The 72089-nt window shown below is 44.7% G+C and overlaps 1 protein-coding gene, 1 non-coding gene and 1 pseudogene across 2 annotated transcripts; 1 reads left to right on the plus strand and 2 right to left on the minus strand.

Moving 5' to 3' along the window:
- Positions 1–18738: 18738 nt before the first annotated feature.
- LOC126470668 (S-antigen protein-like) lies at positions 18739–53539 on the minus strand. Its single transcript, XM_050098662.1, has 2 exons — positions 53528–53539; positions 18739–19455 (listed from the first exon to the last, which is right to left on the minus strand). Exons 1-2 carry the CDS (start codon positions 53537–53539, stop codon positions 18739–18741), a joined length of 729 nt encoding a protein of 242 aa, XP_049954619.1.
- LOC126471923 (5S ribosomal RNA) lies at positions 47076–47193 on the plus strand (annotated as a pseudogene).
- Positions 53540–57499: 3960 nt separating the features above from the next.
- Trnaa-cgc (transfer RNA alanine (anticodon CGC)) lies at positions 57500–57572 on the minus strand. Its single transcript has one exon. It is a non-coding gene; the product is annotated as a tRNA-Ala (tRNA).
- Positions 57573–72089: the final 14517 nt, after the last annotated feature.

Here is a 72089-nt window from a genome sequence, read left to right on the forward strand (position 1 = left end):
GAAGGGACTTCCTGAGAACATAGAAGACAGTGATCAGTTATGGTGTGAAGACGATCAAAAATCAGGGTCGAAACATTCCACTGCTGACTATGCTGGAAAGAGAAACAATGGCGCAAATTTTTAGGAAACACGTGGGTTCGGTAACAACCACAGGTAATGGAAAACGGAGTAACAGACAACCCGAAAAAGCGATACATAATTAAAGAAGGCATGATTTGAGGCAGTCCTTGAGTAAGAGCGCAAAGAAAATGGATATGAACGGAAATAACAGATGGCAAAGAGGATTTACGAATAAGAGGGTAAGTCGGACCGAAAATAGAGATAATGTGAAATAGTGTATGTTACAGGATGAAAAGTAAAAAGTAAGATATGTAAATCGAAAGGAAGTTGTAGGATGAAAAATGATGCGTTACCTTTAAAGCAAAATAGCATGGCATCAGGAAGTGACATGAGACTAGGTCCTAGGGAAGAAAAAATCTTAAGGATACGTGCAGAACCAGGGTCAGATTCCAGTAACGAAGAAGTGGTTACTCACAAGCAGAAACTAAAGTGAGTCATGTATATCGATGTATCCATGGTACAAATACAGCAAGGAAATGTTTTCTCAGTGAGGCCGCGTGCGATCTAAGCACAGTAAAACTATTACGGGAAGCATAGTGAAGGTGACATCATTACGAACAGTATAGGAGGCAACAAATCGTGTGGACGCATATAACAGTCGCATTGCTCTGGTTAGACAAGCAGTCTGAACCGAACATTTTAATTAAGAGGAGTTATATGAATTGGAGGAACTTTGTAGTGTCCATTACAATGCATTTTATCTGAAAGCTGACATACTGTCATACACAGTTCCTCTTTCAGAACAGAATGATACCACAAGCACACCAGGTGGTATGACAGAAGCAGATCGAGAAAAGGGGCAATGAGAATATATTTATTGAAAGGCAAAGTCCATGGAATGCACCCGTGTTGCTAGTACGAAGAAGCTGAGATGCCAGTGGAATAGAGAAATATAGATTTATAACAGACCATAGAAAGTTGAACAAAATTTCAGTAGGGGAATCCTTTTCCATTCTCTACATAAGTGAGATATTTTATCAACTGTGGAAAACCAAGTATTTCTCCACTTTAGGTATGGCCAGTAGATACTATCAGATTTTAATTGAACCAGCAGATCGAGAAAAGACAGCATTCAGTGCAAATTATCATTATGAGTACAAAAAACTGCCAATGGAACTAAAGAATGCACTGTTACCTACCCCTCACTTATCGACCTTAATGACAGTGAAAAATTAAACCGCGTGTACCTAATGAAAATTTGGGAAAAGCAATCGTCACCGTTAATCTGTCGGTGAAGAAGGAGGAACGGTTACATCTACATGAAAGGCAAAATGCAAATGAAATTGGTGGAAATTAATTTTGAAAAAGGGTAAAGTTGATAAAAAAAGTAAAGGTGCGGTCGTTAAGTTAACAATTAACTGGCGTTAATTAGATATTTGAGACTTGGGGAAAATTACGGTCGCCAGTACTCTGGACAACCACTACAATAACTGAAAAAGAAAGGTTAATGCACATATAATTAGTACTAAAAGCGTGGCAACTGAAGGTTGACACGTGTTGTATGAAAACTGAATGTTTGTCAGAAGTAATAAATTTCGCTATGCTCTGACTTAATTTAGCAAAAGATTTAATAAAACCAGAAAATTGAAAGTTAATTTAGTGACTGAAATTAATAGTGAACTTTGTTTCTGGAGCACTAAGAAATTAAATTAAATAAGGTTAGTCTTGGGCTACCTCAACAATCATCTCAAAAGCAACTTGAATCTACGTAATTTTGAACTAAGAGATTTAACTTTGAATATGAATTAAATGATTTTGAACAATTAACAATAGTAAAGATTAGTACGTACCAAGCTGAGCTGCAGTCACAGGTAAGCTAAAACACGGTAACAAAACTCGCACTCTTAATTTGTGCTTGTCTGATCTAAATATTGTAGCCAGGTATGAATACTTTAACTGAACTTTGAAATTAAAGCAGTGAAATGGAATGATATTAATTTAATGTTGGCGTTTGAATATCAACGACACACGGGTTCATTTCGGAAAAGGAAAGGACCCTGCTTGGTAATGCAATTGGGACAATGAGCAACAAAGGTTCATGTTAAATTGCTGTATTTTAGTGATGCAAATGGAACCGTTTGAAAAGCTGAGGTCTGCCATACAGTTCTAAGACTTTACGTGCTTTCAGTCTTCCTTGTTGGTTGATTGAAGGTTTGAAGTCGTCGATCGAGGAGGTGGCGACGATCACTTATTGTCGGCCGTCGCTGTTGCAGAAGTTGGATGTTGGCGCACCTTCTTCTCGACACGGTCAGCAGGCGAAACTGGCTCTTGATGTGTGCCAGCTAATGTTTCCTGTCCGCAACGCCGTACCAGAAACTATCATAGCAAGTCGAGCGCAATTACATGCTGCCAAACCCAGGAAGCGCGGCAACTCGCGGGAGCATCACTCAACACACCTGCTCCACCACCCTACTCCAGCCAGACTCCCCTCTGCCCGCGCTCCACGCGGCAGAGTTAACACTACCCAAGATCCTAAACACTTTGATTCTCCACACGACCTAGGCGAGGCCCAGCGTAAAAATACAAGTAATATTTACAAAAAAACCAATTATACATCGAGATAAATGCATAAATATACAGGGTGTTACAAAAAGGTACGGCCAAACTTTCAGGAAACATTCCTCACACAAAGAAAGAAAATATGTTATGTGGACATGTGTCCGGAAACGCTTACTTTCCATGTTAGAGCTCATTTTATTACTTCTCTTCAAATCACATTAATCATGGAATGGAAACACACAGCAACAGAATGTACCAGCGTGACTTCAAACACTTTGTTACAGGAAATGTTCAAAATGTCCTCCGTTAGCGAGGATACATGCATCCACCCTCCGTCGCATGGAATCCCTGATGCGCTGATGCAGCACTGGAGAATGGCGTATTGTATCACAGCCGTCCATAATACGAGCACGAAGAGTACCTACATTTAGTACCGGGGTTGCGTAGACAAGAGCTTTCAAATGCCCCCATCAATGAAAGTCAAGAGGGTTGAGGTCAGGAGAGCGTGGAGGCCGTGGAATTTGTCCGCCTCTACCAATCTATCGGTCACCGAATCTGTTGTTGAGAAGCGTATGAACACTTCGACTAAAATGTGCAGGAGCTCCATCGTGCATGAACCACATGTTGTGTCGTACTTGTAAAGGCACATGTTCTAGCAGCACAGGTAGAGTATCCAGTATGAAATCATGATAACGTGCTCCATTGAGCGTAGGCGGAAGAACAGGGGGCCCAATCAAGACATCACCAACAATGCCTGCCCAAACGTTCACAGAAAATCTGTTTTGATGACGTGATTTCACAATTGTGTGCGGATTCTCGTCGGCCCACACATGTTGATTGTGAAAACTGTGAATCGAGGAAGTACAGCGCATACTGACGAAACTAAAATGCGCTCTGACATGGAAATTAAGCATTTCCGGACACATGTCCGCATAACATTTTTTCTTTATTAGTGAGTGAGGAATGTTTCCTGAAAGTTTGGCCGTACCTTTTTGTAACACCCTGTATATATATACAAATTGTAAAACAATTACAATATATAAAGACACCGAAATGTCATATCTTCAGGTAACAAAATGAGGAAAAAATTTATAGTACAATAGATGGAAATGAGAGGATAGGCATTTCCGGCGTTACACATGTGGTGTCACCGCCAGACACCACACTAGCTAGGTGGTAGCTTTAAATCGGCCGCGGTCCATTAGTACATGTCGGACGCGCGTGTCGCCACTGTGTGATCGCAGACCGAGCGCCACCACAAGGCAGGTCTCGAGATACGGAATAGCACTCGCCCCAGTTGTACGGACGACGTAGCTAGCGATGCACACTGATGAAGCCTCGCTCATTTGCAGAGCAGGTAGTTAGAATAGCCTTCAGCTAAGTCAATGGCTACGACCTAGCAAGGCGCCATTACTAACATTGCATGTATCTATGGAGTCTCACTTACATCGTCAATAGCTATGTACCAAGGATGGATTAAAGTTAAGTATTCCAGAAGCTACGTACTTTTATTTATAGCATTCATTACGTATCCTGTTACAGACCTATCTTTTGCCTGCGTGAACTAAACGCGTGCCTTTCGGCTACTTCCGTGGCGTGGCTGTCTTGCTACGCCACAACAGTTGGCGACGACGATTAAAACGATTTTCTTCTTTATCCTTACTTGATTTACTTGTGTCATGGCTTCGCCACAGTCTCCAGATGTACTGTCCGAATTTTATCGCTTGCAGAATCAGCAGACGCAGGCGTTATTGGATGCCCTTGGACGGCTCGTCCAGGGTCAACTTGCACTGCAAAACGATGCGGCCGCCGCCGCTTCATCGCTACCGCAGCCACAACATGCAGTTGCACCCCCATTCCGTAATTTTCAAGCAGATGTGGAAACATGGACGGAGTGGTCACGCCAGTTTGGATTTCATCTCGCCGCCTACAGAATTCAAGGTAACGAGCGGCAGCCTCATTTATTGGCGTGTGTAGGGGTGCAAACGTACCGTGTGATAGTGAAATTATTTCCCCGACGCGACGTAGCAAATCTGTCCTACGAAGAAATTTTGTCTGCTTTAGATGCCTATTTCAAGGAAACAGTTAATGTAGTTGCAAAAAGGTATACTTTCTTTCGTACAAAACGTACGGCCGGTCAAACTAATAGGGAGTGGGTTGCAACATTGCAAGGCCTTACTAGGGATTGTGCTTTTGAGTGTGAATGTGGACTCCCTTATTCAGATACTATGGTATGTGATGCAATAGCACAGAACGTTTCTGATGTTCGTATACGGGAACAGATTTTGAAACTAGTTAATCCCTCCCTTCAACAAGTGATTCGGAAACCGATGAAGTGGTCGAATCGTTTCCGATTGATTTTCGTCGTGTAGCTACAGCCACAGCTGCTGACCCGGTCCTTGCTACCGTTTTGCGTTTTGTTGCTACGCAATGGCCTTTGTCAAAGTCTCGGATCGAGGATCCGTCGGTTCGCCGATTTTTTGCTCACAAGGAGAGACTTTTTGTTCGACGTGGTGTTTTGTTGTTGCGTTCTGATAATGATCAGTCCAGAGTCGTGGTCCCACGTTCGTTACAGACCTCTGTTTTACGGCTTCTTCACCACGGACATTGGGGTATCGTGCGAACGAAACAACTTGCTCGTCAGCACTGTACTTGGTTCGGAATCGATGCTGCGATTACGCATATGTGCTCTTCTTGCATGGCGTGTGCCGAACAACAATCCGCACTGCCGCGGAAATACTTTGCATGGCCAAAAGCCACTTCCCCTTGGCAACGCTTGCACATCGATTTTGCTGGTCCATTCTGGAATGCTCGATGGTTGGTTCTGGTAGATTCCTTCAGTAATTTTCCTTTTGTTGTCCGGATGTCTTCCTCGACGTCTTCTGCCACCATCCAAGCTTTATCTGCTATCTTTTGCATTGAAAGCCTTCCATAGACTATTGTTTCCGACAATGGCCCACAATTCATGTCTGCAGAATTTCAGTCATTCTGCAACGCCAATGGTATTCAACATCTGACATCCGCGCCGTTTTCGCCTCAGTCAAACGGTGCCGCTGAACGATTGGTCCGGACTTTCAAGTCACAGATGTTGAAGTTGAAAGAGTCACATTCTCGGGAGGATGCGTTGTTGCTCTTTTTGTCATCGTATCGCTCTCAGCCCCGAGATGGTCGCTCGCTGGCCGAGTTGCTCCACGGTCGTCCTCATCGAACCTTGATGTCTTTGCTGCATCCGCCGCATCAGGTTCCTGTGCAGCGGCAGACCCCTGCTTTTGCTCCAGGCGACGTTGTATTCTATCGCAACTATCGAGGTTCACGGCGTTGGCTCGCAGGGCGCATTCTTCGCTGCCTCGGCCGCGCGATGTACACTCCTGGAAATTGAAATAAGAACACCGTGAATTCATTGTCCCAGGAAGGGGAAACTTTATTGACACATTCCTGGGGTCAGATACATCACATGATCACACTGACAGAACCACAGGCACATAGACACAGGCAACAGAGCATGCACAATGTCGGCACTAGTACAGTGTATATACACCTTTCGCAGCAATGCAGGCTGCTATTCTCCCATGGAGACGATCGTAGAGATGCTGGATGTAGTCCTGTGGAATGGTTTGCCATGCCATTTCCACCTGGCGCCTCAGTTGGACCAGCGTTCGTGCTGTACGTGCAGACCGCGTGAGACGACGCTTCATCCAGTTCCAACATTCTCAATGGGGGACAGATCCGGAGATCTTGCTGGCCAGGGTAGTTGACTTACGCCTTCTAGAGCACGTTGGGTGGCACGGGATACATGCGGACGTACATTGTCCTGTTGGAACAGCAAGTTCCCTTGCCGGTCTAGAAATGGTAGAACGATGGGTTCGATGACGGTTTGGATGTACCGTGCACTATTCAGTGTCCCCTCGACGATCACCAGTGGTGTACGGCCAGTGTAGGAGATCGCTCCCCACACCATGATGCCGGGTGTTGGCCCTGTGTGTCTCGGTCGTATGCAGTCCTGATTGTGGCGCTCACCTGCACGGCGCCAAACACGCATACGACCATCATTGGCACCAAGGCAGAAGCGACTCTCATCGCTGAAGACGACACGTCTCCATTCGTCCCTCCATTCACGCCTGTCGCGACACCACTGGAGGCGGGCTGCACGATGTTGGGGCGTAAGCGGAAGACGGCCTAACGGTGTGCGGGACCGTAGCCCAGCTTCATGGAGACGGTTGCGAATGGTCCTCGCCGATACCCCAGGAGCAACAGTGTCCCTAATTTGCTGGGAAGTGGCGGTGCGGTCCCCTACGGCACTGCGTAGGATCCTACGGTCTTGGCGTGCATCCGTGCGTCGCTGCTGTCCGGTCCCAGGTCGACGGGCACGTGCACCTTCCGCCGACCACTGGCGACAACATCGATGTACTGTGGAGACCTCACGCCCCACGTGTTGAGCAATTCGGCGGTACGTCCACCCGGCCTCCCGCATGCCCACTATACGCCCTCGCTCAAAGTCCGTCAACTGCACATACGGTTCACGTCCACGCTGTCGCGGCATGCTACCAGTGTTAAAGACTGCGATGGAGCTCCGTATGCCACGGCAAACTGGCTGACACTGACGGCGGCGGTGCACAAATGCTGCGCAGCCAGCGCCATTCGACGGCCAACACCGCGGTTCATGGTGTGTCCGCTGTGCCGTGCGTGTGATCATTGCTTGTACAGCCCTCTCGCAGTGTCCGGAGCAAGTATGGTGGGTCTGACACACCGGTGGCAATGTGTTCTTTTTTCCATTTCCAGGAGTGTATTTGGTTTTGGGGGCCTCTGGTGAGGTGCGTCGGCATCTCCATCAGCTGCGCCTCTGTCGTCGCCCGGGTTCTGCCGCTCCCCGTCTGCTTTCAGCGACGGTACCGTCCGGTCAGCGCCCTGTGGACCCATCTACTGGCTCGCCTCATCCCCAGGTGTTATCGACGCTGCCTTCCAATTTGCCCCATGGCGACGCGCGGCCGCCGCCGCCGCCGCTTGTTCTCCCGCCGGCACCGCCCGCAGTGGACGCTTCGCTGCAGCCGCCAAGCGCCTCCCTGGGTCACGCGCCGCCGATCGCTTCCCGTGACCAGCTGTCCTCCGCCATGGAACTCTTGCCCGCTCCGGACCACATGGCGTCTTCGCGCGTCGGGTACCCCGACGCAATGGAAGTCGACCCTTCGGCCCCTCCTGTCTCTTTACGGGCGCATACACCGCATGTTGACGTGCACCCTGGACTAGGTTTTCAGGCGTTTCCTAGATCCCCTCGGACCGAATGGCCGGGTGCGGGTGGCACAGCCTCGCCTGTTGTTAGGCTCCCCACCTCATCGCATACGTCAACATGGGGTCCTCCCCACGGCGGGCGGAAGCCTTATAACACGACCGTTCGCCGATTTGCGGGGGAGGAATGTGGTGTCACCGCCAGACACCACACTTGCTAGGTGGTAGCTTTAAATCGGCCGCGGTCCATTAGTACATGTCGGACGCGCGTGTCGCCACTGTGTGATCGCAGACCGAGCGCCACCACAAGGCAGGTCTCGAGATACGGAATAGCACTCGCCCCAGTTGTACGGACGACGTAGCTAGCGATGCACACTGACGAAGCCTCGCTCATTTGCAGAGCAGATAGTTAGAATAGCCTTCAGCTAAGTCAATGGCTACGACCTAGCAAGGCGCCATTACTAACATTGCATGTATCTACGGAGTCTCACTTATATCGTCAATAGCTATGTACCAAGGATGGATTAAAGTTAAGTATTCCAGAAGCTACGTACTTTTATTTATAGCATTCATTACGTATCCTGTTACAGACCTATCTTTTGCCTGCGTGAACTAAACGCGTGCCTTTCGGCTACTTTCGTGGCGTGGCTGTCTTGCTACTCCACAACAACACATGCCCCACATTGTCTGAGGATGTTCGTGTAACCTAAACAGACTCAGAAAATGAACATCATGAAAATTTAGCATTAGGCTAATTAACCATAAATCAATTTTTAGACCATAATAATTGAGTGGAGACACTTCTAATCTTATTCCACTCAGTCATCGTGCACAAAAAAAAAGGTTGACAACATGTTAAAATTCATAGAAAACATAGAAAATGGTTTAGCTATTCTAAAATCAGCAAAATTCCTAACAGTATCAAGAAATGGAATACTATTTACAAAATTAATAAGAGTACATGGTCATAAAAACAGGTAGAACAAAATACACAAATTAATAATTTATTACATAGATTACACATTTTTTGTATAACCTTTTCATGATTAATTTTCTCGCCATGAGTGTCCACTTAATGCTAAACAAGAAAATAATATACAGCAGATCGAAAAAAACATAAATATTGGCTGCAGAATTCTTTCACTTCAGCTGTCTGGGAAGAAAAACAACTCTGCCTTCCGTACTCGCAAGTACAAAGAATGCCGACAGCGGCACAAGAGCCGACAGCGGCTCCGCATCACCAGTATTGTTGCGCCCGCCTGTGCGGCACGCTTGATCCCACTCGCCTGTGTAACGGCATTTCCAGAACGTCCGTTTCACTGAATTCTTTCGGAAAAACTCACTCCAGAGTAATCTCAAGGAGTCCATAAACACTATCACAGTGGATAACTCAACACTGTCCATCATCTCACACATCTACTAACCTGAAACTTAAAAGAGCGTCTAAGTACATCGGCAATGACTAGTAAAACACATACTCATGAAATCTTACAGCTAGTTGCAAAATCATATTTACATTCTTCAATCTACTGTGACTCAGCTTAAAACTTAAACAAGCAGCTTGGATTTTTCAATTGATTACTAATCAGTTACCCTTAAATCATTTAATCAAAATTAATTATTTATTAGTTACAACTTCTTTAATGACCTCTTGGTCAGGCAAAAGCATGGCAACATGGCAAATCCTTAAATCTTACACTCTATATTTACATACTGTACAGATTACCCATTCTGTGGTATTAATAAATCCTTGGTTGGTACAATTTCAAGTCTACAATGTTCCGTATACCTAATAGTTTTCCAGACCTTGCATACTCTAGGCAATAAGCATATGTGTGAGGTATACCAAAGACTTTATATGGTCCATTATAAACAAACTTAAATTTAGAGATTTCATTGTCTATCTCGATGGATTTCTCATGAGCTTTTACAAGTACTAGCTCTCCGATTGAAAACTTAGCAAAACGCGCTTTAGCGTCATGACGACGTATGCGAGCATCGGCTTTTAGCTTCATTATTTCTCGCTAACGATCTTTTTTCACACCAATACTAATGTCAATCCGTGGAGGGTATGTGATTATCTCTTCCACTAAACTTTTACTTCTGCGGCCAGTTAACAATGTGTGAAGGCTGGTATTGCCCATGCACACCGTCTCCTGCCTCGTCAAAACTAACTACTGTTGTTTTATCTTGTGACGTACATGTCAAAGTTTTACTTTCGCAATTAATCACTGCACGGTACTTTAATAGCCAATCTAACCTTATAATGACTTCCGTAGTTAAGTCTGGCACGACGACAAACTCTTGTTCAAATCGTGCCCCACATATCTCGAAGTTGACAAATATCTGTTTTGTGACCGGTTTACTGGCCTTCCCAGTAGCACTGATAATTTTCACTCCTGTTACTGGCATAACTACGATACTAGGTCTGTCTTTCAGTAACTCAAATATTTTCCCAGATACAGCACTCAATTCTGCACCGGTGTCAATCGACACGTTTAGTTGTAGGTCGTGCATATTAACAGACACTACTATCTGTCTACACTTCTCCTCGACTGTTTCTTTATTTTCCCACGATAAATCCTCGTCTATATCCAAGTCATTTCAGAATAAACCATCCGGCTTTGATCCTAAATTCGGCTCATCTGGCGGCTTTTTCAGCCTCTGTTCACATACAGTTTTAATTTCAATGCGTTTGTCCTCAGGCTTAGTCTGTAGCTTCGCCTCCAGTACCGAAACCTTTTCCTGTAACTCGTCAACTAGTGAGTGTTGCTTTGCTATCACTTCACTAATTGTCATCTTCGTTGATTCCTCTTTGGCCAGCTTGATCTCATCTGCCAACCTACCTGGAGGAATGTGCCCAGTAGTATCTGCAATTACTTCCTCTGGATCTGCACATCCCACACTGCTACCGTCCGACCGTGTAACGTCAGCTCTAACCTCATACACGCTGTAATCTACGTGCTTTTCTACCAATCGTGTCCGGCAATCACCAAAATTCTCGTAATCTTTCTCCTTAATACGTTCGCAATGTTTAAACTGGAGTTTTGCGTCGGATGGGTCGGCTACTTCTACCACTATGACTTTCTTTAAAGTCTGGCGGTTAGGGCCAGAACTTTCCGTTACTACTTCAACGTCCAACTCCTGTGGGACGAAACACCACGAATCTTGCTCGTGCTCCCCATTAACATCAACTATTTCTGGTAAAATCTGCCGGTTAGGCTCTGAGCACTATGGGACTTAACATCTAAGGTCATCCTCAGTCCCCTAGAACTTAGAACTACTTAAACCTAACTAACCTAAGGACATCACACACATCCATGCCCGAGGCAGGATTCGAACCTGCGACCGTAGCAGTCGCGCGGTTCCGGACTGAAGCGCCTAGAACCGCAAGGCCACCGCGGCCGTCTGCCGGTTAGGGCCAGAACTTTCTATCACTTCACAAACACTATCTTCCTGCGGGACGAGACGCGGCAAATCCTGCCCGCGCTCCCCATAAACAATTCTCCCATACCGGCCCCCATAATCGTTCGTCGTATATGCTACCGAACTGCCTTAACCGGACCTCATCCCTCTCTGCATCCCCTCGCTCGATGACGGACGTGTTATCCGACATCTGATCTTCTCTCAACACTTGCGAATCATTCTTAAACTCAATCTCCGGTTCCGCTGCGGGTGTTACAGCTGCCACTTTATAATCGATTTCCGGAACACTACTTATATTGTTCTCACTGACAGTGAATGTATTTTCTACTGCCGTGTCTACAGCTGATCTACTACTTGTGGGCGGACGTGTTATCCGACATCTGATCTTCTCTCAACACTTGCGAATCATTCTTAAACTCAATCTCCGGTTCCGCTGTGGGTGTTACAGCTGCCACTTTATAATCGATTTCCGGAACACTACATATATTGTTCTCACTGACAGTGAATGTATTTTCTACTGCCGTGTCTACAGCTGATCTACTACTTGTGGGCGCACTCCTTTCTCCTAACACTGGCACACTCTCCCGCCGTTGATTATTCCATACGGAATTTTCATAACGACGACACCAGGGTTTTCTCCTGTTATTGGGCCACCACGCCCGGTCGGCCCCTCACCGGCGCGGCTAATGGTTTCCCTGTCTCGTCCCAGCAGATCCGCTCCCCGGATGCTGCTGGGGCGGCTGATCACACCCTATGGCGTTATTACTATTCTGTAAAGCCTGTATCACGCTAGTATGATACTGGTTTCCGTCATTCCTGTTATTATTTGCATTGTACCGGTTGCCGTTAGGGTCTGAACCATCCGAACTATGTGCACAGATTGGCACATTGCCCTGTTTTTCGTCAAGTTTCTTTTCTAATTCCGACACTCTCGAAATTACTTGGCAAGTGGTTGTCGCAAGCGTTTCCACTTCCCTCTTTTTCTTTTCGCAGGTATTAGCCTGCGTCCTCACTTTAGTATCTACTTCGGACACTAAAACCTTTAAGGTTTCCACATTTTGTTGATACTCTTTTTTCACTAATTGAATTTGTTTCGTCACCTTATTCTCGATTATGGGAGCACCTGCTTCTTCTACGCTTTTCTCGATGCTGCTAACTTCGGAGTCAAAACGAGTATTTATACTCGCAATTCTCGCCTGGACTACTATCATTTCCTGTTTATGATTACCGCTATCGGTATTAATCACAACAATATCTTCTTTGATTTTGGCTCTGAGCACTATGGAACTTAACTTCTGAGGTCATCAATCCCCTAGAACTTAGAACTACTTAAACCTAACTAACCTAAGGACATCACACACATCCATGCCCGAGGCAGGATTCGAACCTGCGACCGTAGCGGTCGCGCGGTTCCAGACTGTAGCGCCTAGAACCGCTCGGCCACACCGGCCGGCTTCTTTGATTTTATCAACCTTTGAGTTAACAACTCCAACATTGCTGTTAACAACATTAATAGCTTTGTTCTGACTGTCTAGCTTCCTCTCAATTTTTTCAGACTGAGCTTTAATTTCTGCCGATTGAGTCTTGATTTTGTTAATCAAAAAATTCAATAAATCAATTAAATTCCCGGAAACTACCGGTTTTACTTCCGTAGCGAGTTCCTCTTTAATTGTCCCCGCGTATTCGTCATCAAGTGGTTGAGATTTCATTTTCACTTCCGATTCCGAAACACTTTCTAAAGTTGGGAATTCCATTTCTGCTCTTTTTAGCGTTTCGGCGGTCGCGTCTTTCATGCTAGCCGCCTCCCCTGAACGATGGGTTCCACGGTGCACGTTTCCCACTGTTCGACCGATTGTTCCGTACCCAAGCCTACCAAATTTTGGTAATTTGTTGCCTTCACTCATTTTACTAATTTTCAATATAAATGCCAAATCTCAAGTATAATTAGGATTCCTCCCACTACTTATTCTCGCTGACGTAACGACCTGTTCGTAACCAGTACTTTGTTACGAGATTTGCACAATGCAAAATTCGTGTCCAGAACAACCTCAAATCCGAAGATTGTCCTGTCCCCAGGTCGCCACGTGTAACCTGCCCCTTACTTATCGACCTTAATGACAGTGAAAAATTAAACCGCGTGTACCTAATGGAAATTTGGGAAAAGCAATCGTCACCATTAATCTGTCGGTAAAGAAGGAGGAAGGGTTACATCTACATGAAAGAAAAAATGCAGATGAAATTGGTGGAAATTAATTTTGAAAAAGGGTAAAGTTGATAAAAAAAGTAAATGTGCGGTCGTTACGTTAACAATTAACTGGCGTTAATTATATATTTGAGATTTGGGGAAAATTACGGTCGCCAGTCCTATGGACAACCACTACAATAACTGAAAAAGAAAGGTTAATGCACATATAATTAGCACTAAAAGAGTGGCAACTGAATGTTTGTCAGAAGTAATAAATGTCGCTACACTGTGACTTAATTTAGCAAAAGATTTAATAAACCGGAAAATTGAAAGTTAATTTAGTGACTGAAATTAATAGTGAACTTTGTTTCTGAAGCACTACGAAATTAAATTAAATAAGGTTAGTCTTGGGCTACCTCAACAATCATCTCAAAAGCAACTTGAATCTACGTAATTTTGAACTAAGAGATTTAACTTTGAATATGAATTAAATGATTTTGAACAATTAACAATAGTAAAGTTTAGTACGTACCAAGCTGAGCTGCAGTCACAGGTAAGCTAAAATACGGTAACAAAACTCGCACTCTTAATTTGTGGCCGGCCGGTGTGGCCGTGCGGTTCTAGGCGCTTCAGTTTGGAACGACGTGACCGCTACGGTCGCAGGTTCGAATCCTGCCTCGGGCATGGATGTGTGTGATGTCCTTAGGTTAGTTAGATTTAAGTAGTTCTAAGTTCTAGGGGACTGATGACCTTAGATGTTAAGTCCCATAGTGCTCAGAGCCGTTTGAACGATCTTAATTTGTGCTTGTGTAATCTAAATATTGTAGCCAGCTACGAATACTTTAACTGAACTTTGAAATTAAAGCAGTGAAATGGAATGATATTACTTTAATACTGGCGTTTGAATATCAACGACACACGGGTTCATTTCGGAAAAGAAAGGGCCTTCTTGGTAATGCAATTGGGACAATGAGCAACAAAGGTTCATGCTAAGTTGCTGTAATTTAGTGATGCAAATGGAACCGTTTGAAAGCTGAGGTCTGCCATACAGTTCTAAAACTTTACGTGCTTTCAGTCTTCCTTGCTGGTTGATTGAAAGTTTGAAGTCGTTGATCGAGGAGGTGGCGACAATCACTTAAATCACTTATTGTCGGCTGTCGCTGTTGCAGAAGCTGGATGTTGGCGCTCCTTCTTCTCGACACGGTCAGCAGGCGAAACGGGCTCTTGATGTGTGCCAGCTAATGTTTCCCGTCTGCGACACCGTTCCAGAAACTATCACAGCATGTCGAGCGCAATTACTTGGTGCCAAACCCAGGAAGCCCGGCAACTCGCGAGGGATCGTCACTCAACACAACTGCTCCACCGCCCTACTCCAGCCAGACTCCCCTCTGTCCTCGCTCCACGCGGCAGAGTGAACACTACCAAAGATCCTGAACACTTATATATATATATATATATATATATATATATATATATATATATATACATACAAATTGTCAAACAATTACAATATATAAAGACACCGAAATGTCATATCTTCGGGTAACAAAATAAGGAAAAACTTCATAGTACAATAGATGGGAATATGCGTTTCCGTAATTTCGTTATCTAACGAATGTTCCGCTGGCAGGATTGAAGGAGACCAAGTGATTACTGGATTTTCATGACAGAATTTGCTACGGAAGTTCATTAGAGGAACATAATGAGAAAACTCATTTTACAAAGGTTTGAAGCTCCTCTTGATGTTTTCCCGTACTTGACATTTAAAAATTGGATTGTTTCGAAACTCAGCCTTATACAAACACAATTTATTTTTATATTTACTCAGACGTGTTTTGACACCATTGTGTCATCTTCTGTGGATCAATTATTTTATTTCTGTTGAATAAAATTCAAATTTATAATAATTTATCTATTGTAGGCCTCAGAAATCATGGTTAGATGAAGGCTAAGTCAAATTACTGATAAAGGAGATAATATTTTTAGGGCAAAAAGTAATGGATAATAGTGATAGCCAGACGAGTGTGATATGGAACAAGTGAAGAACTTTCCTGTTCCGAAATCCATGAAGGAATTTAAAGTGTATTTAGGGTTTGCTCTCTTCTACTGTCAGTTTATTCCAAACTTAAGTAAACTGCGAATCAGTCATATAACTCGCTGAAAACCAAAGTGCCATATAAATGGGGAGATCAGCAACAAGCAGCATTTGAGGAACTGAGAGAGAGAGAGATTAGTAAATCCTATCACACTGAACTACCTAGATTTCGAGTAACCTTTTATAGTAACTACTGACGCTAATGGAGAAACGTTGGGTGTTTTTCTGTCATCTCTATAGATATAATACGGCATTCTTTACGCCATAAAATGTTGAAGTTACCTTTGAATCCTACTAAAATTGACAGAGATATTGATATTGCAATAAACTGCGAGAGCTCATCACTATAGTGCTGGAGAAGTGGATACTGTTGTAAAGAAGGTAAAACGGTGACTGGTAAATATGTCAACAATAGAATCACCAGTTTCGTCAGTATGACTTATATGGACCATATTTTGGACAAGATAAATCTGCTATTTCGTAATAAAAATATTAATATAAGTTATCTCACTAGGGACTCTCTACAGATGTAATTGAAATGCATTGTAGACAACTGTCAGAATAAATTCTATCAGCCTGGTATTTACAACATTAAATGTAACTACTGTGATGAACAATATATAGGACACACAGCCTGCAATTTATTTATCAAATTCAAAGAATACACTACAGGCATAGCATGTAGCAAACATATATTTGGTCAGCATCTTCTAAACAGAGAACATTCAACAGGGACATTGAACGACAGTATAAAAATATTGCATAATGCACCGTTAAGTTTGTTTCAGGTCCATTAGAAGAAATAGAAAAATATAGCCGCCACAAGAGATGACCTCAAAATTTGCTAAATGAGCAGATTGACATAAATGAAAAATATTTCTATTAATTTTTTGCAAAATTTTTGCAGTTTTGACATACTACTCTTCTGTATTTGCATTTTGTGCTTTTTGTGGAGTGTAAATGCTAAAGCTACTAATGAGAGAAGTTCGTACTATGACAACCATGAAAGCATTTTTGCGTCCCCTCTGGTAACTGTTTGGGTCCTACATAAAAAATTTGCTGATTAACAGTCACGGATGGTTCGTGCCAGTCAACCATGACGACCTAAACGCAACCTAATACTTATTTGAACTAGGTGGCAGACGGCAACATTTCGTTAGAACCATTATTATATTTTATTGCAGAATACTCGTATTTTTAAATTGTTCATGTTAATTTTAATAAGGAGACAATCTACGTATGCAATTATATGGTTGTGACTAGACGCTGAATAACGATGAGTGTTACGGCGAAAAGATCGCTACATGGCACACCAGAGGGAGAAGGAACTACTTCAATGTAAGTAGAAGCGGATTTGCGTCTCCGTAGCGACCATTGAAGTCTGGTCAGCGTAATATTTGCTTGGCTAAATGAGACATCTGTGATAGACACTTCGACAATACGCATTTGTGGATTTTAAGTAATTTTGTTTTATCTTAGCATGTACTGTGTTCTGTTTTTCTACTTAAACACATGTTATTTGTGACTTTTAATAGCTTTTACTGTGGTTCACGTGGGGAACGGTGGGCGGAGCTTCCCTTTATAATTTCTTGCCTTTGATACTAAAAGCAGATCTGTGTATTGGCTCCTCACGACATCTGGTAACACGTCATTTTATTTTATAACTATGTTGCTTTCTTGTTAGCTATTAAGGTGAATAAGTTTTGTCATAGATGTCCCATTAGGTTACACATTTCAGAGCCTCTGGTATGTAAATAGTCACATAGACAGAAAATGGTTACTGGAATTTAAAAAAATAATAATTTATTGCGATCTGGACTTTCTTTGTTAAATCTAGGTGTCATCTTAGATCGGCTACAATAATTTAAACAGCACTGCACGACCTAATCAAAGAATGTTGGTTCAAGAGTAAATCTGCTCCACAAAATGGCCGGAAACGATTAGGAGTCAACTGCAGATACTCTACGCAATGCTGAAATATCATTTGTGTACTCAGCTGATGAATACAGTACCCCTGCATGGGGAAACAGTGCAAAACACTTAAGACAGTGTACATCTGAAAAAGGCCACGAAAACCACTAGTGGCACTGATTTACTCTCATTTGCTGGTTGCCTGTTTTATCAAATATTGCTCTTCCGGATCTGAGAAGGGAAGCTGCCTCGGGGCGAATCCTTAAGAACACTGAATTGCATAAGAACTCCATTCTAAGCAGCGCTATGCAAATACACCAGCTACACACTTGATATCACACAAAACATGTTGGATCGGCCTTCGGATTACAGATTCTTTTCGAAGCCACTTAGAAAGAACGCTGGAATGAATATCTACCCGAGAACAGCTACCTAACTGAAAACCCACCAACGAAGGATGCAGAGTTCAATCTTCCCGTCGAGAATCATCGAGACTCAACCGCACTAGAACGGGAGAATCTTGAAGGAGTGCGGCTATCGTGAAAGTGCTACGTGTGAATGTGGTACGAGGGAATAAACCATAAGACATGTTGAGACGAACTGTCCACTCCATGCTTTTGAAGGAGGTCTGAGAGATGTGCACAAAGTGAAACCGAATACTGACACCTGGTAGTCAAATTTTAAGTATTAATCTGTAAATTGACTTTGCATATATATGTGTATGTTCTGTAATGCCATATGATAATATTAGTAATTATGTATATGATGAACATAATAACTGTGCAGTAGAATATTAACATGTTCGACACATGTAAAGGAATAAAAACTCCTGACAAGGGACGACTTCAGTGCTTCCAGGAAACATACATTAAACTTAATGTGTTCTTTGCTGAAATAAAAATTCCGCATGAGACATGGCCAAAGGTAAGCTAGCTGCAGTTATAGAATACCCATACAGCTTCCCTCCTGTTCTCCCTGTTACTAAATTCCAACTATTTTATTACAGTTCATGATCATACAGGTAAGAAAATCTACTCCTCTATTTTTCATTTAGCTTAGAATTAGTTTAGTTTAGAATTTGAAATTCTCAACAAGCATATAACACAACTCATATGCCCCCTCACACCCCTCGCGCCCCTCGGCCCCCCTGGCCCCCCTCACCCCCTGGCGCCCCCTCGCCCCCCCTCGCCCCCCCCACGGCCCCCCTCGCCCCCCTCGGCCCCCCTCAGCCCCTCTCAGCCCCCCACACCTCCTGGCGCCCCCTCGCCTCCTCGGCAACTCAACCCCTCGCCCCCTCGCTGCCTGGCTTCCCCTCAGCGCCCCTTGGCCCCCTCGCGCCCCTTCGGCCCCCCTCAGCCCGCCTCGGCTCCCCCTCGGCTCCCCTCGGCCCCTCGCCCCCTCGAATCCTCGCCCCCTCGCCCCCTGCCCCCCCTCGGCCCCTTCGCGCCCCCTCGGCCTCTCGCCCCCTCGCCTCCTCGCCTCCTCGTCCCCTCGCCCCCTCGTCCCCCCCTCGGCCCCCTCGCGCCCCCCTCGGCCCCCCTCGGCCCGCCTCGGCTCCCCCTCGGCTCCCCTCGGCCCCTCGCCCCCTCGAATCCTCGCCCCCTCGCCCCCTGCCCCCCCTCGGCCCCTTCGCGCCCCCTCGGCCTCTCGCCCCCTCGCCTCCTCGCCTCCTCGTCCCCTCGCCCCCTCGTCCCCCCCTCGGCCCCCTCGCGCCCCCCTCGGCCCCCCTCGGCCCGCCTCGGCTCCCCCTCGGCTCCCCTCGGCCCCTCGCCCCCTCGAATCCTCGCCCCCTCGCCCCCTGCCCCCCCTCGGCCCCTTCGCGCCCCCTCGGCCTCTCGCCCCCTCGCCTCCTCGCCTCCTCGTCCCCTCGCCCCCTCGTCCCCCCCTCGGCCCCCTCGCGCCCCCCTCGGCCCCCCTCGGCCCTCCTCGGCCCCCCTCGGCCCCTCGACTCCTTGACTCCTTGCCCCCTCACCCCCTCGCCCCCTTGCCCACTGGCCTCCGGGCCAATAGAAGTCACTCAGTCAGATCTAACACACAGTAAAGAGGGAAAAGCAGTGTGAAGAACTGAAAGAAGACAGCAGGAAGATGCAGCTGGCTGACCGCTGGAGTAAAAGGGATGAGCCAGCCACTCTGCAATACACTAAAAGTTGCAGTCTACAATGAGAGTTCAGACACATCACAAAATTTTGAAACCTTGGCCACACTTGTCTCGTCATCAGCCAAAATAGAGGACATATCCTTACCTCAATTTTTTTCTGTCAGCTTATCTCAAAATAAAATGCACTCAGCTAAAAGGAAGAATACAGGGATATACACGCCACGAGAAACAAAGTGAAAAGGGTGCCCAGAGGGAAGTACAATACCCAACTCGGGGTGGGTTAGTACCACTACATCCCACTGGAATGACCAACATGAGGAACAACACAGCCGGATAGTTGGATTCACCAGTCACAGCTTATTGTCCCTCACTGCCAGCCACTACTCCTCCCACAACAACATGTATCTCCGACTCACCACCAAAACGACAGCCTAAAGGGGAATGGTACATCATGTCACGTTATGTTCCCTGCATGCGTCCTTGGCAGCTTAGTCTGCTCGTTCATTTCCCAAATACCCACATGTCCCAGTACCTAACAGAACGCTACCAGTTTTCCCCACTGTTGAAAGAGGTAAAGTTTGTCATGTATTAGTTACAGCATTTTCTATGCTGGGTACAGATGCTGCAGAGATTGGATGGCACGAAGGGAATCAGAACAGAAGAAAAACCGTTTGCTCTGAAAACGCCTCATCTGCTCCATTGCCTTTATAATCACATGGCTCTACCTTTTACTGGTAACATCGGCCACCATATAAAAACGGCGTATATTTCCTACACTCTTCTTCTAAGGCTATTTGCCGGTACCCAGCTGCGAGGTCAAGGCTAGTCATAAACTGTACATTGTGAAATCTTTACAGTATCTTCTCCACACTTTCTAGTCTATGTGTCTCACGTTGAACGACCTTGTTCAACGTGCGTGCGTCTAACACAATCCTGATACTACCATCTCTCATTCCTACTATTATTAAAGGATTGTTATAGGGGCTGGTACTCCTCTCTATAACATTCCATTCTAACATCCGATCTATCTCTTGTTGGATACCCAGTAACAAGCCCCGGTTTATTTGAAAACACGTTCTTGTGTCTCATTATTACGTCATATAGGTCTCGATTTTGTTCAGGCGGGGTGTTTGGCAATCTATCTACAAAGCTCTCTAATTCGTCTTCCAAACATTTGTCGATGTTCACATTGCGGATACCGTAGTATTCCATTTTTCTGCCTAAACCAGTCTCATTAGGACAAGTAACAAGATGAATAGGTTTGTATTCACTAGTCACGTCGTCACTCGTTTCATCAGAACTCACATTTACTTCGGTCTTGTCTTTGGAAATGCACTTCATTGTCTTATTATTACAGTTAATAAGTGCGCGATATTTTAACAACCAATCTAAACCCATAATTATATCGGCGCACAAAAAATATGAAATGATCGTATGGCATTGTTGACCGGGACGCGACGACAAATTCCTGTTCGAATGGTTCTCCTTGAATCTCAAAACATACAAATATTTGGTTTGTTATTGGTTTACTATTCCTTCCGGTAGCACCGATTATTTTGACTCCCATTACTGGCATTACTACTGCTTCTGGTTTATCTTTCAGTAATTCAAAAGTTTTTCCCGACATAGTACTTAGCTCTGCCCCTGTGTCAATTAAAATTTGCATTTGTAGGCCGTACATATTAACGGGCACTACAGTCTGTCTACACCTGTCATTATCAGTGGTTTGGTCTTCCCACAACAAATCCTCATCTATCTCCAGGTAGGCCCAGAAAAATCGGTCCGGTTCCGATGCCGACAGCTGTTTATCCGGAGGTTTTCTAATTCTTTGTGTTTGAACGCTTTTGATCTCTGTTTGTCTGTCTTGCGGTAGTTGAACTTGTGTTGGTCTCAACACCGTAACCTTACTATCAATTTCATCTATTAATGAACTTTGCTTAACCAATAGTTCGCTAATTGTAACGTCAGGTAGGTATTCTTCGGAAAGATGGCTGTCATCTTCCGAGATTTTTGGAGAGAAGTGCTCTGTTTTCACTCCTATCTCATCTCCCGAGCTCACGCAACCCTCAGCACTCTCGTCTGACTGTATAACGTCAGGTTTGACCTCGCAGATATTGTTATCTACGTGGGTTTCAGTTAGTTATACCTGGTCATTATTGCCAAATTCATCTAGCCCCTTCTCGCAACATTCGCCTCGGTTTTCAATAGGACTAGCGCCGCTGGGGTTGGCTATTTCAAAAACTTCATTTGGGCAGGCCTGCCGTTCAAGTACAGAGCATTCCGTTTCAAAAACGCTAATTTCTTGCTGGCTGAGAAGCGTCAATTTCTGTCCGCTCTCCCTATTAGCACACCTCCCATACAATCCTCTATAACTTTTCAGTTCGCCGTACATCCGACCGAACTGACCTAACCACACCTTCTCGCGTTCCGCATTTCCCTGCTCGATAACGGAAACTTTATTCGAGATCGGCTCTATTAGTTCCGCTGGCGACTCATACTCAACTGAAACTTGCGTAACCGTTGTTGCTTTAACAGCGGCCGCTTCGTTCTCCCCTACCGATACATTAATATCATTATTACTTTTACGAGCAGCGTCGACTGCCGTTTCCAGCTCAGTTATCATTACTCTAGGTGCGTCGCTCTCTTTACTGTCTCGCACATTCTGCCATCGCTGAGTCATCCTTTCGGATTTATCATAGCGGTATTGTCTAGGTTTTCGTTTGGGCCGCCAAAGTCTCCCCACGCCTGGTGGGCCCCTAACTGGCCCGGCTAGTTGTTTCCCTAATTAATTCCGACAGACCTGTTGCTACCAGACTGCCGTGATGTATCATTCCGTTCCTGTCTACTATCATTCCTCCAATGACCACGTACTATATTTACTTGATACTGGTCTCTACCATTTCTACAGTTGTGGTTATTGTTACTATGACCATTATTGTTATAGTGCTGTGGATTGTTATTACCATGGCGGTTGCTAAAAAATGTTCAAATGTGTGTGAAATCTTATGGGACTTAACTGCTAAGGTTATCAGTCCGTAAGCTTACACACTACTTAACCTAAATTATCCTAAGGACATACACACACACTGATGCCCGAGGGAGGACTCGAACCTCCGCCGGGATCAGCCGCACAGTCCATAGCTGCAGCGCCCAAGACCGCTCGTCTAAGCCCGCGCGGCATGGCGGTTGCTACCATTATCGCCATAGTTATTGTTATTGTCGTAGTTGTGACTATGATGGTAATTGCTACCACTCCCACAGCTTTTAACATTTTCGCGGTTGTTCCACCAATTGTCTTCGTCGTCTACTTTCCCTAAAAACGCTGCAATCGTTCCCGAACTACTGACTATGTATCTCTTGGAGTCACCTGGAAGCTTCTGCCACAGCTCCCAGACAGTCTCCTATCCTGTTTTCCGATCACGAAAATATTCCAATTTGCGGATCCAGTTTTCACAAAATTCTTCCATGGAGCCGCGCGTGTTTACATCGTAGGGCCTCGACACTACGAAATCGCGCCATACACACTCTTGTTTCTGCTCTGACCAATACTCTTTCAAGATTGCATTTTTGAACTCTTGAAACGTCATGTTTGTTATATCGAGGTTTAAGCTCCATCGGTTAGCCTCGCCAGCTAACACGTCGATTACTGCAGCTACTTTTCTCTTGTCTGTCCATGATTCCGGCAATACCCTTTTACAATTTTTAATGAAGTCGGTAACATACAGTCCAACCTGCTTTTTGAGGGGATCGAAACGCTCCCCCTTCGCTAACAATTGAGAGCTATGTGCTTGGTATGACACATAGTGCTGATTTCCTCCTAATCGTTTCTCTGTCTCATTTATCATTCTAACAACTTGGCAAGTGGTAACTGATAACTTTTCCACCTCCTTCTTCTTTTCATTACACACAACCGATTGTCTATTTACTTTAGCACCTACGTCGGATACTAAAGTCTGTAAACTCGTTATTTTCCCTACATCCTCTTCTAGAGTTACTTTCACTTTTTTAGCTACCTTACTCTCTGTTGTGGGACCAACAGTCTCTACCAGTTTCTGTTCGATCCTCCCTACTTCAGTTTCGAAACTACTATTTATGCCTCCTACCTTTGTTTGAGCTTCCTCCGTGTCACGCTTCAGATTATCGATTTCGGTACTCTATGCTGCTACTTCTGCTCCACTTTTATCTACCTTTCTGTTAACAATTCCAATATCACCGTTAACAGTTTTAATTGCTTCATTCTGGTCATCCATTTTTGCTGATTGGGCATCCATTATACTGCTTAACAAACTGAACAAATCTTTTATATTTCCGGAAGTCACAGGTTGCAACACCGGTTCTGTCTTAATAAGTTCCTCGTATCCGTCATCAATAGGTTCTGTTTTACTTTTTATTCCGTATTCCGTTTCATTTGCAAGTGCCTGGAATTGCTTTTCTGCCATTGTTTGATTTTCAGCAGCAGCGTCTGTGATGGTAGCTGCCGAACTCTGAACAATGAGTCCCGCTTCCTGGGTCGTGCATTGTTCGACAGATTGTTCCGCATTTGGTACAATCAAATTACTCGTTTCGCCTAATTTATTTATGTTGCCCAGCTTGCTGATTACTGTGAAACTTAAATGTGCGGCTTATTTCTGCCACTTACTGTTATTGTATGTGAGCGACATTGATGTAGCAACAAGTTGTTATTCGCTACAAAATTGCACAACGCAAATTCTTGCCCAGAACAATAACAAACTGGTATTGTCCTGTCACCTGCATCACCACGTGTAACCTCCCTCTTACTAATCGGCCTATCCTGCTTACTATATAAAATACAACTGTGGATCGCGTGTATGCCTAACGGATTTTTTATAATTGGATAAGGCTATCTTTCCCGAAGAAGTGATACCGATAAGTAGGAGGAAAGTGTACATCGACCCTTCTCATTGAAAGTCTACTAAAAATAGAAAATAAGTAAACCGAATAGGGCTATAATTTGGAAAATGAAAGTTATTTTGTGCATTCACTCACGAAAAATACTGGACAGAAAACGGGTACTATTGATCATGAATCCGAAAGTTACACTAATGAATGAAAATGAAATATTTAACGGGCGCCAGCCCACTAAGGAAATTTACATCCAAAATCCTGTACAAGATGATGGGAAAGAAAAACATGCATTATTAAACACTGACGTGGCAACTGAAGGTTGTCACGGTTTTTTGACACTAATTTTAAGTGAGTATGTAATGATGAAGAAAACTGAGAAGTCACTCTTACGTTATGCTCAGCATTAAATTTTGAAAAAGGCCATAGAGTAATGATTTGATGTAATTAAAATGTATGTTAGTATCGAACTTCGTTACATGAACAATGACTTTCAGTGACCTCAGCATAACGTCATCAAAGAAATTTAGAAAAAAAGCAAGCACTTTATACTTTGCTGTTACTTATTTTGCAAATTGGATTTCATATTATTTTCTGAACAACTGAGCCTTTTTTACTGACTTGAACAGAATTAAACATTAGAATACCTACCAAACCAAACAGCCATGTGCTCCAAGCTATATGTAAAATAAATAAAACTTCCGCACTCTTAAATTGTGCATTTCTTTAGATTTGGATCTTTTCCAGTGATTGATTCTCAAACTTGAAAAATGAAATAGCTATACTTAAGTCATATACTGAAACCTCTGTTGCACAACAGTTAATTGAAAGTAGACTGAGGCTAAAATTCTTAAAAGTGAAATTATTCATTATTGAACTGGCTGTAACTATTCAATTTGTTTCTTATGACGCTCAGTTAGCATGTAAGGAAAAAAAAAGGAACAAGGATCCTGCTTGGTAACAATGTCTGGGGGCAATAAGGACACAATCGCCATGAGTTTAACTGATTATTATTTAAATAAATTTTATCAATCATATCACATTCAGTTATGCTGTCAATGAACAGTCTTACTTCAGTGTTGCGCATACGACGAAACTCGGAGCCAACGACGAAACTGTGTTGCTGCAACTGCTGACGTTGTTGAAGACGGTAGCACCCTGTGGAGCCACCGCTAATTACAGAACGGGCAATCGTAATTAATACAGTATCTCCCGTCCGTCCACTCTTCGTACTCCTGCTACTAGACATATGGCCGGCGCGCGTACATGATGCCGCCAAAAATGGTACTCTCTACTGTGAGAGCGTTAACACCACGCTTCCGCACACTACAAGCGCTGGAACCCATTTCCTCTCTCTACGCGCGCTCCGAGCAACAACTCCCTACCCAAAGATTTTACAACGCACAATACAACGCACAAGCACTGCTATTATCGTAGCTAGTCAATGCAAATAACAATTCCTTTGGCTTTTTCCCAGAGATTATATGTTTCACAATAAGACACAGATAAATAAAATGAAACGTCAACAGATTTCTACCTAAATTTACACATACAGTGAAGCAATGTCCTTATTTATTAAAAGAAAGCATTTAAATCACAAATATTTACATACAATTCAGAAAAATATTATATATCGGTAGCAGGCGCCACGCAACCTGCATTTTCGGTGTTGCAAGGTATGTTACACACAACAGCGAATTCAAAAAGCCGGCCAGGGTGGCCGAGCGGTTCTAGGCGCTACAGTCTGGAACCGCGCGACCACTACGGTCGCAGGTTCGAATCCTGCCTCGGGCATGGATGTGTGTGATGTCCTTAGGTTAGTTAGGTTTAAGTAGTTCTAAGTTCTAGGGGACTGATGGCCTCAGAAGTTAAGTCCCATAGTGCTCAGAGTCATTTGAACCATTTGAATTCGAAAAATATACAGTGCACACTAACTCCGTGTGGCTGATTTGTGAAGCTCTGGCAACATCGGAATAGAGAATATTGTTAAACATTCAATATTTGACCTCACACGTTCAGTACGTATTGACAATACTGAGACTATTTTGAGGTCCATCGATACTGCACATCAGTACTTCTTGGATTGACAGTGCGTCAATATGCGCCCTCAGATGGTCAATATATAGACAGTTTGACAATATTATTGAACGTGTGAGAGCCCATTTACGCCGACTACAATGGATAAGAAGGCTCGGAACGCCGACAGCCAGTCCCACATGAGTCGCCGGGCTTTGCCGACCTGCTGTTGTCGCTGCAGTCTTGTCGCTATGCCACCACACAAACGAGATGGTGATGGCCGTATCACTCACAGACGGATTGTTTGCAGCGCCAACAGTCACTTCAGATAACCTGTTGACTATTTACTGAATGTTATCCAGACCATGTGAGATCATATTTCATGCTGAAAGAACAATATGCCTCTCTAGTGTCACACTAATGAACTTATAAACTGTTGCTGTGTGAAAGCAGATGGCCGGCCGGAGTGGCCGAGCGGTTAAAGGCGCTACAGTCTGGAGCCGCACGACCGCTACGGTCGCAGGTTCGAATCCTGCCTCGGGCATGGATGTGTGTGATGTCCTTAGGTTAGTTAGGTTTAAGTAGTTCTAAGTTCTAGGGGACTTATGACCACAGCAGTTGAGTCCCATAGTGCTCAGAGCCATTTGAGCCATTTGAAAGCAGATGTCTGGCCACTTTCCTTGCAAGAAAAATGGTCGCATTCCGTAACGTTAACTGCAGGACAGCAACTATTCAATAATAAAAGATATTATTTGTCTCATTCAAGGCCTGTAACTGCTAATTCCAATGCACCTAACTGTGATCTGATCGTGGAGTTGAACTTACATAACCGGATTAAGGTGATGAACGGTGTAAGCAGTTGAGTTACGATTAGTATAGGGGTGTGCACAACGAATTAAGGAAAAACACAACACTTTGGACTTCACGTGTCGCATCCAGGTTGCCTTATGTCAAATTAGGATCTGCCAGCTACTACAATATGAACAGACTTAAGATGAACAGTGATCACTGACCTTAACCGTGTAACTCTTGTACCCAAACTGTCGCACTCTATTTCTTGTGTGAAGAAATAACTGTGCCTCGAACTGAAGTTAGCTTTTCCTTTCTGTATGATGATTTCTTAGGGATGATGCTCTTACTAAGCGTATTTGATATAGAAATTTATTGGAATGAACTGAGCTGTAGGTCCCGTAAATGAATGTAGTATCAACCGTCTTATACTTTAAATAGTGTAATTATAATATTTTTTTTCTTTGGAGCACTGACATTTGGATATTCCACACTCCTCCAAATCGTAATTGAAAGATGAACATACTAGCTGAAATCATATTTACATACTTGTACATTGATTCACATCAAGTGACACAAGTGTGTTTTGTATATAGAGCTAGGATTTGATTTTATGCTCGAACGAACATTACTTTTCATTAGTTTGCTATTCTATAAAGATTTTACTGTGCGCCCAGTATTATCTTATACGCCTGTTTCATACTGTGATTTGTTGTATGGTGACTTATGCTTGAACACCTGTATATTTTGTATGTTTATTTTATATTGCGATGAACTGAGATTTTCTTATACCATGCAGTAAAATTCTAAAGTTTGTGATGGTATTGTTGTTGTTGTTGTGGTCTTCAGTCCTGAGACTGGTTTGATGCAGCTCTCCATGCTACTCTATCCTGTGCAAGCTTCTTGATCTCCCAGTACTTACTGCAACCTACATCCTTCTGAATCTGCTTAGTGTATTCATCTCTTGGTCTTCCTCTACGATTTTTACCCACCACGCTGCCCTCCAATACTAAATTGGATGCCTCAGAACATATCTTACCAACCGGTCCCTTCTTCTAGTCATGTTGTACAACAAACTCCTCTTCTCCCCAATTCTAATCAGTACCTCCTCATTAATTATGTGATTACCCATCTAATCTTCAGCATTCTTCTGTAGCACCACATTTCGAAAGCTTCTATTCTCTTCTTGTCCAAACTATTTATCGTCCATGTTTCACTTCCATACATGGCTACACTCCATACAAATACTTTCAGAACCATCATCAGTTATTTTGCTCCCCAAATAGCAAAACCCCTTTACTACTTTAAGTGTCTCTTTTCCTAATCTAATTCCCGCAACATCACCCGACTTAATTCGACTACATTCCATTATCCTCGTTTTGCTTTTGTTGGTGTTCATCTTATATCCTCCTTTCAAGACACTGTCCATTCCGTACAACTGCTCTTCCGGGTCCATTGCTGTCTCTGACAGAATTACAATGTCATCGGCGAACCTCACAGTTTTTATTTCTTCTCCATGGATTTTAATACCTACTCCGAATTTTTCTTTGTTTTCTTTACTGCTTGCTCAATATATAAATTGAATAACATCGGGGAGAGGCTACAATTCCCTTCCCAACCACTGCTTCCCTTTCATGCCCCTCGACTCTTATAACTGCCATCTGGTTTCTGTACAAATTGTAAATAGCATTTCGCTCCCTGTATTTTACCCCTGCCAACTTTAGAATTTGAAAGAGAATATTCCAGTCAACATTGTCAAGTCTTTCTCTAAGTCTACAAATGCTAGAAACGTAGATTTGCCTTTCCTTAATCTAAGATAAGTCGTAGGGTCAGTATCGCCTCACGTGTTCCAACATTTCTACGGAATCCAAACTGATGTTCCCCGAAGTCGGCTTCTACCAGTTTTTCCATTCGTCTGTAAAGAAATCGCGTTAGTACTTTGCAGCTGTGACTTACTAAACTGATAGTTGGGTAATTTTCACATCTGTCAACACCTGCTTTCTTTGGGATTGGAATTATTATATTCTTCTTGAAGTATGAGGGTATTTCGCCTGTCTCATACATCTTGCTTACCAGATGGTAGAGTTTTGTCAGGACTGGCTCTCCCAAGGCTGTAAGTACTTCTAATAGAATGTTGTCTACTCCCGGGCCTTTGTTTCGACTTAGGTCTTTCAGTGCTCTGTCAAACTCTTCACGCAGCATCGTATCTCCCATTTCATCTTCATCTACATCCTCTTCCATTTCCATAATATTGTCCTTAAGTACATCGCCATTGTACAGACCCTCTATATACTCCTTCCACCTTTCTGCTTTCCCTTCTTTGCTTAGAACTGGGTTACCATCTGAGCTCTTGCTATTCATACAAGTGGCTCTCCTTTCTGCAAAGGTCTCTTTAATTTTCCTGTAGGCAGTATCTATCTTACCCCTAGTGAGATAAGCCTCTACATCCTTGCATTTGTCCTCTAGCCATCCCTGCTTAGCCATTTTGCACTTCCTGTCGAGCTCATTGCTGAGACGTTTGTATTCCTCTTTTGCCTGCTTCATTTACTGCGTTTTTGTATTTTCTCCTTTCATCAATTAAATTCAATATTTCCTCTGTAACCCAAGGATTTCTACTAGCCCTCGTCTTTTTACCTACTTGATCCTCTGCTGCCTTCACTACTTCATCCCTCAGAGCTACCCATTCTCCTTCTACTGTATTTCTTTCCCCCATTCCTGTCAATTGTTCCCTTATGCTCTCCCTGAAACTCTGTACAGCCTCTGGTTTAGTCAGTTTATCCAGGTCCCATCTCCTTAAATTCCCACCTTTTTGCAGTTTCTTCAGTTTTAATCTACAGTTCATAACCAATAGATTGTGGTCAGAGTCCCACATCTGCCCCTGGAATTGTCTTACAATTTAAAACCTGGTTCCCAAATGTCTGTCTTACCATTATATAATCTATCTGATACCTTCTAGTATCTCCAGGATTCTTCCATGTATAAAACCTTCTTTTATGATTCTTGAACCAAGTGTTAGCTATGATTAAGTTATGCTATGTGCAAAATTCTACCAGAAGGCTTCCTCTTTCATTTCTTACCTCCAATCCATATTCACCTACTATGTTTCCTTCTCTCCCTTTTCCTGCTCTCGAATTCCAGTCACCCATGACTATTAAATTTTCGTCTCCCTTCACTACCTGAATAATTTCTTTTATCTCATCATACATTTAATCAATTTCTTCACCATCTGCAGAGCTAGTTGGCATATAAAATTGTACTAATGTAGCAGGCATGGGCTTCGTGTCTATCTTGGCCACAATAATGCGTTCACTATAATGTTTGTAGTAGCTTACCCGCACTCCTATTTTTTTATTCATTATTAAACCTACTCCTGCATTACCCCTATTTGATTTTGTATTTATAACCCTGTATCCACCTGACCAAAAGTCTTATTCTTCCTGCCACCGAACTTCACTAATTCCCATTATATATAACTTTAACCCATCCATTTCCCTTTTTAAATTTTCTAACCTACCTGCCCGATTAAGGGATCTGACATTCCACGCTCCGATCCGTAGAACGCCAGTTTTCTTTCTCCTGATAACAAAGTTCTCTTGAGTAGTCCCCGCCCGGAGATCCGAATGGGGGACTATTTTACCTCCGGAATATTTTACCCAAGAGGGCGCCATCATCATTTAACGATACAGTAAAGCTGCATGCCCTCGGGGAAAATCACGGCTGTTGTTTCCCCTTGCTTTCAGCCGTTCGCAGTACCAGCACAGCAAGGCCGTTTTGGTTAGTGTTACAAGGCCAGTCAGTCAATCATCGAGACTGTTGCCCCTGCAACTACTGAAAAGGCTGCTGCCCCTCTTCAGGAACCACACGTTGGCCTCTCAACAGGTACTCGCCCCCCCCCCCCCCCCCCGGTTGGTTGTGGTTGCACCTACGGTACGGACATCTGTATCGCTGAGGCATGCAAGCCTCCCCACCAACGACAAAGTCCATTGTTCATGGGGGGGGGGGGGTGATGGTATTAGATATTATATATTTTGATAAAGTATGGATGAAGTAAATAATAAATTATTTAGACTGTGAATAAAAACTAATAATTCCTTAAAAAGATGGAATGGGAGAGTGTGTGTTTGAAACCATCAGTGTGTGAATGAGTAGAGGACATGATGTCGTATGGCTTATGGAGTTCTTTGGTGTGAACGTAGACTGACTGACTGATGGGACTGTTTTACATCGTTATTTCATCCCCTTCCGCCCATATGGGCGGGGCGGGGGGGGGGGGGGGCGGTCAGCTGTACAATACACCGTTCATCATCCAAGGGCATTCTTCAGTGAAGGGCATGTATACAGACAAAACAAAGATGACAGAAAAAAGTATGACGACTGTTAACTTTTTAATTAAAAAGATTAATGACGCACCATTATAAGGACGAAAAATATATACAATTAAAAAACCACAATTATAATGAGGTGATATTCTTCTCTGAAAAAAGGGATGGAGCAATGCACTTTCACTTAACAAATGAAGGACCTGCACTGGGTGAGAAGTACTGTGGGAGGAGAAAATATTTTCCACAGTGGTTTAGGGGTGTGGGTAAAGAGATAGGGATCTGTTAAGTGGGGAACCCATGGAGATGAGGTAGGAGGTGAAATGGATTGTGGCAACAGAGACGGTGGGAAGGAGAGAAGGTGAGGAGGAGTAATGGTTTGGGGGAGGGTAGTGATACAAGAAGAAAGCGTTATGGGAGGGTGGAGAGCAAAAAGAAGAGAGGAGCCGTGATGTGGAGTTGGATAGGTGGGGAGAGATAAATATCAGGACGTATGTCATTGTCTGGGAGAGAGCTACGTTGCGTCAAGAGAGGATATGGAGAATATGTAAGTGTAGGGAAGAAGGGATGTGTTTGTACAAGTGCGGCAGTATACCAAGGTTGATGAGCAGAGAGGAGACAATGAGGTTATTGGAATCTAGTTTGCAGATAGTATTAGAGATGTGGTGTTCAATGTGGGTGAAGGTAAACGGATGCGGAAAGTGAGACGGAGGACCTTATAGAAATCTGGTGGGGCGCATATCCATGCAACATTTTGCACAGCAGATTTTGTAGATGTAGAAAATAGTGGAGGGTTTTAATACCCAAGTTCAGCATGTTGGCAGTTTGCTGAGGCTGGCACGGTTTTCTGCTTATATAGCCACGATTGCAGCCTCTGGCACCAATCGGAGAGGGTCGAAAGATCGTGTGCGCGGAAGGTGAGTTGGACAGCTCACGATAGCTCCGGCCCGCCGTGCGACCACTGAAAGTGAATGACCAAGCCAGGCTCCTACCCTCCGCTCAAGTAAAACATCCAAGAACGGTAGCTTGCCATCTTTCTCCATCTCTACGGCAGATTTCATGTTGGGATGAACACCGTTCATGTGATCGATGAACTGCTGCAGTGCATTTGCACCGCGAGGCCGTATCAGGTAAGTGTAGTCAATGTACCTTAGGAAGCAAAAAGGACGCAACTCCACATAGTTCAGAACCTGCTCCTCAAAGTGCTCCGTGGAGAAATTCGCGACTGCTGGAGACAGTGGAGATCCCACCGCTGTGCCATCCGTCGTTTCATAATATTCGTCGCTGTACAAGAAGTAGGTTGTCGTCAGAACATGACGGAGCAACTTGACAGGAGGACACTGTTTGGTCAAAAGATTCAGTGTGTCTTGCACTGGCATCCACGTAAAAAATGACACAACATCCAGACTAACTATTACGTCGTTTCGGCCTATTTCCATTTTCTTGAGTTTCATCAAATGTCTGAGAGTTTACATCACTGTGTTCACAACGTCTCAGCCCTGGCAGTCAGTGGTTTTACTTCTGACTATGATGGGAGAGATAGACATCAAAAGCTTGAGAATTTTATTCGAATCGACACGACTTGAAAACCGAGAAGATTTTATTGGGACATGCCGCCGCTAGAGACTCCGATGACACAATTGAAAGCTAATTTTGAAGAAGCACGAATGAGTATAAGCAGGCACAATAATATAAAGAACAAGTTCAGTTCATCACCAAGTTTGATGATGAATGAGTGATGGTTTGATAGGTTACGCAGGAATGAAGTCTCACTTGAGAACGTAATCCCAGCGTCACGTAGGATCAATATTTTTTTGATGCAGTTGTGCCGTAACAAGTTTTGAGCACAACTGCAACAATACAAATTTAAAAATGAGCTGGAAAGGGTGACGTTACACGACCGTTTTTTCGCAAACAGTCACACAAAGTATGCAGACCCTTTTGATCGGAGTATTTAACTGACACCGAGGAATAAGCTTAACAGAAGTACTAGAGATAGTTGATAACTGACAGATAGCCTCACAATTCACTTACTCTTGATTCGGATTTTCATGCGTCATAGATGTGACAGAACGCTGAAAGCATTCTGGACAATGTAGGGAGAGTAAGAATCGGTCGTTACCATAAGAGCCATTTCACAGAAGACCTACTGAGAGAGAGACAAGGGTCAATATTCCACGACCAGGCAGTTCTTTGCGACGCCGCACTGGGGAGCCTACAGCTTCGTGGCCACACAGATAGGACATTCTGCGGTGCAAGGTCCCACCGCCAACATTTTATAACCTGGAGACAGAGAAACGTTTTAACAGGAACCACTACTGCTTAAAAAAGTTTATCTCCGGATGAAACCGGACGCCACCGTACGCCACACATAAACATGTCGAAAAAGGAAGGGGACCTACAGTTCTGGGCCTTTGAAGACTTAAGACACTGTTGGACATGTTGACTTCGCAAAAAACAAATGTTTTCATGATATTAGAATCGCAGGATTGACTTTAACTACAGGTTAGGCAGAGAAATTCGGCTGTGGCGCCGAAGATCACCTCTTTCGTCACAGAGAGCGAGGGAGATCGAGTGAAGCGGGTTTTCACTGTGTGCTATTCTGAGGAGTATTTTCACTGGTCGGTGCTCAGAAGATCCGGGACCCAGCCAGTCTGAATTCAGAAAGGAACACAAAAAGCAGCAATGTGAGGTTCCCCTGAAGTAAACATTCGAGTAGAAATCAGTTCATCTTGGGCTTCATCTTGGACTTCATCGTCAACTTCATTTGAGAATCCATCTTTGACTTGGTTGACGGCGAGTGCCGTACCAGAGCTGATGTATCGAGGGACATAGAGAATATTCAGGCTGGTCTGCACGTTGCTATTGGCGGGAGTCGTTGGTTCCGTCTGTGACTGATTTTGCAGCCACTTCCGTCTCCACCTACAACACTACGGTGAGATCGAGCCACAACCGCGATACGGGGTGTATGGAGCTAAAGTCATTTTACATGAGATCTGAAACAACAACAGATAAAGAAGACAGAGTAGGGACCCAACATCAGTTCCATAACAGACTTGTCAATTTAACTGACACAAAGTTAACAAAACAAGAACGAGAACTACTTGAAAAGTGGCCAAAACACAACATGAACACAAACCTGTCACACAAAATCATAGAAAACCAGATCACAGAAATAGAATACATACCAAAGCAAGAAGAAAAGTTGGAGAACCCAAATTTCAATGCCAGCTTGACACAGGAGCTTGTAGCAGAAGAGATAAAACACATAAACAAGGAGAAAAAGACACACATCACCTCAAAAACAAAAACAACAGAGCAAAATATATCTATAAAACTAAACAAAAAACTCCAAAAACACAATGTTATCATCACCAGAGCAGACAAGGGGCATACACTTGTACTGATGAATGAAGCAGCTTTGGGTTTTCTACCATATTTTGAGACAATATTTCAGTGTGGAAACTATTAAAAGCATCTCGCATTGACGTCAGCACTAAATTTCGAGCTTCCGTGAAACTTAGCCGATCTTGGGGATTTTGCGTTCTTCTGAATTTGGCATGCTTTTTTCATGGCTTCTGCAACAGTGTTCTGACGTGTTTTGTGTACCATGGTGGATCAGCCCCGTCTCTTATTAACTTATGCGGTATGAATCTATCTATTGCTGTCGATACCGTATCTTTGAATTTGAGCCATATCTGGTCTACACTTACATAATTAGCTTGGAAGGAATGGAGACTCTCTCTTAGTAAGGCATCAAGCGAATTTTTTCTGCTTTTTTAAATAGATATATTTTGCGTTGATTTTTAATGGTTTTGGTTGATATGGTTTTGAGCTTCGCCAGAATGACCTTCTGTTCACTAATCCCTGTATCCGTCATGACGCTCTCTATTAGATCGGGATTCAAATGGTGCAAATGGCTCTGAGAACTATGGGACTTAACATCTGTGGTCATCAGTCCCCTAGAACTTAGAACTACTTAAACCTAACTAACCTAAGGACATCACATACATCCATGCCCGAGGCAGGATTCGAACCTGCGACCGTAGCGGTCACGCGGTTCCAGACTGAAGCGCCTAGAACCGCACGGCCACACCGGCCGGCAGATCAGGATTATTTGTAGCTAAGAGGTCAAGTGTGTTTTCGCAAACATTTACAAGTCGTGTGGGCTCACGAACTAATTGTTGAAACTAATTCTCAGAGAAAGCATTTAGTACAATTTCGAAATATGGTTTCTGTCTACCACAGGCTTTGAACATGTATTTTCGCCAACAAATCGAGGCTAGATTGAAGTCTCCACCAATTATAGTTGTACGAGTGGGGTACTTATTTGTAATGAGATTCAAGTTTTCTTTGAAGCGTTCAGCTATTATATCACCTGAGCCGGGGGATCGGTAGAAGTAGCCAATTATTATTTTGGTACGGCTGTTGAGTATAAGCTCTACCCATAGTAATTCGCAGGAACTATCTATTTCAACTTCACCACAAGATAAACTACTACCAACAGACACAAACACACCACCACCTACTTTATTTAATCTATCCTTTCTCAACACGGTTTGAGCCTCTGTAAGAATTTCGGCAGAATTTATCTCCGGCGTTAGCCAGCTTTCTGTTCCTATAACGATTTCAGCTTCAGTGCTTTCTATCTGCGCTTGAAGCTCTGGTACTTTTCCAACACAGCTACGACAATTTACTACTACAATACCGACTATTAATTAGTATATTCTTCTCGTTTCTTTGCCCTGTACCCTTAGAGACTGGAGCCCTTTTTCATTTTTCCCAAGACTGTCTAACCTAAAAAAACCGCCCAGTCCACGTCACACAGCCCTTGCTACCCGTGTAGCCGCCTCCTGTGTGTAGTGGACACCTGACCTATTTAGCGGAACCCGAAACCCCACCACCCTATGGCGCGTTCGAGGAATCTGCAGCCCACACGGTCGCAGAACCGTCTGAGTCTCTGATTCAGACCCTCCACTCGGCTCTGTACCAAAGGTCCGCAATCGGTCCTGTCGACGATGTTGCAGATGGTAAGCTCTGCCTTCATATCGCTGGCAAGATTGGCAGTCTTCACCAACTCAGACAGCCGCCGGAAACCAGAGAGAATCTCTTCTGATCCATAGCGACACACATCATTAGTTCCGACATGAGCCACCACCTGCAGTTTGCTGCACCCAGTACCCTCCATGGCATCCGGAAGGACCCTTTCCACATCTTGGATGACTCCCCCCGTTATGCACACTGAGTGCACATTGGCTTTTTTTCCGTCCTAAGCTGCCATATCCCTAAGGGATTCCATGACCCGCCTAACATTGGAGCTTCTAATAACAAGTAAGCCCAACCTCTCCGCTTGTCCGGACCTCTCAGGAAGACCGGCCACTGCCGCAACAGGCGAGGCCGGCCTTGCTGGCTCAGTAGTACTTTCAGCAGTGGGCAGCACCTCAAACCTGTTACGGAGGCGTAAGGGTACAGCCTTGCGGCCAGCACCAAATGTCGCCTTCCGCTCAGGGATTCGCGACTCCGCCACGGTTCACCAATCACCGTCAGGCAAGTGTCGACCGGCAGGGACTAACGAATCCGAGGGTGCAGAGGCATCAGAGATACCAGGCGATGCTACAGGTTCCAGAGGCGCCAAAACGCTCGCCTCGGGTGTCCCAATGTCACCGTGGCCCAGGGCAACAGCCTGGAGCCTGTCAACCACGGCCAACACAGCTTCCAGCTGTTTACGGACGGTGGCCAATTCCCCCTGAATCCGTACACAACAGGCGCAGTCCCCATCCATCGCTAACAATTTTTTTTCCTCTCTTTTATCTTATGGGCAACGGCCTTGCTGCAGTGGATACACCGGTTCCCGTGAGATCACCGAAGTTAAGCCCTGTTTGGCGTGGCCGGCCCTTGGATGGGTGACTATCCAGCCGCCATGGGCTGTTGCCATTTTTCGGGGTGCACTCAGCCTCGTGATGCCAATTGCGGAGCTACTCGACCGAATAGTAGCGGCTTCGGTCAAGAATACCGTCATAACGACCGGGAGAGCGGTGTGCTGAACCCACGCCCCTATTATCCGCATCCTCCTCTGAGGATGACACGGTGGTCGAATGGTCCCGGTAGGCCACTCGTGGCCTGAAGACGGAGTGCTCTTTTATCTTATAAGCCGTTCAAAACAAACAGATGACTGATGACTACGCGAATTTACACTTTACAGGTACTAACACGCGATGCTACAACTGTCAAACACTATAATACGCCCGAAATGTGTGAATTAAACTATGCAAGTACCCAATAACACGCAAAGAAATTAAGAATTAAACTATGAAACAAATAAGTGAATTCAGAGTACGACTTGCTGCTGGCTGCTGCTTATCCAACGGCGGCAGGGAGCTCACTGGCTGTAACCAACCGACACTGGCCGTTCAAAACAAAAACAGATATGCCAAGGCCTTGTTATACCCATGTAACCACTGTTTGTCATTTGCTTTGTCAATAATTTTATCGCAGTAAGGCAAAGTAGTTGTGATCTGTGTAGCATTTTGTAGTCATAAGGTTCAACAGTCCTTATTTTGAAGGGCACCCTACTTTATGCAACGCCTGTCAAGCTTACAATTCACTTAAACTTGTGTCACATTACAAGGCCAGGGGAAGTAGTGAGTACTGCGTACGTACATTGGCTGACAAATGGAACACTATATTGGAAAATGTTGAAATAACTGCGTTGATACTGACAACCAGTTTTTTCGCTAACTGTGAACACTTGACAACCGGTTATTTAATCCAGTTAAGTTATTTTTTGCCGCCTGTACTGGAGATTGCTTGTGAGAAAGCAAATAGCCAATTCTCCTATAGTCAGTCTTTCTCTGGAGAATGTTGTCACGAAGCTCAGAGGCACCAGAAAATTTAAAATGAGTCTCTTAAGGACAGATACACATTCGTCTACCCTGAGCGTTGCTGCCATCTTAACAGAAACGTATTGTTGGATCCCTTCCACTCTATGTTGTGAGAGTCTACTATCCTTTCCGACATTAGGTCCGACAGCCACCAACATTTCAGTGGTAGGAAGGCTTGGTTGCTGCAATCGCAAGCCTTCAATTGCATTTACAGGTGCAAGCTGATGTGGTCCACTCAGCTGTCAAAGTCTAGGTGCCAACATTAGTTTTCTGTACAGGCTGCTTCAATGCTGAGGTAAATGCCGTCATTATGGTGACTCTGTGGCCTTAAACCCCTTATCCGCATCTTCTGCGAAGACAGGACACTCCTTGCTTCAAGCTGAACGGGCTTGGGAGCAAATCACACACATGTATGGGGGCAGTACACTGAATACCTCGTCCGTAAGCAGCGCAGCCACCTCTTCCACACGTAGCCTGACCTTTACGACCCATGGTGGTGTGATTGAAGTATTGACACATTTTATTACGGTCATAAGGCCTAACTTTAAGTCGCAGAAGGCCTGGCGCGATATACTCACAAGGGGAGGCCGCCAATTGTGAAATTCAGATTCGATTCATACTGCGCATAATAAAACCTCATGGCCAGAGGTGTAAAGTGGCAAAGCACCAAGATGCACTTCTCAGCCGTTGTCGAGAAAATCAACAATTAAGAGAAACCGTTGCGGTGAAATACTCTCTACGATTAACAATTTTCTACAGCGTCGTGGCGCAGCGGTAAGCGCTTGGGTTCGCAATCCGAAGGTCGCCGGATCGAATCTCGCGCCATGCAACATTTTTTTTTATTATTAGTTTTTTGTAATTTAATGAATTGCTTATGCATGTTGGTGAAGGCGGATCGCTCTCCAATTGTACCGCCTCCATTTTTCCTTTTGTTTAACAGGGTGTACCATAGCTCTCACGTCCGCACTGATTTTTGACGATGTTATAAGTTGCGCTAGGGACCGCATCTACCTTCTTTCGAAGTTAGCAGGCAACTACGCTGTTACGCGGCGGCTCGTTTCGGCCCATTCAACATCTGTCCTTCAAGTGTAACGAGCGAGTAACGGAGTTTATATTTCATACCTGCCACAGCAAATTTGTGTTCGTGGGGTTTCTATTCTAATTCGAACGTTTGACTTACGCTATACGTATTCGTTTCAGAATATCGTTTCTACGTCTTCCGTTAACTATACGTGGTTAACATTATGAAGACAATTAATAACATTTGTGAAATACAACTTCGTTTGCGGAAAACATAATGATGTTCGAAGTCGCCAGTTTTTCCACGACAAACGACTTTCAACAACTTATTATATGCATAATTGTTGCAACTGATTACCGGGAAATATATATATATATATATATATATATATATATATATATATATATATATATATATGTGTGTGTGTGTGTGTGTGTGTGTGTGTGTGTGTGTGTGTGTGTGTATACACACATTTGAATTACAAAAAACAAATACTAAAAAAAAAAAAAAGGTTGCATGGCGCGGGATTTGATCCGGCGACCTTCGGATTACGAACCCGAGCGCTTATCGCTGCGCCTCGACGCTGTAGAAAATTATTAATCGTAGAGAGTATTTCACCGCAACGGTTTATTTTAACTGTCTATTTTCTCGACAACGGCTGAGAAGTGCATCTTGGTGCTTTGCCACATTACACCTCTGGCCATGAGCTTTTATTATGCGCAGTATGAATTGAATTTGAATTTCACAATTGGCGGGCTCCCCTTGTCAGACAACTTCGGTAGACTGAATGTCAGGATAAAAGACGCTGACTTCTGAAGCTCACCGTCAACCCTTTGCATGAAATTTTGTTCTTTAGTGATACGTCCACCTTCCTACTTCTGTCGGAGTTGTTCGGCATTTACATCCATAACGTCCTGGCACGTCACAATTTCATTACAAAAACTTAGCACAGTTTGCAGCTCACTGTTGATAGCTTATTCTCCAAGTAGTTTAGTACGTAGCAACTTGTCCACAGAAGTGTACCGCCGACCGTTGTGGTCGAGAGGTTCTAAGCGCTTCAATCCGGAACCGCGGTGCTGCTACGGTCGCAGGTTCGAATCCTGCCTCGGGCATGGATGTGTGTGATGTCCTTAGGTTAGTTAGGTTTAAGTAGTTCTAAGTCTAGGGGACTGATGACCTCAGATGTTAAGTCCCATAGTGCTCAGAGCCATTTGAACAGAAGTGTACCATTGTGTAGCCTCTCGATAGGTTTAATTTGTCCTACGAGCCCCTCTGGAACTTTGTAGACGTATAATGGCGACAATTTTTCAAGGAAAGCTTCTACATGTTTACCAACAATAAATATATTATCTACATATGCATCTACATCTACACGATTACTCTGCAGTTTACAGTTAGGAGCCTGTTAGATGGTTTATCGAGCCACCCTTAAGCTGCTTCTCTACCATTCCTCTCTCGAACACCGAGCAGCGAAAACGAATACCTAGATCAATACTTGCGAGCTCTGCTTTGTCTTATTTTATTGGGATGGTCATTTCCTCTTACATAGGTGGACACCAACAAAATATTTGCACACTCTGAGGAGATTATTGGTGATTGAAGTTTTATGAGAATGTCCTGTCGCAGTGAAAGACACCTTTCTTTTAATGATTGCCGTCCCAATTCGTATATCATATCCGTCACACATTCTCCCCTGTTTCCCGATAATACAAATCGACCTGTCCATTTTAGATCTTTTTCGATATCCTCCGTCAATTCTGTCTGATGCGGATCCCACACCGCACAGCATTACTCCAGAAGATGGCGGACAAGCGTAGTGTGAGCAGTCTCTTTAGTAGACCGTTACATTTTCTAAGCGTTCTGCCAATAAATAGCGGTTTTTGGTTTGCTTTCCCTACAACGTCATCTGTGTGATCGTTCCAATTTGAATTATTCGTAATTGTAATCTCGAAGTATTTAGTTGAGTTTACAACCTTAAGATTTGTGTGATTTATTGGCTGACTGAAACTTAGCGGATCCTTTTTAGTGCTCATGTGGATGACTTCACACTTTTCGTAATTGCCACTTTTTGCCCAATACAGATACCTTGTCTCAATCATTTAGATATTCACATTGATCATCTGATGACTATGGCAGTTAATGACAGCATCGTCTGCAAACTATCTAAGAAGGCTGCTCAGGTTGTCTAATAAATCGTCTGTGTAGATCAGTAGCATCAGAGGGTCCATAGTACTTCTTTGAGGAACGCCGGATATTACTTCTGTTTACTCGATGACTTTCTGTCAGTTATTACGACCTGTGACCGTTTTTGATGTGTTGGCAAATGTGCCAACACCTTGTAGATACAGGAGGCCGAAATGCACGCTATCTAACGCAGACGGGCGTGAATTCTGGAACAGGATAAGTAGTGAATTCTAATAAGAAAAGTATGCAGCTCCTCGAATACTTATCTTTATTCCATCCTTGTGGTACATCGCTCTTGATAATACAAATAAGACTATCTTCAGATACGGTTAATGCCGCCTTGCTAGGTCGTAGCCATGAAAAGTATGCAGCTCCTCGAATACTTATCTTTATTCCATCCTTGTGGTACATCGCTCTTGATAATACAAATAAGACTATCTTCAGATACGGTTAATGCCGCCTTGCTAGGTCGTAGCCATGGACTTAGCTGAAGGCTATTCTAACTGTCTCTCGGCAAATGAGAGAAAGGCTTCGTCAGTGTAGTCGCTAGCAAAGTCGTCGTACAACTGGGGCGAGAGCTAGTCCGTATCTCGAGACCTGCCTTGTGGTGGCGCTCGGTCTGCGATCACATAGTGGCGACACGTGGGTCCGACATGTACTAAATGGACCGCGGCCGATTTAAGCTACCACCGAGCAAGTGTGGTGTCTGGCGGTGACACCACATTCCTCCCCCGCAAATCGGGGAACGGTCGTGTTATAAGGCTTCCGTCCGCCGTGGGGAGGACCCCATGTTGACGTATGCGATGAGGTGGGGAGCCTAACAACAGGCGAGGCTGTGCCACCCGCACCCGGCCATTCGGTCCGAGGGGATCTAGGAAACGCCTGAAAACCTAGTCCAGGGTGCACGTCAACATGCGGTGTATGCGCCCGTAAAGAGACAGGAGGGGCCGAAGGGTCGACCTCCATTGCGTCGGGGTACCCGACGCGCGAATACGCCATGTGGTCCGGCGCGGGCAAGAGTTCCATGGCGGAGGACAGCTGGTCACGGGAAGCGATCGGCGGCGCGTGACCCAGGGAGGCGCTTGGCGGCTGCAGCGAAGCGGCGAATGCGGGCGGCGCCGGCGGGAGAACAGGCGGCGGCGGCGGCGGCTGCGGCGGCGCGTCGCCATGGGGCAAAATGGAAGGCATCGTCGGTAACACCTGGGGATGAGGCGAGCCAGTGGATGGGTCCCCAGGGCGCTGACCGGACGGCACCGTCGCTGAAAGCAGACGGGGAGCGGCAGAACCCGTGCGACGACAGAGGCGTAGCTGATTGAGATGCCGACGCACCTCACCAGAGGCCCCCAAAACCAAATACATCGCGCGGCCGAGGCAGCGAAGAATGCGCCCGGCGAGCCAACGCCTTGAACCTCGATAGTTGCGACAAAATACAACGTCGCCTGGAGCAAAAGCAGGAGTCTGCCGCTGCACAGGAACCTGATGCGGCGGATGCAGCAAAGACATCAAGGTTCGATGAGGACGACCGTGGAGCAACTCAGCCGGCGAGCGACGATCTCGGGGCTGAGAGCGATACGATGACAAAAAGAGCAACAAGGCGTCCTCCCGAGAATGCGACTCTTTCAACTTCAACATCTGTGACTTGAAAGTCCGGACCAATCGTTCAGCGGCACCGTTTGACTGAGGCGAAAACGGCGCGGATGTCAGATGTTGAATACCACTGGCCTGGCAGAATGACTGAAATTCTGCGGACATGAATTGTGGGCCACTGTCGGAAACAATAGTCTGCGGAAGACCTTCAATGCAAAAGATAGCAGACAACGCTTGGATGGTGGCAGAGGACATCGTGGAAGACATCCGGACAACAAAAGGAAAATTACTGAAGGCATCTACCAGAACCAACCATCGAGCATTCCAGAATGGACCAGCAAAATCGATGTGCAAGCGTTGCCAAGGAGAAGTGGCTTTTGGCCATGCAAAGACTTTCCGCGGCGGTGCGGATTGTTGTTCGGGACACGCCATGCAAGAAGAACACATATTCGTAATCGCAGCATCGATTCCGAACCAAGTACAGTGCTGACGAGCAAGTTGTTTCTTTCGCACTATACCCCAATGTCCTTGGTGAAGAAGCTTTAAGACAGAGGACTGTAACGAACGTGGGACCACGACTCTGGACTGATCATTATCAGAACGCAACAACAAAACACCACGTTGAACAAAAAGTCTCTCCTTGTGAGCAAAAAATCGGCGAACCAACGGAACCTCGATCCGTGACTTGGACAAGGGCCATTGCGTAGCAACAAAACGCAAAACGGTAGCAAGGACAGGGTCAGCAGCTGTGGCTGTAGCTACACGACGAAAATCAATCGGAAACGATTCGACCACGTCATCGGTTTCCGAATCAATGAACATGCAAGCAAGTTCGGAAGAATCGAATGCTTTATCCTCAGCAACAGGCAAACGGGACAACGCATCGGCGTTTCCGTGCTTAGCACTGGACCGATACAGGATATTGTAGCAGTACTGCGAGAGGAAAATAGACCAGCGAATGAATTTCTGCCCTGTACGCGGAGGTACAGGCTTGTTCGGATGAAAAAGCGATGTCAAAGGTTTGTGGTCTGTGATGATGGTAAAGTGACGACCATACAAGAAATCATGGAACTTAGTAACACCAAACACGAGAGCCAAAGCTTCTTTCTCTATCTGCGAGTAATTTCTTTGCGCAGATGAGAGCAATTTAGACGCAAAAGGCAATAGGGCGATAATACGACCCATCTGTGTGCGCAAGCACAGCACCAATCCCGAAATCCGATGCATCTACCATCAACAAAAGGGGTTTCTGGGGATCGAATGGTGTAAGGCAAGTATTTGAAAGCAACGCCGATTTCAACTGGCGAAAGGCGCGTTCGCATTCCGTCGTCCAGATGAACGGAACACCTGTACGGCGTAAGCGATGAAGCGGAGCTGAAATGGAAGAGGCATTGCGCACATTCACTCACACCTTGTGATTCTAAATCATTTAATGTTCCGGCGATCTCATCACGCAATGCGTGGGGAACATTGCGCGCTCTGAAAAATTTCGGTTGCGCGTTTACTTTCAGTTCCAAATGTGCTTCATAATTCTTAGCGCAACCAAGGCCAGGTGCAAAAATGTCTGCAAATTCTTTACATAGCCGAGAAACACTGTCTGAAGGCACAGTCTGGTTCACTGATAGGACCTGATTTACTACAGACAAGTTAAACAATTGAAATAAATCTAAACCAAACAAGTTCACTGCAGTAGAAGAACGAAGAACGTAAAATGACACAAGTTTTGTTTGTCCCTTATATGTTGCAAGAAGGGTGCACTGTCCTAACACAGGGATAAGCTGTCCTGAATAACTTTTTAACTGAACATTTGCGGAACGCAATGGAGGTTTGCCCAGTTGTTTGTACGTGTCGTGATTGAGCAATGAAACTGCAGCTCCAGTATCGAGCTGGAATGGTATGACCTTGCCATTAAAGTCCAAATCTACAAAAAGTTTATTGTCCTGCCGACGACAAGAACGACTGTCTCGTGCAATTTGAACTGATACAGGGACAGCATCACTGGCTACTTGACGTGATTTCCGGCGACGTCGACGCACACTTTTTGTGGGACAAACACAGTCACTGTTAGAGAAAGTGGCACTGGACGAAGCGGAATTAACTACATGAATGTCCATGGGCGAAGGTTCACGATTCTGAGTGTCCTTGGTTCGATTCCGGCGCGAAGCAAAGGGCCTGGAACGATGAAGAGTGTCTGATCTGAGCTTTTTCTGGCAAACACTTTGAACATGTCCTTTCTTATCACAGAAAAAGCAAATAGCTTGGCGTGACGGGCAATGTTCACGCGAATGTCTAGTAGCACACCGCGGGCATGATTTCACTGCATTTGTGTGCTGGCGCGGCACATTTGTGTGGCGGCAGCTGCACGGTCGTGTGCGAGGGCAGTTTACCGGGCCGCGCAGCGCGCCCGGCGGACCCGGTTAATGTTACACACGGCTGGCGAAGTTGCGAATGATTCCTGAGCACAGTCAAGTGTGTCTTGCCTATCCAATATGTCTATCACTTGTTGAAGGGACGGATTAACTAGTTTCAAAATCTGTTCCCGTATGCGAACATCAGAAACGTTCTGTGCAATTGCATCACGTACCATAGTATCTGAATAAGGAAGGCCACAGTCACATTCAAATGCACAGTCCCTAGTAAGGCCTTGCAAAGTTGCAACCCACTCCCGATTAGTTTGACCGGCCGTACGTTTTGTACGAAAGAAAGTATACCTTTTTGCAACTACATTAACTGTTTCTTTGAAATAGGCGTCTAATGCCGACAAAATTTCTTCGTATGACAGAGTTGCTACGTCGCGTCGGGGAAACAATTTCACTATCACACGGTAGGTGGACACACCTACACACGAAAGCAAAAACGGCTGCCGCTCATTACCTTGAATTCTGTAGGCGGCGAGATGAAATCCAAACTGGCGGGACCACTCGGTCCACGATTCTTGCGCCGCATCAAAATTGCGAAACGGCGGTGCAACTGCATGTTGTGGCTGCGGTAGCGGTGAAGCGGCGGCTGCCGCATCGGTTTGAATGGCACGTTGACCCTGGACGAGCTGTCCAAGGGCATCCTATAACGCCTGCGTCTGCTGATTCTGCAAGCGATAAAATTCGGACAGTACATCTGGCGAAGCCATGACACAAGTAAATGTAAGCAATTAGAAAGAACAACACCCTTTCCATTGCCTCGTCGCCAATGATGTGTTGGCAAATGTGCCAACACCTTGTAGATACAAGAGGCCGAAATGCACGCTATCTAACGCAGACGGGCGTGAATTCTGGAACAGGATAAGTAGTGAATTCTAATAAGAAAAGTATGCAGCTCCTCGAAAACTTATCTTTATTCCATCCTTGTGGTACATCGCTCTTGATAATACAAATAAGACTATCTTCAGATACGGTTAATGCCGCCTTGCTAGGTCGTAGCCATGGACTTAGCTGAAGGCTATTCTAACTGTCTCTCGGCAAATGAGAGAAAGGCTTCGTCAGTGTAGTCGCTAGCAAAGTCGTCGTACAACTGGGGCGAGAGCTAGTCCGTATCTCGAGACCTGCCTTGTGGTGGCGCTCGGTCTGCGATCACACAGTGGCGACACGCGGGTCCGACATGTACTAAATGGACCGCGGCCGATTTAAGCTACCACCGAGCAAGTGTGGTGTCTGGCGGTGACACCACAGTTTTGACATGAAATCACGAAACCAGACACACAACTGAGACGATAATCCATAGGCACACAATTTAATTAGAAATCGCTGGTGAGGAACGGTGTCAAAAGCCTTCTCGAAATCTAAAATTATGGAATCAATTTGACGCTCCTGTCGATAGCACTCATTATTTCATGAGAATAAGACTAGATGTGTTTCACAAGAAGCCAATGGCCTTGCCGCAGTGGTAACACCGGTTCCCGTCAGATCACCGACGTTAAGCGCTCTCGGGCTGGGCTAGCACTCGGATGGGTGACCATCCGGTCGGCCTAGCGTTGTTGGCAAGCGGGCTGCACTCAGCTACTTCTCAGCTACTTGATTGAGAAGTAGCGGCTCCGGTCTCGGAACCTGACTTACGGCCAGGAGATGGCGTGCTGACCACATGCCCCTCCATATCCGCATCCAGCGATACCTATGAGCTGAAGATGACGCGGCGGCCGGTCAGTACCGCTGGGCCTTCATGGCCTGTTCTGGAGGAGTTTAAGAGTGTTTCACAAGAACGATATTTTCTGAATCCGTGTTGACAGTTTGTCAATAAACCGTTTTCTTCAAGATGATTCACAATGTTCGAGCACAACATATGTTTCAAATTACTGCTGCAAATCGACGTCAGTAACATGGGACTGTAATTCAGCGGATTACTCCTATTTACTTTCTAGAGTATGTGAAATTATATATTTCTTTATGCTGATAAGAAAAACATTACGAATTTTTGGTGAATTTTGCTCACAAAAATCAGAGAGCCTCTTACTATTTTAATCCACAAAATTTTGTTCGAAAGGTCCTATGATTTGATGTCCCATTTTACTTGCTGTTCTGCTGTTCAAATACCGTGAAACGACAAACTGTATTGTTTTTACGATATCCTCTACTATCACACTTGTTTTATTACAGTAAATGTTATCGCGATGTCTTCCCATAATAATATAACAGTACCGATTATTTAATGATTTATTTCACTAATTTTTGTAATGGTTTATTTCACTACACCAGGGTACAAAACTTTTCATCCAACCACTGATTGTCACTCACCGTAGGCAAGTATGCACTTCTTGTAAGCTCTTCACTAAATTGCTATTTGACATCCTCAGGTACAAAAGCAAACTGTTGTGTTGGCAGAAGAGCCAACACCGTGTTACTAGAGGAGGCCGAAATGCACGCGTTTCAGCTCACGCAGGCTGGCGTGAGAAGGGAAGAAGTACACTGATGTGAGGTCTGGAGCATGACAAGGAATTACAATTCAGAAAGCGGGCGTAATTAGTTTCATACTTAACTTTAATCCATTAATGATGAACGTCGCTCTTGACGGTACATGATTCACAATATTAACTGTTCAGATTATAGTAACTGGTAATGGCGCCTTGCTAGGTCGTAGCAAATGACGTAGCTGAAGGCTATGCTAAACGGTCTTCTCTGCAAATGAGAGCATATGTAGTCAGTTAACCATCGCTAGCAAAGTCGGCTGTACAACTGGGGCGAGTGTTAAGGAGTCTCTCTAGACTAGACCTGCCGTGTGGCGGCGCTCGGTCTGCAATCACTGATAGTGGCGACACGCGGATCCGACGTATACTAGCGGACCGCGGCCGATTTAAAGGCTACCACCTAGCAAGTGTGGTGTGTGGCGGTGACACCACGCCTTCTCTTACATTCGCAGACACCTCAGCTGGACTAGCTACACGGGGGTCTCGTTGGGGTTTTGGGTGTTAATACTGTTCAACGGATCACCCGAACCGCTAGGAGTAAAAGAAAGTGATTTAGGCTTCATTGTAGTTCCACGAGCAGTCAGGAAAGTAAGCGTCCATCCAGACACAGCTGTACTCGAGCAAGAAAGCCTCATACAAGTGAGGTATGGCAGGTACTCCAGAGGTTACTCTATACCACGATCGTGCGACCATTAGCCCCAAATAGGATACTACAGGAGAAAGCACTCGAAGTAATACGGATGTCACATGTACAGCAAATACGGAGTCTAAATGGTACATGAATAACGTGATAGAGAGAAAGGAAGCTGATCCGTTCGGCACACAGGAATCGTTACATTCATATCTGTATTATACTGGATTGTGCGAATGTATCTGCTATTCAGTTCCATCCAACATGGATAAAAATACATCTTACAAGCAGTGTAATGTGGTAATAATGAACTACTCCGATGAGTAGTTAGTAGAAATGCTCTGACGTTTTCAGCTATGCACTAATTATGAACCTAGAAAAACCCCTCTACCCAATAATACAAAAATGCTATTAATTTCAATAATCAATAACGAGAAAATTTGTTCATGAATTAAATGCACTGTTTTAGCTTAAAAACGCTAGTATTTGTGCAACAAATGTTCAAGAGTAGGACTGCTCAAGTAAAATACATTATTGGTACTCATCTGGTTGTTTGGTTCTGGTCAAAAAAGGTGCTCATTGAATTGGCGGTCATTAGTCTAGGTAGTATGACTCTGTTTTTAATTTGATGAATAAATGCTTGTTGAAACACATGCTTCCAGAAATTTATTTCCTTGACCCCACACTGTCAAATAATGTAACATTTTCACAGTCTTCCATATTATATTGCAGACAAAACAAATGTAACATTACGATGTTGAATAAACAGACTTGCATTTTTCACAAAACCAGAATCATACGATCAGTTCGAAAATTTAAAGATATAAATTTTTTGTACAACTTATTGTAGCAATGAGTGAATGTATCAGACCGAGTTAAACTACCGCTACTACTCTACATAAAGGTAAACAAGCACTGCTACTGTATGAAGTTAAGAAAAAAACAGCTTAAGTATCTTTTTCTAGCATTGCTAATGCGCATGCTTTTTAGCGCACTCTCATAACCAAAGACAGTATACAACATCTATGAATTACAACTGTTTGCTAAGACATAATTAATGTAAACTGTTACATGTTCAATAAAAATAAATTTCAGGGGTCATTACGTAACATCATTTGTGTTAACTTTCAAAATTATGTTTTATTCACTCTTGTTTGTATATCATGCGAAATTATCACTATGTCTAATTTTCTGATAGTTTCACGTTCTTGAATTTTTAGCAGCAAAAACGTTCTTGTGAATTACGAAGTGGTTCAAATGACTCTGAGCACTATGCGACTTAACTTCTGAGGTCATCAGTCGCCTAGAACTTAGAAATAATGAAACCTAACTAGCCTAAGGACATCACACACATCCATGCCCGAGGCAGGATTCGAACCCGCGACCGTAGCGGTCGCTCGGTTCCAGACTGTAGCGCCTAGAACCGCACGGCCACTCCGGCCGGCTGTGAATTACCAAAAGGTAAATAATATGCATAACATTTTTTCAGCATAATGTAAACATCGCTCAATTTCAGACTAGTTTAAGTGTGGTTGCACTTGGTAGGGTGTCTGGTGGTGACAATGGACCAGGAGGCCCAGTGGAAACATTGCTGACGAAAAGAAAAAGGTGACTTCAACTTCAATTACTCATAGTATCGTCAGATCAGCGAGGCAGACACCCCTCACACCATTGACCGCGGCCGGTGCTGCGGCGTGGCCAGCCGCTTCCGCCTGGAAAGTGATGCTCACGTAGGCTACCCATGATGCTGACGACAGGCCAGACAATTACTGGCAGCCTCAATAGGCAACGGCCGTGGCGTTAGCAGTGCTGCGTGTTGTGCTGCTATGGCGTTCTATCGGAGAACGGCCCTTTGTTGCAACTCAGCCCCGAATGCGCTCACCGTGGTGACTGCTGTCTGTGGGATGCAGCCCACTGCCCTGCAGCAGGACGGCGGCTGGTACTCAGGCACCCTCAAGGAAGTCAGTTCTGGTGGAGGCTGGCGCGGACGGCAGATCAGTGACACCTTGGACGCTGATCCTACAATGAACTCACTGCTGGCAGCGACTGGCCCAACACGGACACCAACTCATGGATGCTACTGGTTATGCTCAGTCGTCTCGTCGTCTGGCGTGGCCTTGGCCTCTTTATGATGCTGGTGAACTCTGAAGAAGGAGTGCCTCTGCCTCAAAATTCAGGCCTGTTTATACGCCGCTGGTGAACATATCTTATATCAAATCTGGCACCAAGCCACGTATCTCATAACAACAGTCTTGCCCTATTATGGTCTTTACTGCTGTGTGCTGTTGTTTTCACTGAGTACCGTTAGCGCTTCTCGCAATCTTTTGGCGTACATGTTATTCTCATCCACATGTCGCCACAATGCGGCTACCATCCGACGGATGTTATTGCAACACTCCACAGCGACTTTCTTACGACTTATCATTAATTTCATTAAAAACTGTGTAACGCCACAACAGTAGAATCCCATAAAATACTTCGAATGAGTAAGCGGTATCGGAAGATCAGCTCAGACCTAGGTACGTCTTAACCTTCAAGCTCCAGAATGAAATTTGAAACGCTATCTGGCTATTAATGATAAACAAAATAGTTACACACACACGCACTTACATAATTTAAGCGCATCTAAAACTGGATTTTGCACAGGTACCATCTGAAAATTGAGCAGTAACAAATGATTCATCAATAAACTGACCAAGAATTAAATAATTGTTTCTTTCTGCCTATTGCACCCTGCAGTGCTCATAAGGATGTCCGCTCAAGCATGCAATCATTGCTTCTCAGCATGAAAGATAAAATGAACCATTGAAAATTATCACATAATATGTGAATACCATTTTCATATAGTAACTTACTAAGTTTCTAGATCACTCCACAGTACATTTACTGAGCACCGATCGTTCTTGGCCTACCTTTCTGCATCTGAAACATAATTTTGTGTACGAGATAAGAGAGAACCCTTATTTCTAATGTTTTGCAGTTCAAAATTTAATTCAGTGATTGGTCTCTGGTGTATAAGGATATACATCGGCCATGATTAGAATCAACAGGTTACAGCAATAGAGGAGACCCTGTGAAAACCGACATACCAGGCAATACCTCCAGCATCGTTTTCTCATCTGACACGAGTAGTCAGTGGGAGGTAGTGCTGCAGCATAGAGGATGATACCTGAAGTATAATACAGAGGCGGCGTGTTATTGTGAACAACAATTCCATTGTGGCACTGAAACTTAATGTTTATTGAATTTTGATGCTATTTTCGTTTATGCTTAAAGCGTGATAAACGTTTCGATAGTTTTTTTAACTAAAATAACTATAATGTAGGTAGATTCAAATGGTTCAAATGGCTCTGAGCACTATGGGACTTAACATCTGTGGTCATCAGTCCACTAGAACTTAGAACTACTTAAACCTAAATAACCTAAGGACACCACACACATCCATGCCCGAGGCAGGAATCGAACCTGCGACCGTAGCGATCACGCGGCTCCAGACTGAAGTGCCTAGAACCGCACGGCCACACCGGCCGGCTAATGTAGGTAGACAGAAAGTTTTCTTGTGCATATTTTAGCATGCGTTTTGTAACTTTTCGAGGATTAGCAAAGTCATTACAGTTTGGTTTCTGCCGTGATGTCTGAGTGGGGCAGTATCGGCAGACGAATATGAGGCAATATCGACAGCAGTACGATATTTCCCCTCGCTCTAAAAAGTTGTTACACTTACGTTAGGCCTTGTATCTAACTTCAGATGTCGAGGATGAAAAAATAAAACCAGAGAGGGCTAAATGCACTAAAGAAATTAAAAAAAGACATGAAGTTTAGTGAAGTCAGGGAGATCACTGCATGTCAAAGAAGGTGAACACGCCAAGAATTACACACTGATTATGTAGCAAGGAATTGCGTACAACATTTACAACGAAATAGGCCTTATTTCATTAATTATCGAAATAACTGGAGAAGTCTGGGTTTCTACACAGCTTAACAAAATTACAGGATCACTTTTTCGAAATCCCCAGTCACTTTTTCGAAATCCCCAATTCCGATGCGTAAGATTGAAATTTGGCTCAAAGATTGCTATAATCTTCCTCTGTAATGGTGCAAATGCATGGCGCCCTGCGATGTCATTCTCAGGCATGGCGACGCTTCAGACAGCAGTGTGTCGAGACATGCAAGAAAAATAAATAAAAATAAAATATAAATGAACCACAGCTCAGAACTTCATGTGAGCTGTAACTTGGGTTAATGATGTCACATTGGCACCAAATTTCACCTCAATTCTGCCCAACGCCTCCGTCGCGTGTCGTACGATGGGATGTGTTGCTACACCCCCTCTCAGAATCGTCACGAAGATGCCTCAGCGGGTGGCTTAATCGCGCGTTGATTCCCACATATTTCGCGGCCGAAAACTACAGTTCGCAGTGCCATAAGCAACAGGACGACGTTCTTGACAACTTTTTACACTTCTGCTACCCCGTGGTGACGTCGTGGGCTGCAACCCCACTGAACGTGGTATGACCCCATTGGAGTGTAGTTGGCGTTAGGCAACCACTTCGTCATCTCTTAGCTGGTGTTTGCCTGCCTTCAGGCTCAAGATCTACCGCAAGGCAGAATGTGTGTCGAAGTTTCTGACAGGTACGTATGTAACGTGCTTAATTAAGGTGCATGGGTGGCACCGAATGTGTTGCCAAACTGGTTGGGGTGGGAGGGGGGTGGACTTTTAGAGAGATCCGTCAACGTTTTATTCACGCGCATCTTAGTGTTGCAACCCCCCACTCCTCCCCTCACCCCCTTCTCCATGATCGCGGCACAGGAGGGAGCGAAAGAAGGATGAAAATGTATAGAAACTTATTATCTTCTGTTAGGAGGCAACTTCTCTATCAATACTTCTATAGTATCCTTGTCACTCTATGGGCTGTCCAAATGTTTTAGTTTACATATCCATTTCTCACGCTATTCTCTCATATTCTCCCTACTCGTCCAATCATACCATGGGGCCTTCTTAAAACCTTCTATGACATCACTTTGTTTTTCTTTCGACCAGTATTCTTTCAAAAACGCTGACACAAAATCCTCAAATGTTTCAGATTTTTCTTGTGGATCAGCTCCCCAATCTAAACCTTCCCCTTTTAAACAATCACTTGCCCTCCTTAGTTTGTCCATTTCTGTCGAATCTGTAGTAAACTGACTTCTCAAACTATTCACAAAAGACACGGGATGTACATGTCCACTAGGATCAAAAAGTATATTATTGAAACTACTACCATCCCTTATCTGCGCTATTACTGGTGATGCAGTAAACTGTTTACCCTGTACTGTCTTTTCTAAACGCCCTATTCCCAATCTTAGCAATGGTCTCTCTAATATCTTCCACTTCTGCCTTAGTCTTTTGTCTATATTCACGGAACATTCCTTTGCAATAATCTTTAATTTCATCCTTCCCCTTCATACATTCAGTAGCTTGGGTTTTAATGTTTTTATCCAATCATTCTACACTTTCCTTCATGATGTTTTCAAACTTCACTTGCTTCTTATTTAACTCAAACTCTGTCTCTTTAAAAGTCTCTTTAACGTCAGCTTTAAACTCCTCAAAATCTTTATCAACCTCTGACTTAAAGCCCAAGATTTTCTTTTCCAACCCATCTTCCATTTCCAGTTCAAATCCCCTCAGACGTTTTTCAAACTTTTCATCTAGCTTTTTTAATTTCTTCACCCATTTTTTCATGTGATTTGCTGACAGCTTCTAGCTTTCCACTCACTTCTGTTTTCATTCCTTCCATTTTCGTCAACAGCAATGGTAACATACTTTCCACTCCTCCCTTCTCATCTGCTTCTCTTCTGACACCTGGTTCCACTTTAATGTCTAATCCTTTATCTATCTTTTCCATAACAAACTCTTCTTCTTTATTTTTTCCTTGCTCACTTTCCCACACCTTGAAACTAGCTACACGCTCATCTTCTTTGATTGTCATTTTGTCTACAAAAGCCAGCCGGTGTGGCCGTGCGGTTCTAGACGCTTCAGTCTGGAACCGCGTGACCGCTACGGTCGCAGGTTCGAATCCTGCCTCAGGCATGGATGTGTGTGATGTCCTTAGGTTAGTTAGGTTTAAGTAGTTCTAAGTTCTAGGGGACTGATGACCACAGATGTTAAGTCCCATAGTGCTCAGAGCCATTTGAACCATTTGTCTACAAAAGGTAACCCACACAAAACAAAACAATACAATTTTCACTCTTACAAAATTCAAACATCGATCCTAATATTGACAGGTTCGAAAAGACAGTATTACTAAAACACTGTCCTGTCACGACACGGCGCCATATGTGATGATCTCAACCCACAGGAAAAATAATTATCAAAATCTGAACTGTGAAGTCATTCAAAATTCTAACTGGAAAACCACAATCTTTGCTATACTTCTCAATTGGTCACTATCCCACTTTGTTTATGAACTGAAAACTCTAATATTCACGAGAAACTGCTCTGAAATTAACCTGAACCGACAAAATTGTGTATATATTCTCTGAAACTTCAAAGACATCTAAGACAAGATCTGAAAGGAATTAGAAAAAGTGACAAAATTTCGTGAATCACACACAATACTGTTAATAATTGCATGAACACTCGGGGGGGGGGGGGGGGAGGGGTTCACCATACATCTACCCACTTTTGAGTGTAACCAGTGTCTCTTAATACTACGACTCGTAGCAATACAGTACAAAAAACTTTTATTACTGGGTAAACAGTCCCTACGATTTGACAGCTGACATTTATAATTCACGCTCACGTCAGGAAATGCACCAATACGGGAATAGCAGCTTTTATGTTATTGGTCAGAACGCAAGCAATTATGGCGGTCGCCGTAATTTTCGCGCGACGCCGTATTTCGCGACAAAATACTCTTATTAGTCACTGTCGTATATCTAGTCTCATAACAATACATAAAACTACATAAAATAACTACAATAATTTTGACATGCAAGGAAAATTAGTTCTAATGAGAGGAAGAAGTTTATATTTACTGGCGTTTCAACAATGACTACCAGGCAACTTTTAATTCACTGATTGCAATTTTATTTTCGTTAGCAGAAAGCAAACATAAACAAAAAATTTATTTGAATAGAGTCTGTAATTCTTATACTTTTAATAGAGAAAGAAAGTTTCTAGGTCAGCGGATAGCGTTAGCGAGATCTCTTATCTTTTTGTTGCATACGAAACGTTGTGTTAGGGAGCACGATGTCGGGAGGTTACGATGATGAGAGCAGGATACAGGCAGTTCCGCTGGTTAATCTTCTCCGGCGAAACGCAAATAACGTTCCAGCACAGCTGTATCATTAACACCGGGGTGATTAACAAACCACAACACGCCAGTATACGACCGTTGTTGACATGTCCTCTCTTTCAAAGTACATTACGCAGACATCGCTCGTTTTTTACACTTTATGCACTGTCCGTGACGCTATCGTCCATAATTACATAGTTCGTCACTTTCATACAGTCTTAGCCACAAATACACAGTTCATAGAATTGTTCTTGTGTGTGAAGCACACCGTAAACAATGTCCACTCTGTTCTCGCATTTCAAACTTCGACAACGTCACTGAAAGCCATTTATATTGCACAGTTAATTAAAGTCTTCACTTTCACGTCTTGATAGAATGTGATAGACAACAGTTCCACCACCAAAAACCAATATCAGCAAAGTTCATTCGCATAAAAGTACTGTTCGTGTCTGTCACAACAAAGTATTGTTAGCGGCACTTTCATAGTCCGGTTTACTTGCTCTTAAAGTTCGCTGGCGATGGCATTACTTACCGCAGTGGTCAAGAGAATTAACAATCTGATAGTTCGGTATCACTGTCCATACAATTACGTATGCTTTTTCATAAAACACAGTACTATTTTTCCGCGCACGCTTCACAGACACACCATCCACCATCCCCTCTACTACAGAACTACTTTTCAACTATCGATATCACTATCGCTGTCCCCTGTCTATAGATGTTATATCGTTATCGTAAATTACATAAATCTTTATAAATGTTATTGACTGCATTTTTCACAATTAATAATATTCCAAAAGTGATTATATACAAACTTTACCACAGGTACAAAGCAAGAAACATATTTATCCATTGGAAAACGAAATAATCACAATTACATCTCTACATTTAAAATCCACAGTAGAATGTTACATAATCACAATTAAAAATGCCCATGTGAACTAAAGAAAAAGAATAGAAATCTAAAGAAAATCACGAAAAAAAATTTTCTATGCGTAATTAGCAATGCCTTCACATGATTCAGATCACGTGCAGATTTCATCCTTAGAGTAGGGCTGAAACGCCCAGGGGTTTTCAACAGTGTCGAACGTTGTCAAGAACGTCGTCTTGTTGCTCATCGCACTGCGAACTGCGAACTGTGAAATGTGTGGGGATCAATGCCCCAACGGAAGTGTTGGTTTCATTGACGCCCTTTATGCCTCCCCTTCAGGAATTTTCGTGTCGATTCCCATAAGAAAACCGATTGATTTCAACGCTGGGTGTTGCGGTTCTGACCTCCATCGCAGAGGCGCCAAAATAAGGAGGAGGAGGAGGAGGAGATTAGTGTTTAACGTCCCGTCGACAACGAGGTCATTAGAGACGGAGTGCAAGCTCGGGTGAGGGAAGGATGGGGAAGGAAATCGGCCGTGCCCTTTCAAAGGAACCATCCCGGCATTTGCCTGAAGCGATTTAGGGAAATCACGGAAAACCTAAATCAGGATGGCCGGAGACGGGATTGAACCGTCGTCCTCCCGAATGCGAGTCCAGTGTGCTAACCACTGCGCCACCTCGCCCGGTCCAAAATAAGGGGTCAAATGTGGGTAAGATGGGGCGGTGTGTGACGACCTTTCCATCGTGTGTCACCGTGGTGGCGGTGGGCAGAATTGTGGTGAAATTTGGTGCCAATGTGACATCATTACCCCTCCACACAGCTCATATGTACTTCTGAACTGTGTCCTTTTTTATTTTTTATTTTCATTCATTTATTTATTTTACACGTGTCGACACCTTACTGTTTGAAACGTCGCCGAGTCCGAGGGTGACGTCGCAGGTACCACACTTCTGCACCATTTCAGAGGGAGATTGTAGGCATCTTTCAGCCAAATTTCAAACTTGTGCGTCTGAATGGGAGACAACTACGACGTTCGGACAGATCTTCGGAAAACATGCTGTATAATATTTTGATATATGTTAAGTTAACAAAGTGTGTTACATCCTGAGAAAAGGACGTTTATTCTGTCTGCATTTCATACTGCTGGTGTTGCACTGTAACAATGTCCGTATTATCCACGTGCACGAGGCAAAACGAAAAATCTTTTTACGTGTCGATATTTCCCTAGTCTCATCTATATTGGCGTAGCAGTATAGCACTGTATCACGGACAATTACACAAGAAATGACTTGATTTCGGAAGAAATCATTCAGAAAGATTTTAATAAATAAATGTATTCCAGAATGAAATTTTCATTCTGCAGCGGAGTGTGCGCTGATATGAAACTTCCTGGCAGATTAAAACTGTGTGCCGGACCGAGACTCGAACTCGGGACCTTTGCCTTACGCGGGCAAGGTCCCGACTTCGAGTCTCGGTCCGGCACACAGTTTTAATCCGCCAGGAAGTTTCAATAAATATATTGTTCCCGAAAAAAAAACATTTGATTTACAAGCTCACATTGGTCCTCAAAGGCAATGCAACGTGCATGAATTTCATAATGAACAATCGAATACTATGTCCGCAGTACATAACCTTTACTAAGATAGCAAAATTCTTTTATGATTTAGGAGAGGATGATAACCTAAAATATGCAGTAGGACAGACTGAAAAGACAACATTTGTTACTTTAATCTGCTTGCATTTAGTCAAAATTGACTATCCACGACTTGCCATTTCACCATGTGGAAGAATATTTCCGCAATTCTGAAAGCGAAGTAATCGGTATTAAACTGTACAGAAATTTAGCAGACAGTTCGGAAATAACATAACCATTTCGTCTAAGCTTCTCCACTGCAAGTAATTGAAATGATCGCACCGCATTTCATCATTGTGAAGAATTTCCAAACCAACTCAGATCGACATCAGACAAAGCCAGTCTTCATCCCAATGCAGGATTCTCACCTGTACCAGAACAGAATGCAGAGTAGAATGATACAGAATGGTGGAAGTACGCTCACAAAAGGAACAATTCGTGACTTCCAAACCGCGAAAGCTGCCCTTTCGCTAACAGACAAAAGTGTCACATTGGAAAAGCAAAGAGGTTGCTCGAAGAGCTCATTTTGAACAACATAAGCTGATTACAGCAGAGGTACGTACAATATTGCGAAGATAACTGTCACGATCTGTTAAGTGCATAATATAGTGAGTAAAAATTAAATCGCTGAATAAACAGGCAACATTCAGTCTTTAGATCTAAAATTGGTCAAAATTTAATCTATAGTTTGGGAAATCTGGCGTAATTTTACAGATTATTATACGTTATTTAGAAATAGTATGCGAAAGTCTCGAGTGCTTCGTGATACATCAGAATTCACTTGCAGTTTATTTTCATTGCTACGTCAGAGATAACGTCAGTGAAGAGATTACGTCAAGAGTGTGACGTAGCGGACCTTGATGTGGAGATCTGCGAGGAACTAGTCTTACTGTTTTGTTATAGCAAACATGCGAGCAGACCCTAAGACCTCGCACGGCAGAAACAGTGTGCAAAGGGATATCAAAAGGCTTAAGGCAAAAGACCGAAGACTACCGAGTGTATGCACATTGTAATTCCTCGTAATTTCTATTCCCAGCAACGTAACCACGTTACATCGCACTAAATACTGTTCCAACAGAACGGAGATTGTAACTCACCTACGAGATATAGTGAAGATTTCCTGTTGCGCTGATAAGTCATGTACCATATGAATGTGTGCTGCAGCAAATCATTCGCTTGTCGGAGTCTAAATAGAAAAGTACTATAGCTTACAAAGTAAACGTGCTCTTTCTTCGCACATGTTATGCTCAAAGCGAAGTAGTCTATTGAAGTTAGAAGCACTTATACGGTCCTAGAAAAGTACTTGGTGTCCGTACAGGATTTAATTATCCTGCAGTATCTCAGTTAGCGTACTGTGAGTACAAAATCCTCAGAATTCAAAACCATATTTGTTGCATAAAATCTCTTACCCCAGTTCATATAGCCATCTGCAGTTACTATCACCTCTATTTATTAAAAAAGACAACTTGCTTTCCGCATTCAAACCTGAGACGTTCATCATCAGGCGTCAGTACAAATTTTATACAGTGCTTGAGCACTGTGTAAAAAATTACTGTTTGGAGTAGATGTCGCTTCACACTGTCTTTCGTTTCAAGTAGGATCACAATATAGTATTTGTCTTTCAGAGACAGGATCATATTATAACGTTTTCTCCCTTAGTGACTCAGTGATACACACAAACTGGATTCTAAGAGAGAAAATACTTGACAGAACATTGACTTCTATGTCTCTGTTAGACGGTATACAAGCACAGAGAAAGGAAGTAGACGAATTCGTTTATAATTATCTCACAGGAATTGCTGCGTTGTTTCCTACATTACCACAAAAAGACTAATACTTAATCACGTCTATACACATAAAAAGAAGGTATGCATCACCTCGGTTCAGAGAGTTCCGGAACCTAAATAGAAAACTGAAATAGAGATCAATATACACATCATTTCCGCCCTTTTTATTGCTTATGAAAACCACACATTGCAAGTTGTACCACCATATAGCGAGACCTTCACAGATGGTGGTCCACACTGCTGTACACATAAGTACCTGTAATACCCTGTAGCATACTATCCACAAGTTCATCAAGACACTGTTGGTCCAGATTGTTCCACTCCACAACGGCGATTTGGCGTAGATCCCTCAGAGTGGTACGTGGGTCACGTCGTCCATAATCAGCCCTTTTCAATCTATCCCACGCATGTTCGATAGGGTTCATGTCTGGAGAAAATACTGGCCACTCTAGTCGAAAGATGTCGTTATCCTGAAGGAAATCATTCACAAGATATGCACGATGGGGGTGCGAATTGTCGTCCATGAAGACGAATGCCTTGCCAATATGCTGCCGATATGGTTGCACTATCGGTCGAAGGATGGCATTTACGTATCGTACAGCCGTTACGGCGCCTTCCATGACCACCAACGGCGTACGTCGGCCCCAGATAATACCGCCCCCAAACAGCCGGGAACCTCCACATTCCTGCACTCGCTGGACAGTGTGTCTAAGGCGTTCAGCCTGACCGGGTTGCCTCCAAAGACGTCTCCGACGATTGTCTGGTTGAAGGCATATGCGACACTCATCGGTGAAGAGAACGTGATGCCAAACCTGAGCGGCCCATTCGGCATGTTGTTGGGCCCATCTGTACCGCGCTGCATAGTGTCGTGGTTGCAAAGATGAACCTCGCCGTGGACATCGGGAGTGAAGTTGCGCATCATGGAAACTGTTGCGCACAGTTTGAGTCGTAACACGACGAGCTGTGGGTGCACGAAAAACATTATTCAACATGGTGGCGTTGCTATCATGGTTCCTCCGAGCCATAATCCATAGTTAGCGGTCATCCAGCGCAGTAGTAGCCCTGGGGCGGTCTGAGCGAGGCATGTCATCGACAGTTCCTGTCTCTCTGTATCACCTCCATGCCCGAACAACATCGCTTTGGTTCATTCCGAGACGCCTGGACACTTCCCTTGTTGAGAGCCCTTCCTGGCACAAAGGCACAATGCGGACGCGATTAACCTGCGGTATTGACAGTCTAGGGATGGTTGAACTACAGACAACACGAGCCACGTACCTCCTTCCTGGTGGAATGACTGGAACTGATGGGCTGTCGGACCTCCTACATCTTTGGGCGGGTTTAGTGACAACTGCGAACAGTCAAAGGGACTGTGTCTGTGATACAGTATCCACTGTCAACATCTATTGTCAGGTGTTCTGGGAACTGGGGTGATGTAAAACTTTTTTTGATGTGTGCATGTACCAACACTGAACGGAATTCGACAGCAGCAGTATCGTGGCCCGTACAGAAAAAATGGTCCAAATGGCTCTGAGCGCTATGGGACTTAACTTCCCAGATCATCAGTCCCCTAGAACTTAGAACTACTTAAACCTAACTAACCTAAGGACATCACACACATCCATGCCCGAGGCAGGATTCGAACCTGCCACCGTAGCGGGTCTGTATAGAATGTGATTATCGTTCAAGGGTTTTTTTCTTTTTTATGCAACAGTACATATGGAGTAATGAAAATATTACAGTTACAGATCAATAGAACAAGCGCTTCTGAGGTACCATGTATCGACCGATGCTGAAACAACCATATTAGTACGTGGTATAGACTCCAAAGGTAGCAATTCAGGCGCCGACTGTGGAATCCAGTCAATCGTACAGACGGCGAATACTGTTCTAGGATACAATGCGCCACGCTTGCTCAACCTGTTCACGTAGTTCAGTAAGAGTTGTGTTTGACGAGTCACACAAGGCACTTCTCGTCCCATTGTATCCCAATGTGTGCTCGATTGGAGACAAGTCCAGTGATTGTGCTAGCCAGAGAAGTTGTTGCATGTCCTGCAGAGTACGTTGAGTTTCACGGACAATGTGTGGGTAACCATGATCATGTTGGAACAACACATCACCTCCGTGTTGCAAGAACAACAAAAACATCGTTTCTAAAAACATTCTGCAGGTACCGAGCGCTGGTTAGCGTCCCCTCCAGAAACACCAAAGGTGAGCGAGGGTTGTAGTTTATCGCACCACAGACCACAAGGCCTGTGGTGTTTCAGACCAATGCACTCTGTGAGAGAGCACTCACTAGCTGTACATCGTATGCGCAAACGACCATTATTTACGTGCAGGCAGAATCTGTATTCACTGCTGAAGACTACGGCGCACCATTCCATCTTCCAAGTGACCCTCTTACGGCACCAGTCGAACAGTGCACGTCGGTGCTGTGGCTTGAGTGGAAGACGGGGGCCGGCCGTTGTGGCCGTGCGGTTCTAGGCGCTACAGTCTGGAACCGCGAGACCGCTACGGTCCCAGGTTCGAATCCTGCCTCGGGCATGGATGTGTGTGATGTCCTTAGGTTAGTTACAGGGTGTTTCAAAAATGACCGGTATATTTGAAACGGCAATAAAAACTAAACGAGCAGCGATAGAAATACACCGTTTGTTGCAATATGCTTGGGACAGCAGTACATTTTCAGGCGGACGAACTTTCGAAATTACAGTAGTTACAATCTTCAACAACAGATGGCGCTGCAAGTGATGTGAAAGATATAGAAGACAACGCAGTCTGTGGGTGCGCCATTCTGTACGTCGTCTTTCTGCTGTAAGCGTGTGCTGTTCACAACGTGCAAGTGTGCTGTAGACAACATGGTTTATTCCTTAGAACAGAGGATTTTTCTGGTGTTGGAATTCCACCGCCTAGAACACAGTGTTGTTGCAACAAGACGAAGTTTTCAACGGAGGTTTAATGTAACCAAAGGACCGAAAAGCGATACAATAAAGGATCTGTTTGAAAAATTTCAACGAACTGGGAACGTGACGGATGAACGTGCTGGAAAGGTAGGGCGACCGCGTACGGCAACCACAGAGGGCAACGCGCAGCTAGTGCAGCAGGTGATCCAACAGCGGCCTCGGGTTTCCGTTCGCCGTGTTGCAGCTGCGGTCCAAATGACGCCAACGTCTACGTATCGTCTCATGCGCCAGAGTTTACATCTCTATCCATACAAAATTCAAACGCGGCAACCCCTCAGCGCCGCTACCATTGCTGTACGAGAGACATTCGCTAACGATATAGTGCACAGGATTGATGACGGCGATATGCATGTGGGCAGCATTTGGTTTACTGACGAAGCTTATTTTTACCTGGGCGGCTTCGTCAATAAACAGAACTGCCGCATATGGGGAACCGAAAAGCCCCATGTTGCAGTCCCATCGTCCCTGCATCCTCAAAAAGTACTGGTCTGGGCCGCCATTTCTTCCAAAGGAATCATTGGCCCATTTTTCAGATCCGAAACGATTACTGCATCACGCTATCTGGACATTCTTCGTGAATTTGTGGCGGTACAAACTGCCTTAGACGACACTGCGAACACCTCGTGGTTTATGCAAGATGGTGCCCGGCCACATCGCACGGCCGACGTCTTTAATTTCCTGAATGAATATTTCGATGATCGTGTGATTGCTTTGGGCTATCCGAAACATACAGGAGGCGGCGTGGATTGGCCTCCCTATTAGCCAGACATGAACCCCTGTGACTTCTTTCTGTGGGGACACTTGAAAGACCAGGTGTACCGCCAGAATCCAGAAACAATTGAACAGCTGAAGCAGTACATCTCATCTGCATGTGAAGCCATTCCGCCAGACACGTTGTCAAAGGTTTCGGGTAATTTAATTCGGAGACTACGCCATATTATTGCTACGCATGGTGGATATGTGGAAAATATCGTACTATAGAGTTTCCCAGACCGCAGCGCCATCTGTTGTTGAAAATTGTAACTACTGTAATTTCGAAAGTTTGTCTGCCTGAAAATGTACTGTTGTCCCAAGCATATTGCAACAAACGGTGTATTTCTATCGCTGCTCGTTTAGTTTTTATTGCCGTTTCAAATATACCGGTCATTTTTGAAACACCCTGTAGGTTTAAGTAGTTCTAAGTTCTAGGGGACTGATGACCTCAGAAGTTAAGTCCCATAGTTCTCAGAGCCACTTTTTTTGGAAGACGGGCTAGAGGTGTGTGTGCACGTAGTCCCGCTGCTAATAATCGATTCACAGCAGTTCGTGTCGAAACGTCTGGGTCACAAGCCGTCTTATTTGTGCTGTGGTCGCTGTACACTCTGCCACTGCTGCCCTTACAGTACGATGATCCCAGCGGGGGTCTGTGTTGCGTGGACGTCCAGAACCTCATCTACAGGTGTGAGAATGTGCACGTGACCACTGATACGATCATCATTGCACAACTAACGCAGCACGCCCAACCTTTGTGGCAGTTCTCCTGGAAAACCATCCCGTCACTCGAAAGGCCACATTATGACCCCTTTCAATCCCCCTCCCCCTTTCCAGTTGGCTGTAAGAAGTAAGAATCATTCGGAAGTCTCCGTTTCATGGTTGACTGGTTGCTTCACATATTTACTCCCCACCGTGACTTATGGCTGCGAACATTCCCTATTAAAGGGTATACACAGAGGGCGTTCTGGTAGCTACGCCACTACACTATATGTTGGCGAAAGACGTTGCAACCATTATTAGTACATCTTCACTGATAAGCCACAACACTATGACCACTGCCCACTGCGACGGTTGATGTCGCCTGGTGGCGTTCCGGGCATGTAACGCGGTAAATGGAAATGAGCGTACGGCATTGTGGGCCGGGAGTCCCCCATTCGGGGAAGTGCGTCCGCCGAGGGCAAGTACTTATAGCATTCGACGCCACATTGGGAGACTTTCGTGTCGGAGATGGGGATGAAATGATGATGAGGACAACACAACACCCAGTCCCTGTGCGGAGAAAATCTCCTGCTCCAGCCGGGAATCGAACCCGGGCCCCTTGGCGTGGCATTCCGCCGCGCTGACCAATCAGCTAACGGGGGCGGACATGTAACGCAGTAAAAAAAGTGTAATCCGAGCAGACATGGATGAGTGATCACCCTAGCAAAGATATGGACTGCAAATGGGGAAATCCATTAAGAAAAGTGACTTTGACAAAGAACAATTTATTATAACACACAACCTGTCAACGAGTATCTCGGGACTTGTCGAATGTTCACGTCCTAGTTTCGTGAGTATCTACGGAAAGAGGTAGAAGGTCAGTGAAACTACCACTAGGCGCTAAATGGTTGGACTGCATGACTCTTCACAGAACGTGGGATTTGGAGACTTGTCTGCTCTGTAAAATAGGATAGGTGGTGATCTGTGGCACCTCTGCCGAAAGAGCACGATGGTGGTGCACGCACAAGTGTTTTGGAACACACTGTTCATCGTACATTGTTGAAGATGGAGCTTCCCAGCAGACCACCCCTACATGTTCACATCGTGACCCATAGACGTCGTCATTTACAACTGCAGTGGGCGCAGGACCACCGGGATTCGGAGGTCGATCAGTGGAAACGTGTCGGCTCTTTCGATGAATCACATTTTTACTGCACTAGGTCGCTTATCGTCTCCACAAATGCCGTCATCGAGGTGAACACAGGCCGGTGGGAGTAGTATTCTGCTATGGGAAGCATTCTCCTGCGCTTACATAGCATCTGTGGTAGTAATCGAAGACCGCTGTTCTTCCTCTACGGCGATGTCATCTTTCAGCAGTATAATTGTCCATGTCTCGGAGCTAGAACTGTACTACTGTGGTTTGAGGAGCATTACAGCGAACCCATGTTGATGTCTCGGTGACCAAATTCGCCTGATGCAAATCCTATGGAACCCGTTTGGGCTGCTATCGGGCGCCAACACCGCGGCCCGTTATTTACGCGAATTACATGACCTGTGCATACACATCTACTGCCACATACCTCCACAAACCTACCAACAAACCGTCGGATCCCTGATACGCAGAATCTGTGTTGTACTTCGTTCCAAATATGGACAAAGAAGCTATTAAGGAGGTAGTCATCCTCCAGGTGGCATATGCTGCCATCGGATCAAAATCGACGTCGTCTTTCCTGATGTAGTAATTTTTTCCAGCAGCGTATTATGCGAATATGGAATCTATGGGTTCAGAAGAACCATACTCAGCGCCATTCAGGTTCTCAATGTTTCTATATGACTAGCGTGTGAGAGGACAACCATATTGTTTACTCGGTCATGCAGGTTTGGGCAGCCCCGTCGTATACCTTGAGCGAGAAAATCGGCTTATATGCAGAATCGCAGCAAGACAAGTATCCACATGGACAATGTGAAGATGCGCGGAGCACCACGAATTGTCAGCACAGCGCCCATTCTTGCAGCATCTCTTGACACGGCAGCAGGGGGAGGGGCGCCGGCAGTGGTCTGCCCAGCGACAAGACTAGAACCATGAGTGACATCACGTCGTCTTTGCAAATGGGCATCAGTTCTGTGTACAGTATCAGAATGGAAATATCCACGTGTGCAGTCTCCGAAGAGAACTTTCGTTGCCAAATTGCGTTTGTCATCGTGATACAGGCCTAGCAACTATGCTGGTGGTACGAAATGCAACTGGGTACTCAGCGCAGTCTCCTATGGTTCGCCTATCTGGTAACTTAGACAGCAGGCATTATCCAGAATGAGATTTTCACTCTGCAGCGGAGTGTGCGCTGATATGAAACTTCCTGGCAGATTAAAACTGTGTGCCTGACCGAGACTCGAACTCGGGACCTTTGCCTTTCGCGGGCAAGTGCTCTACCAACTGAGCTACCGAAGCACGACTCACGCCCGGTACTCACAGCTTTACTTCTGCCAGTACCTCGTCTCCTACCTTCCAAACTTTACAGAAGTTCTCCTGCGAACCATGCAGAACTAGCACTCCTGAAAGAAAGGCTAAGCCATGTCTCCGCAATATCCTTTCTTTCAGGAGTGCTAGTTCTGCATGGTTCGCAGGAGAACTTCTGTAAAGTTTGGAAGGTAGGAGACGAGGTATTGGCAGAAGTAAAGCTGTGAGTACCGGGCGTGAGTCGTGCTTCGGTAGCTCAGTTGGTAGAGCACTTGCCCGCGAAAGGCAAAGGTCCCGAGTTCGAGTCTCGGTCGGGCACACAGTTTTAATCTGCCAGGAAGTTTCAGCAGGCATTATATTTATGGTGTTTTACGGCCGATGGCTGCACTCAGTCTCAGAGCTTTCTGTGACGTTACCTTTCAACAAGTTAATGCAAGAACTTATGTTGCCCATGCTGCCTAATCTGTCTCGGTTCAGAGGACTTCCCTGTTGCCATAGTCAGAATCTTTTCGAGATATAACGTATTAAAGCATCTAGTCACAGGTTGTCAAGTAACGGCACATATCCACTTGCCAGCCACTACAACGAATGATCTATGACGTGGATTTCAAGTAGGGCAGAATGACGTATCTGTATTTGTCATTTAAACGCAATTTGACTCGATGCCCAACCTGTTAGAACCTTCTTGCTATTAAAGGCGGCATCTCTGTGTACTAAATTTCGCACCCTGTGTACCTCAGAGTCTCCTATAAACGTAATGAAGTATTAAGTCCTTAGGCTTTCACGGGTAGTGTCATTTCGAATAAAAGAATTTTGGGTGTTGCCAACGTTTCAACCGACTTGCTGCCGTCCTTTCCAGGGTTGTTAACTTCCGGATACTGGAAAATTTCTTCACCTATATGCTGTCCATTGCTGTTATATGGTGGCTGCTAACATCACATATATGGGATATCGTTGAATAATTATTTGAAGAGAGGTTGCTACGGAGGGAATGGCTGTGATGATGATGGTTGGTTTGTGGGGCGCTCAACTGCGGGGTGTCAGCGCCTGTACAAAGTTCCAATTTTTACACAGTCCATTTTCTTTTCACAGTTCAATCTAGTCATACTGACAAATGATGATGATGAAATGATGAGAACAACACAAACATCCGATCCCCGGGCAGAGAAAATCCCCAACCCGGCCGGGAATCGAATCGAACCCGGCACCCTGTGATCTAGAGGCAGCAACGCTAGCGCCCCCCCCTTATATATATATATATATATATATATATATATATATATATATATATAATCTTATTTTGTTCGTTTCCGTTCGTTGTATGAGCTTGGGGCCGACGTCGCAAGACACCTGTTCAGGTTGGTCGTTGATCCATTAACTCAGTTTTTTTATTACAGAGGGTAGCTAACCCTCTGACCGAACACGCTGAGTTACCGTGCCGGCTACCCTAGACCACGAGCTGCGGACAGGGTTGGCTGTACTGTAGACTGCTGTCTGCGCTACTCTCGTGGCTGATTGGAAGGCAAAGTAGTAGGTGATTGGTAGGAAATCGCATGTCGCCAGGTTATTATTCCCTGTGTCACTTTAGTACGTGATTGGTAGAAAACTCTCGTTGACGAATGGTAGGCAATATCAAATCAGCAGCTAGTAGCCATGGGGTAGTGATTTCCTGCAGCAAAGAAATAAGGCCGCATGGCTGTTGTCTCGTGGCCGCTGTTTATGCTGCTAGACCTGGGTGGTGCAGCTGGCTGGCGAACACACGTTCAGGTAGTAACTTAATCCATCCTCCTCGTTCATGCCATTAGGGCGTTTGATTATTTCAACAGCCTCTCTTACGTTTCGCTGCGGCATCCACGACTGCCGAGCAAACACAGGAGGTTCCAGAAAATATATAGAACGGCTACATTCCTGATGGCGTTCAGTTGTAGCTTTCTGTAACATTCTTGTTGTACGTAACATTTATGCTCCGACACTAGAGTGCAAATAGGTCCACTGGTTTCACAACTATAGACTTCACCGCCTTCACACCGAAGTTCCTAGACGCGTGTAGTGTGATCATCCACGGGATCCTCAGTGGGCTTCAACAGATCTCCGATCTCGCACCCACTTTGAAGTACGGGTCTGATTTCTTCGCGACGCACAACCTTGCCTTTCTTCTGTACCTTCGTCTTTCTTGTCTTCGCTGTTCCTCGTAGCTTGTTGTTTGTCTCTGTTGTTGAATCCATTCAAAGGGAATGTTGTCTTGAGCTCGTTCAGTTCAAGTTCAATGTAGCTTGAGTCACTAATCCGGTTAGCTCGGGCTGTCAGCGGACATACCACCAAAAATATATGGCGTATAAAACACGTCGCAAAATTCTACAACAGACTCACATCAGAGATATAGCCATATGGTTTCATGCGTCCCTTTGACAACAATTCTTGAGAACGGAAAGGACGTGCACTTATTTCCAGTTATTGGAACAGAATTGCTAAACCACGGACCGACCGTACACTGCTGCTAGATGACAATCTAGTTCTTTCGAATACTACATGTAATATGATTTTGGTATCCCGTCACGCACAGTGAACTTTCCTCTGTTGAACGATTTCTGTTATTTTTGTACCCCACGGTCACTTATTTCGATTCCTATCTTTGTCATTTTTGTGGGATGATTTAAAGAAGGGACCACAGTACAGTCTTCCTCAGTGAAACAGCTTTGGTGAAAGACTTTTAGCATTTCGACCGTCTCTGTGTCATTCTCTATTTCTATTCCATCGACGCCACAGAGTGTCTAGACAGATGACTTCGATCCATTCACTGATTTAACATAAGGTGAAAAAGTCTTAGGATTTTCTGTCCGTTCGGTAGATAGTGTTTTACTTTTTTAATGATACTTCTAGCCATTTCCTCTGTTAAGGATATATGCTTGCACCAAAATTAAAACAGGTACATCTGTCTTCGCCAGCCATAGGAGCCAATTTTTAAATCATGTTGATCTTTCATTAAGTCTCTAATATGTCGGTTGCCTGTTAGTTCAATAGCACACTACCAGTACTCAATCTCTTCTAATCAGAGTGCTTTGCAAAAGAGTACACAGTCGTGAGGGCCATCTGAACTCGCTACGCGGTCTAGAATCCTTTGGTTAGTAATTGGCCGGTCTTAGGCTTCCATACATAACGTGACTCTCGAAGAGTTAAGTGTGTCGTTCTTGAGCACGATGAGTCGCCACGATCGTCAGGACATAAGAGAGTTTCGCCTAATATAATGGAGCTCTGTGTACTTCAGTTTATCGTCACTGAATTTTCAATTTTTTTTTTCATTCTCACAAGCGAAAAATATACGTTCATTCATGTCACTACCTATATACACTGTCTGGTGAAAAGTATCTGGACACTTATTAGTGGACATTAATATGAGGTGCGTCCATCTTTCGCCTTTATTATGGCTTGAACTCTGCTGTGGACGTTTTTAGTGACGTATCTAACTGTTTGGAGTGTAGAGGTCGGAAGTGGATGACATTCACGGAGGGTGGTGTAAGCGGGCTGTCAGTGGTCACAAAGCCAGTAGTACACCACGCCTGGACCGCGTAGCTGTGGAGCAGCGGGTGGACGCGTGGTTGTTGAAAGAAGTACTACTTCGAAAACAACATCGTTAAACATTCATTTTATTGTACAGCAACTACGTTAATCATGACGGTGGTCGAAGGTGCCAACGCCCCCAAGGCGTAACCTGTACACAGCCGGCGGGGATGTGCTGCGGTCAGGAAGCGGCCTTTCGTCACTGGCATTTGCGGCGTCGTTTGGCGAGTGAAATGATGATGCCAGAGACTTAGCAAGGGCGCTGATGCTGGCTGCATGTGACGGCCTGGGGCAGCAGCTGCACAGAGTAGACGCAGCCGCCCAACTCGAGGCAGGGCACGCCGGAAGATGCAGAAAATCGCCCACGGACCCAGTGTGGAGAAGACGGATCTCAGCAACAGTCCCTGCCGTCACAAGTGTAGGAGGACAGCAGCAGAGTTTTTCCACACAGGTGACGGCGGCTGAGCAGACCGCCATGGAAAGAGGCTGGCAGCGAGTGGAAGCAGGCTCACTGGTGGCCCACAGATTGGAGGGCACTGAGTCACCTGCATCAGGCCTAGCGCGAATGATGGGCCAACGGCACGCAGCGGCCAGATCTCGTGGTGGCAGCTTATTGACTCATATCGACTCGAGAACCCACTCGAAGCATCAGTCTAGAAATGGGGAGAATTTATACAGACTTGGCTCGTTGCTGTGTTTTCAGTGCATCAATTTCCGTCACGCAAGCCGCAATAGAATTGCAGGTCAGTCGTGTGGCATTTAGGTCACCAGCACCACAGCAGCTCTGCTTTTCTGTTGCATCGACTTTATTATGACTCTTATCTCCCTGCTGGGCTGGGCTATGTGGCAACTGTCCGACCCTGCGATGACAGTGCTTGTTGCATCAACAGCATGCTCCGTATTTAACTTCACCTTGCTGGTCCTGCTCTGACCATCTTCCATGATGCTTTTGCGTTAACCGTGGTGGCATCTTTAATTTATTCACTCATGCCGAGTGAGACAGTTGCGGCGCAGCTGGAGGATCGGCAGGCCATTATCATTCAGGAGCCGAGATAGTGATGGACACTGGGGTCTGGAGCGAAGGCGACGTTCTCACTGATCCCAAAGGTTTTTCATTGTGTTCAGGTCGGCACCCATTTCATTTTATCAATTTTTTTGTTCACACGCACACACACACACACACACACACACACACACACACACACACACACACACACACACACACACAGAACAAAAATAAAAGGAAATGTCAATGTGTGATGTCCGACTGCCTATGCTTAACGAACGCTGTCACAGAAGAGAAACGCAGAAACCTAACGAATAACAACGATGAAGAAAGTGAGTCACATCACGG

The sequence above is a fragment of the Schistocerca serialis genome, chromosome 3 (assembly GCF_023864345.2).
Source record: "Schistocerca serialis cubense isolate TAMUIC-IGC-003099 chromosome 3, iqSchSeri2.2, whole genome shotgun sequence".
NCBI lineage: Eukaryota > Metazoa > Arthropoda > Insecta > Orthoptera > Acrididae > Schistocerca > Schistocerca serialis.